This window comes from Apteryx mantelli, chromosome 1 (assembly GCF_036417845.1).
Source record: "Apteryx mantelli isolate bAptMan1 chromosome 1, bAptMan1.hap1, whole genome shotgun sequence".
Classification (NCBI taxonomy): domain Eukaryota; kingdom Metazoa; phylum Chordata; class Aves; order Apterygiformes; family Apterygidae; genus Apteryx; species Apteryx mantelli.
Genome location: NC_089978.1, coordinates 145,774,766 through 145,846,854, shown reverse-complemented (window position 1 = coordinate 145,846,854; position 72,089 = coordinate 145,774,766). Strand labels below are relative to the sequence as shown.

The 72,089-nt window shown below is 41.2% G+C and overlaps 1 protein-coding gene across 1 annotated transcript; it reads left to right on the top strand.

The window, feature by feature from the left end:
- The first annotated feature begins 19,130 nt into the window (after window positions 1-19,130).
- Window positions 19,131-71,539, top strand: STK38L (serine/threonine kinase 38 like). Its single transcript, XM_067305825.1, has 14 exons — window positions 19,131-19,235; window positions 49,140-49,284; window positions 51,144-51,195; window positions 52,306-52,428; window positions 53,049-53,132; window positions 56,043-56,166; window positions 56,758-56,912; window positions 57,769-57,871; window positions 58,651-58,712; window positions 60,537-60,654; window positions 61,080-61,203; window positions 64,008-64,103; window positions 65,753-65,844; window positions 67,392-71,539. Exons 2-14 carry the CDS (start codon window positions 49,151-49,153, stop codon window positions 67,517-67,519), a joined length of 1,395 nt encoding a protein of 464 aa, XP_067161926.1. The 5' UTR covers window positions 19,131-19,235; window positions 49,140-49,150; the 3' UTR covers window positions 67,520-71,539.
- The last annotated feature ends 550 nt before the right edge of the window (window positions 71,540-72,089 follow it).

Here is a 72,089-nt window from a genome sequence, read left to right as displayed (position 1 = left end):
GATGCAGTTTTCAGACATGTTCAGAGCATTAGAGATTGCTGCTAACCCCTTATCCAGGGATTAGTAAAGAAGAAAGCATCTTTTGCTTGCATTTACAGAAGAGGGTCTCGCTTATTCACAACTGTTACCAGCTGCAGAAGTAATTCACATTACTAACTATGAGATTTTAGCTGTTACTGGTAGATTAATAGCTTAGGAACATAAAATACAAATGCTTTCAACATAGGAAGAATGGATTTGAACCTAAGAAAAATACATGTCACTGGGCCTACCAGGCTAACTCCTTAGCCTACCATCCTATGGCTGATGTTCTTTGACTTTGCTGCGTATGCTACTCATGTGCAGTCAGCTACAAGATAAGCAAATACTGCTTGCATAGAGAGCCATTCCCTAGAGCTAATTACAGGAAGGACCACGGCATTTTTGGCATCCTGTAAAGTGGCTAATTACTGCCAGTAGCAAAACTGTTTAAAAAGATGAGTTAAAAAAATAGAAAAAAAACCAGCAGCCAGCTGTAGGTAACCTCAAAAATGACAACTCAAGAATGTGTCTTGGTAGCCATTCTTGCAGGTGTAAGGGGCAAGCTTTAGCAACTTTGCAGATGACACTAATTTGGGAGGGGTGACTGATATCCTGGACACTAGAACTTCAATCCAGAGAGGTCTTTAGAAATGTGAAGGCTGGACCAAAAGAAACCTCCTGTATTTCAATAAGACAAAGTGCAAATTTCTGCACTGAGGGTTGGAATAACACCATGCATTAGTGCAGGCTGGGAACTGACTGGCTGAGTAGCAGTCAGGTACGGGGCGGGGGGGGGTCACAGTGGAGGCCCAGATGGATGAACCAGCAGTGCACTCTCATCGTGGCTAAGGCCACACTGCGCTGCATTTGGAGTGTGGACAGCAGATAGAGGGAAGTTATTATTCCCTTCTACTCAGCACCAGTGAGGCCACACCTGGAATATTGTGTCCAGTTTTGCAACTCTAAGTTCAAGAGAGAAACTGAGAAACTCAAGACAGTCCAATGGAAGGTTACAAAGATGCTTATGGCCTTGAGCACATATAACCTATGAGGAGAAATGGAGGGAGTTAGGTTTCTTTAGTCTGGCAGAGAGCAGTCTAAGGGGCACTCTAATAGTAACCTACATCTACTTGGAGGGGAGTTACACAGAGGAGAGAGCCAAACTCTCCTCAGCAGTGGCAGATGGTATAAGAGGAGATGGAAGCCACAAAGTGTGCCTAGGAAGTCCAGACTGGATATTACGATATGTCTTTGGTAGGAGGGTGGTAAAACACTGGAACAAGGGCCCAGACAGATCGCAGAATCACCATCCCTTGAGGTTTTCAAGACCTTGAAAGGCAAGATGACCTGATCTAGTGTTGGTGATAGCCTCGCTTCAAGTGGGAGTTTGGACTTAATGACCTCAGAGGTCCCTTCCAGCCAGCATTGTTACAGGCAATTACTGGCATAGATGACTAAGTATCTACAAGTATCTATGCACCTGTACTGGCTGGAGACCAACTGGCTGGAAAGCAGCTTGGCAGAAAAGGACCTGAAGGTCCTGGTGGATGACAAGTTGAATGTGACCCAGCAATATGCCGTTGCAGCAAAGAAGGTCAACAGCCTCCTGGACTGCATTAGGAAGACTGTCACCAGCAGGTCAAGGGAGTAATCCTTCCCCTCTACTCAGCATTGCTGAGGCCACATCTGGAGTGCTGGGTACAAGAGAGACACGGACATACTTGAGCAAGACCAGCAAAGGGCCACCAAGATGATGAAGGGACTGGAGCATCTCTCATATGAGGCGAGGCTAAGAGAGCTGGGACTGCTTAGCCTGGAGAATGACAGGCTCAGATCTTATCAATGTATATCAACATTTGATGGGAGGGTGTAAAGAAGACAGAGCCAGACTCTTCTCATTAGCATTTGGTGAACTGATAAGAGGCAAGGAGCACAAACTGCAACACAAGAAATTCCATTTAAATGTAAAATTTGCCCAGAGAGGTTGTGGAATTCCCTTCTTTGCAGATACTCAAAATGCAACCAGACACAATCCTGTGCAACCTGTTCTAGCTGACTCTGCTTCAGCAGGGGTGTTGGACTAGAAGACTTCCAGAGGTCCCTTCCAATCTCAACCACTCTGTGATCCTGAGTATTGCAGCTTTTGTTGTGTCAGGAGTATGTCCCTTGGCATGACTGCAATGTGTGGTTAATTCTTAACTGTTCATACAGTGTATTATCCAGGTTAAGGCTTTACCACGACACACACTCAGAGACACATGGGCTGGCTCTGTAGAAAGCCAGAGTGGGACAACAAATATAATACCTAAGATGCATTTCTGTGTGGATGAGGCTATGCTTTTCCAGGATTAACTCAGTTTAACCACTTTCATGGATCACAGAGTTCAGGCTAGTAAACCCTGCTGTATTTGTCCATATTTTGCTTCTAGAACTGGAAGCATAGGCATCTTGATGCAGACACCTTGACAACTCCTCACGCAGCTTGGCCTCACTCATATTCATACTGAGTATGGGCTAGGCTCCACATGGAGATACTCGTGTTTCTCTAATTTCTGTTCCATATCTTTTCAGGATCCTTTTTTTTTTTCCATTAAAGTGAGTCCTCTGCTACACTGTGTAATGGGAAGCTAACAGCACATCCATTCCCAGCACCACAGCTTCTGAATGCATCTTTTTTTAAATCAATAGAAATAGGGGTATATAACACTTTAATGAGGCTAGCCTATGCTGACTTCCCTATAGAGGGAGAATAGACTTCTGCCTCTGCAAACTCTCTGTCTCTGGAATTCATGGGAAAATGAACACCCGTATATCCTTAGGGACACAGTAAGGTAAAAGGAAAAGAATGCAGTAATGGTTCACACTGTGCTGTACAACACTGTAAAGGCTGTTGCACCCTCTTTAGCCCCTATAATAAAGTCTATCCTGATCCTTTTTCAGGTGTGGTAGCTGCTGTACAAAGCCAGAGAGTATGGAAATAAGAACTGTTCTACACACTTCCAAATGAAGAATTACACCATCTTTCAGCTCTGCTATAATGCTGAAGAATGCCAGCAATTTGGGCACGGGGTCAAAAAGTGCCTTTAGGCAGTCCTGTCCTGACAAAGATCTTTTCCTCCTCTGTATCTGCTTGGCAGGAGAGAAAATAAAATTTTGCAAAATTCCAAGCATTTTTTTGTAAAAACATTCATCCCTTCTTTTCCTTAAACAAACCAGTCCATCTAGCACAATCAATGAACCAGCTAAACCAACCTCCTCCTTGGCTTTGTACAGCTAACAGATTGGAATGACTGCTTAGGGAAAGTGTTTAGACATTTGATCTGATTTCTCATGATCATGAAATCTCTGTCAGTCAACCTCATCTAGATCAAAAAAACATTTTCTCATTAGTATTCCAGATGTTTGACCACTGTGGTTGGTCTTGATCAGAGTACTAATGTACAAACTAAGAGAACTCAGTTATCTCCTTCTGGTTGTTGAAAAACAGTCTCATTACCTATGGAGGAACATGTAGCGGGGACAGGCAGCACCATTTATTTTCCAGGTATATTTGCTGTAGCACGCTCTGGGACAATTTTTTGCTATGTTTGCCATTAGAAAGTCCATAAACTCCATGACTTCCAAGTTTGCCAATTTGCACATTCAAATCCATGAATTGTGAAACTAGTGAAGACTAATGAGTGATTTGTCAGGTAGGTGAGGAGAATCTGTTCAGGGGAATGGCTATGTCAACTTCACTTGGAGTAGAGCAGCATCTCTCAAAACCTGTATGACAATATCCATGGATGTAGCAATCCTGTCACGCTTCTGCATTCCCTTCTTGCCTGGCACTAGGAGCCACTGGCAGAGAAAATGCCACAGGCATCCAAATTGCCTCTGTTGCTGTAACTGATCATCAGTAATGACTCCTAGCCAGCACAGAACAGCTGGGAAGAAGTGGTAACCATACATGGCTGTGCCAAAGCACATGCAGATAAGGTGAAGGCAGAGGAAGAGGAGGACACATGAATGGGCACAGAGGTGGGAGATAGAACAGAAAGCAGTGCAAAAAATGGGAATGCAAAAAGCAAAAAGTTAGCAAATTATCTTCTCTGTGAGCCAGCCCAGGTCTCTCCAGTTTCTCAGTCCCTGAAAAATTAATCTTCTGTTTTCTTTTGTCTCCTGGGTCCTTGTTCACCCAGTGAGAACTCTGATGGAGGATGAAGAGCTTGTCAGTGCTTTGACGGTACTAATAGGCTTTAACTGCCCTGACCAGCCTCACCTAAAGCCTCTACCCCACTCCCATCCCCTTCTGCCCAGGGGCTCCTTTTAAGCTCAGGCTTGGGAATTCAGTCCCTGCCTGAGCTGAGTTGTAGGTGTGTCTGTCTCTAGAGCTAGCTGTACCTGGCCATGGACCCTGTTGATCCAGACTCTGACCCACAGACTTGTCACCATGGACTTGCCTGGTGATCACTGGGCTGTGTGTGATGCTGGTTATTGTTCTTAGACCTGATCCTGATCCTGACCCTGACTTGCTACCTCTTGCTAACTCTGACTTGCTTACAAGCTTGCCCTTGGACCTTCCTCATCGCTGTGGACTTGCCTGAAGATTGGGATTCTTGGTTGACCTTGACTGCCAACCCCAGGGCTCCTGGCTCACCTGGCTCACCTCACTCAGGGGCCGTGGGATGTGGCCCTGGCTGGTGAGGCCCTGGTTGTGGAATTGGGCTCAGCTCCCTGTCCCTGAGGAAGCAGCTGGTCCTCGATGGGCTCTAACAAAACTGGAAGGAGAACTGGCTGCACATATATTGTTGCCTACTGGGGAAACCCTGCCTGGGCAGCCAGCCAGTCAGGTAAACATGGAGCTGCACAACTCTTGTTAGCTCTAAAAGTGAAAAAAGCAGCTTTGTCTGACATGGCTGCAAGATATATCTTGGAGGGAGCTGGACCAAACTATAGCAAGCCAAATAGGAACATGTGCCTGGGGGGAAATTCCCAGACCATTCAGAGTTGGCCCCAGCTGACTAGCTCCCTTCCTCCATTAGCAATTTATGGAGCTCTATTTTAATAGCAGTTGCTTTACCATCACTGCTCACATCAGCAAATTAGGATGTTATTTTCTTAATAAACTTGTAAATGTGTGTGGGGGGAAAAGGCTCCAAACTAGGGACCTGTCAGATCAAGAAAACAGAAGGCTTGAAGAGATACAGAGCATTTCCTTTGAAAGGTATGTCCTTCTGAAAGTCTCTCACAAATTCCTCTTTTTTTCTGGAAATGTCTTTCAAGATTTTGCCTTCATGCTGTGTGTGTGTGTGTGTGTGTGTGTGTGTGTGTGTGTGTGTGAGCCAGTAATGCTCCAGCCTGCAGAGGCTAAATCTTTCGGTTGTGACTTCCAGACAGCACTTGGTCCATAAACTGTAATAGCCTGATAGAGCATGGGTGTGTGCATGTTGACACTAGAGAAGGGCCTCTGACTGCAAGTTCACTGTGTGTATCTGACCTAGTTTTAAACTGGCTATGTTGGCACTGCCAACAGTGTACTGGCAGCAGTTGCCAAACCATCCCGATAAACACCTCTGTGCTTGTTCTCCTTATCTGCACTGATCTCTGTGCTGCTGTGCCTGGACTGCTTCCTATCATCAAAGTTTCCTCATGTTGTCCTGCTGCTGAAGTTAATCTTTGAGAGTCAGGCTGGGTACTTCAGCAGGGAGCATGTGGGGCCCAAGCTAGTGCAGGAGGGAGCAAGGTCCTTCCCTCTGGCAGCAAAGAAGCAGCAAGCCCAGGTCTCTCTTGCCCTATATCTGCCATCTTCCCCTGCCGACCCCACTCCTGGAAGATGTGGGCAGCACCCAGTCAACTCCAGCCCCTCTTCTTTGGAGCAGCAAAAAACCAATTTTACTCCTGCAGCTGGGGTGCCTTGAGACAACTCTACAGTTACCAGTTCCCAGGCTAGATGGTTTAAAGCTTGCTCCTGGTGATCTGCACTAAGCTCCAGTCACAGAACTGTGCACAGGACAGCAGTACAGATTTATTCTGAAAAGTGAGTGAAATAATTCATGATGGGTCAAACTGACAAATGAAATTTTCGTGTCCCCTAAATAGGAGGAAAAATAAACACACAAACAGGACATAGCTTAATGAAAAAGCAAGCAGCTGGTCAAAATATTTTCACTTAAGGATTCTGTATCTTTACAATTCAGACAACATGTGTTTTCATTAGCAAGTAAGCCAGGAAAGACCTCAATGAGTGAATAAAGTTGGAGTTTGGGGTCTCTTCAATTTTTAAGAATAAACAGAAGAATCACAGAGGGTTGAGACTGGAAGGGACCTCTGGAGATCAACTAGTCCAACCACCCTGCTCAAGCAGGGTCACCTAGAGCACGTTTCCAAGGACTGTGTCCAGATGGCTTTTGAATATCTCCAACAAAGGAGTCTCCACAACCTCTCTGGGTTACCTGTTCCAGTGCTCTGTCATCCTCACAATGAAGAAGTTTTTCCTCATGTTCAGATGGAACTTCCTGTGTTTCAGTTTGTGCCCGTTGCCTCGCATCCTGCCTCTGGGCACCACTGAAAAGAATCTGGCTCCATCCTCTCTACACCTGCCCTTCAGATACTTATACACATTGACAAGATCCCTGCTCAGTCTTCTCTTCTCCAGGCTCAACAGTCCCAGCTCTCTCAGCCTTTCCTCATAGGAGAGATGCTCCAGGCCCTTAATCGTCTTAGCAGCCCTCTGCTGAACTCTCTTCAGTAGCTCCATGTCTCTCTTGTATTGGGGAGCCCAGAACTGGACACAGCACTCCAGATGTGGCCACACCAGGGCTGAGTAGAGGGGGAGGATCACCTCCCTCGACCTACTGGCAATGCTGTTCCTAATGCCTAATGAACATCATATGTTCAACTCTAACCAACAGAAGGAGCTGGGACAGAGACAGGCCATGATAAGAAAACGTCTCCACCTCGTCTCTTACTGCCATCCAACACTGTTGTCTGTGGGCTCTGACTCAGAACTGGAATGACAGAAGATTGAGTAGGTCAGGTTCAGGGAAAGAAACTTAAAAAAAACAGATGTGACATGATCACCTTTGAGTATTAGCCTCTCTGGAATTTGCAGGCTACTTATTCTTTATGTGATACCAACTATTTTAAATTTTGGTCTGATTCCATTTCCTAAACTTCAGTTACTGGAGGGGGGTGGAGATGGGTAAAAAAAAGGTGAATTTGCAAAAGGGATGTGTTGTTTCTCTCTGGTACTTCCTGGACAAAGGACCAAAACAGACTGATTGCAGTAAAGCATGATATCGTGTTTACCTCTGAATATTACGAGATTTTATAGGATGGAAGTCTCACAGGTCTTAAATCAGTAAAATCATAGAGCCTACATGACTGGAAACAAGAGAGACAACGAGAAAAAATGCAGGAAGACAGACATGGTAAGAATATGAGCACAGTAAGGAAAACAACCTGTGATCTCATTCCCTGAAGACCTTTGGTTTAAGGGAAGGATGTTGCAGGTGGGGGGAAAAGAGGTACTCAGTACTGAGCAGTACTGCCCGAATATAGGTAATAAAGAGAAGAAATCCTTTCTGACTTCATTTAGCTCCTCTTCCCAGTTTTCCTGAGAAAAGTTTAAAAAACAAACCAATGGTTTGCATCTCACATACATCTTCTAAAGGTCCCAGAAAGAAACAAAGGGACTCCTTGTAATCATAGATCTTCATTTCATAACTTCTCTGTAACGCACAATAAAAATGACAAGTGGTAAAGGGAAAGAGGCCACGAACAAAAACTTCTTACATGTGTTTGTATGTCCTCAACTGGAAATAAAACTCCAATGAACTGTCTAATTCTCACAACTGAAGAAATCATGTCTTTGGCTATTAATGTTGCAAGTTAAACACTCCCACTTTATTTATTAGCTGATATAAACTGTTGAAATATGCAGAAGGGCATCCCTGAGCAAGGTAACAACATGAAAAACTACAAGAAATTACAGATAGCAAAGGGAAAGTGATGTATATTTAGCTGGCCATCCCTGACTTGTGGCTACACTAACAAGATAATAACATGAAAAGTTTCAGAAATGAGAAACATATGTGTATATATATATGTGTATGTATGTATACGTGTGTGTATATACATGTGTGTGTGTGTGTGTGTGTGTATATATAGGTTCTCACAAAATTGAATTGCTAACCAAGGTAGAAATTATCAAAGCAACCATAACATAAGCACCAAAAAAACTATCATGACAGCACCACCGGAGCCAATGGGACAACAGTTAACCAGCGTGAGTTGGTTGTTTGGGATGGGATGAGGGTGGGAAAGAGGAACAAACTGTGAGGGAGAAAAGGGGAATATAAGGGAAAGCAAATGACATAAGTGGGTCTGACTGGAGGTTCCTGTCAACAGCCCTGTGCTTGATCTCTGCAGTTTGGAGAAGGAAACTAAATCTGCTGTTTCCACCATACTGGTATCTGAGTTGCTTCCACAGTCAGGAGGGACCTGGTGTGTTTTCCCTTGACATCAGTGGAGGAATATGTAGAGTGCTCTTTCTGCCAGGGCCTTCAGTCCTTGCCTGGGCTATGTTGTATGTATACCTATGCCTCTGTCTCTGGCCATATTTCCCGGATGGACCTCAGACCTATCTTGTAGGTAGCTCATCTCCAACCCTGTCTCCAGCGTGGTCTTGTCTCCAGTTTTGTCTTCTGTTGCTCCTGACTGGCCTCCCTGGATGGACCCTGGCCCTTGCCATCATCTGACCTTGTCTGCAACTGCCAATGGGCCCTGTTATCAGCACCCTGCTTTGTCTGCTCACTTCACATATTGTAGGACTGCACCCTGGTCAGCAAGAGCACTGCCTGTGCTGTGGTCACCCTCAGCTCCCAGCTTGTCCTTCCTTGCTGAGCAGCCCTGCGCTTGTTGTCCCTGACTCTTTCTAATATTAACAAGACAGCATCTGGAAAGTATTACCTAATATCACCATCACTTCGCTTCTTTGTCTCCTAACATAAATGAAATGACTCTACACACAGTCTTTTATGTTTCTGGTTCTTATTGCAACAAACATGAAAAGTGAGTTTATGTATTCTTATCACCCTCCAACATAGCTAGATAGCTGTTCATGTGGGAAATATTTTCTCCTAGTAAGAATTTTTTTCAAACTTCTCTGAAGGAGCTGACTGGTGTTTGCTTTTTTCACACTCCTCCTTTCCATGTTCACTGCCATGATGTTTTCCAAGCATATAACATTCAGGGTGCAGAACCAAAGGTTTCAGTCCTGATTTTACAGTCGCTCCACAGCCTCTGTATGCAAAAAGGCAGGATTCTCCTTAAAGTGTGGGGATTCATAGTTATTTCAGCAGATGAAAAATTTCCAGCTAGCAAAACCAACCCTAATGTATGCAGGCCTCTTGGAAACAGCCTTATAACTATTGTTATTACTAATAAATGCTGCTGTCCCTGTGAGACAGGAGATACTATTTTAAATCATAAGAAATTAATCTAAGAGGACTTTCATCCATGCTTACTCTTTTTGCTTGTCTTCCCTACCACCAGCTGCTTGCTTTAACAGCCCCTCACAGATCTGGGCTGTCTGACTTTTTGTTGTCCTTCTAAACCTATTCTTTTATGTCAATAATCCTTTTGGGTGTACTGTTTTTTTCATGAGTTTTGAGTGAACTCAGGTGGCCAAGCTGTGGGCATGCCTGACTAATTATGGTGGAAGGAGAAAAGATGGACATTGATTAACATTCTGCTCCCTTTGGAGAAACTAGGAAATGACTTTAGAAGCTCCAGATTTACTGACACCCTGCTGGCAGCTTATTGCCAGTGTTGTCTGAATTGCAATCATTTTTGAGAAATAGGGCTGATGCTTGACTGTTGACTGGGAGGATGAGAAGAGAGTTCTGGGGATTCAATGTTTGATGCCACTTTAAAAAGCTTTTCTTCATCGGGCCCCCTGTGGCCCTTCTCCATAGTAGACTTGAGCACTGCAGGCTTAATTACTTGCTCTGCTTCCATTCATGCACAGCAGTCCCTGTACAGGACTCTGCACTCCTGTGGACGCCAGAAGAATTTGATTGGATGTAATGTCAGTCACAGAGATTTGGCATTACATAACTGGTCCTGCTAAATGTACCCAGGTTGACTGCTCTACCCTCCATGACACCGTAGTTATTCAGAGACAATGCAGAGAAGGCTCTGTAATAAGTGCATGGAAACCATGAGACCTTCTGTTAGCTTAAATTAAAACTTTAACCTTATATTTTTTTAAGGTTCTGGCTTGTTTTTATTAGACCCAACTATTTTCCTCATGCTGTGACAATTGGATTATTTTCACTTGAAGATCCAAGCCCACAAGATAACTGGAATGGAACTGAATTGTTTTCCTTTCTCTTCTCTCTCATTAGTAGTCTAAGCAAGTGTGAGACTGCACAAAGTTTGTAACTATTTTGTTAGCTTGTAATCACTCTTCCTTCTCTCCTGCAGATGGAGATTGTGGTTAGATCATTATATTCCAGCATGTGGTTGTGGTATATTAAAAGTGAAAAGGCTAGTTATGTAATTTATGTTTTCAGTTGCCTTGGTAGAGAAAAAAAAATGGACAAGAGAGGCAAATCTCAAAAAGATGATCAGCAAAAAAGGAAGGAAATGACAGTATGTTTACATACTTTGTACTACAAATGTAGCTTAAATGGCTGCATAATTAAATCTCTGCACTGAGGGGCTAAATTGGGAAGATAGTAGCATCTCTGCAAGCTCTGCCTGCAAGACAGGTGAGACACCAAAATGTCATACTACTTACTGCACATATCTTTACAGGGTTATTGTCTCAATTTTTTATGGGCTTGCCTACAAAGCCAATAGTTGACCAGCTCCTCTCCTTAGTAGACTTTGGAAACTATCACTGCAATAAAATAGTTTGCACTTTATTTGGAAACGTAAAGAGGGTCACTTTTGAGATGAATGGAAGAAGTACACACTTTTCTCTCTGGGTGAACATTCAGGCAGTTACTCCTACTGTGTAAAGCAGTAGCATGTTTATTTACTCTTTATTGACATGAAAACTTAGGAATGCAAGTGATCTTGCTGACATAGGCCAGTGGACTGAGCATCTCCATGTGCCGGATTTAATTACTCTGCCTGTGTGTGTATATGTGTGTGTGTAAGACAAGTGGCCAGATTCAGAGACCCCATAAAATTCATGTGAACCAAGAACTGACTCTTGATAGTTTAAGACTTCAAGACTTCACCAACAGCGTGGTTTATCTTTTGCTAGAAGAAACTGAGTAGGTTTTATGGATATTTATAAGGACTATATGAGAGACAGGGGGGAACTGATTCTTATATCCTCATTTTAAATTATAGTTACACTATGATTTTGAAATGCTTTGTTTAGAAACTCCTACTTTACTTTAGAGGATATCTGTAACTAAGCAAATTTGCTAAGAAGCCAGCTCATTTAAGAACTGAGTCTTGCCAAGTGGTGTTTTTTTATTTTTATGTCCCTGTAGATTTTTACTGCATTTAATGACTTACATGACAAATGCCCAGACTTCACGAGCTGACAGTTCTGCTCCACCAAGAGATATCTCAGACATTAATGTTGAAGAAGCTACAAGCAAGTTTAAGAGTTCATGCAAATAGGACACTTTTTCAGATTTAGGAAAAAAAGATACAAGGAATCTACAAGGGTCATCTCTTATGTCATATTTTCAGGCTCATTTTATGGGACCATTGCAAAAAAAACTCAGGCAGTTCAGGAATTCCCAGTTTACAGTTTCTCTCTTTGCATAGCAGGGACTGCTGAGTCATGCATTCAGTAGACAGCTGCCAAGAGCACTGAATACAGCACTGAGATGCCCCAGTGGGCTTTGAGAGAGACAGAAGCCTGGAGCATGTGTAGCAGAGCAGAAGTGTCCATTCTGCCACTTTGGCAGTAATAGCGCCTTCCTCACTAGCATCCTATAGCTTTGAGGTAGGAGCAGAGGTGTAGGAGGAGCACACTTATGGCAGAAACAGCAAGGAGTCAAGCACTTGTCTTCAGTGCTGGCTGGTGGGAAACACCTCTTGAGAGAGAACCAGATTGGAGTTACAAACTTGGAGAAGACTTCCCATGTTATTAAACAGCAAGCAATACAGGAAATACCTCCTATACTGTTCAGTAAGGAAGAGTCAGTAGTGAAAGACATCATCAGGACATCCTCCACATGCTGGAAACAAAGGAGAAGCTGTGCTGTTAGTGGGTTGGGGAAATACAGCAGAAAATGTGCAGGGATGGTCAGGTACTGCTCAGGGGACTGAGGGAGATGGGAGGGCTTTAGGGAATGGAGCTGGAAGGTGGTGTGGGCAGGGACTGGAAATGCAAAGCAAGAACACAGCAGAGCAGGGCTTGTGTCTTTGTGTACATTTAGAATGGAATTGTCCAGCTATAATTGTTCCACTGAGGTGGAGGATTCAGGGGGAAATGGGGGGCAGGAAAGCAAGGCAGAGGAAGTTAAAGAACCAAAGCACTTGCCTAATTCCAGAATTTCATCATCATCAGCAGGTCCTTCTTCTTTTTTTAACTCATGCTTTTGTGCATGTTTGGGAGGGGAGAGCTGACTTAAAATTTTTGAGCCAAGAGTTTGCAGTGCTGCATTAGTCTCGGATTAACTTAACTTTGGGGAGGAAACATCTTCAAGACTTCTCTCTGGTGATCTGCTTACACTGTTGTGTTATTTGTTCCATGATGGAAAGAAGCAGACAGTCTGTTCTTTAGAATCCTTGGTCCCTGGGATCATGGTTTCCTATGGCTATCTGTGACCCTTGATCTAGCTGTAGCCTCTTCCCTCACCAATCCCGCCTCCCTTCAGTGCAGCTCCATTGAGATGGCTACAGTTGTACCAGGCATCTTAGCAACAGGGTGCTTGAACATTAATGCAAACATATTCTGAGCTTATACTAGCCATTTTCGGACAAATTTTTCATGGTCTTAGAAATCTTTCTTTACAAGCCCAGTTATGTTTTATCCCTACTTGCTTGCAACCTGCCCTCTTTTATTCCATACCATCCCAAACTTTGAGCTACAGACTCTAAAACTACCTACAGGCTTTGACTCCCCTGCCATCCATCCATACACGAGGATGTCAAGAGGGAAAGAGGCCAGAAGGCATTCCCATAGCCTTGAGGCAGGAAGCTTGCCACCTTGAGCAGGCAAATTTCATCCACATTCTGCAACACCGGACACACAACCCTGTCCTGTGACCTGAGGTGTGGGGCTTCAAGTTACAGGAGAAGAAACATGACAGGTCCAACTTCAGCCAGGCTAGTCTCCATGCCTCCTGGGTCTGTTTTGTTTTGTTTTGTTGTCCTCCTTCTCCTAAGAGAGACACGGCTCCATGCTGTGGAGCCAAGCCTTCCCTGCCAAGCAAGAACATAGAAGCCCCTGTGTTCAATAGCTCCTGTGAGTATAGAGACGTTGGTATCAGGCACTAAAACAGACGCATTAGGGTTGAAAAGCAGGGAACAGAATGTAACAGCAAGTTGCATCACTTCGTTTACATCTTGTTCCAGTTTCTTTTTCTCTTAATTTATTTTAAGAGCTTTATGTCAGACACAAAAGCTGAACTAGATAGCTGTACAGCAAAGGCAAGCAGAAAGCAAACGTAAGTAAGAAGACAGAATGTGTGGCAAGCTTGCAATATACACATAATCTTCCATGCATCGTGCAAAAATAACCACGGAACTAGCAAAGAATCTAAAGAGAATCTTTGTGAAGAGGAAAAAGCAAATGTTCAGTCCTGAAACAGCGTAAGAACAGATCAAATATTTTAACTAAGAATAAAGTGTCTGAAAAACAGGAATATTTTTGTTAAATATATTCTTGTGTATTCAGGAGTCTGACTGGAAAGATTGTCAACTTCACTTTAGTATTTTAAAGAAAGGACATAACGACTATGCTAACTGAGGAAGAATAGCTTCCTTAATAATTAAAAATTGCTATTATTAGTGTTTTTGGTAACTTTTTTGTTCCAGACTTTCAGTGTTTCTTTGTTTATGGAAAAAGATCATGTACTAAATATGTCTCTAGCAAGTCCCTGAAGGATTTTCTCCAAAGAGAATCCAGGAATAATAATATTTTAAGAGATGACGTTGTTTAATTGGACTCAGCTATAAATATTTTAATTGCTTACAAAATGAATCAAATTTGTCACACCTTTAACTCCTGCATGAGGAATTTGCTGTCTCTGTGCCAGGAAGAACCATGCTGTGGGTTCCAAACCTCCTGCAAAAGTCAAAGCCAAGCCAGAAGTTCATGCTAAAAAAATAATTATACTTACATAGGAAAAAAGTCATTTAGATTGTATCAAAAATTGGCAAAACATTGGTTTTGCAAGTATAGTTGTGAATTGCTAAGACACTCAGGATATGAGCTGACAATCTGTAAGGTGACTATAGTAATTTCCTTTATTTTGCTTAGTTGAATGAGTTGCTTTGTTCCTTACAGTAGGCATATGGAAATGCAAATGGTTTCCCTGTGACATAGATGTTATTAATACAAAGCAAAGCATCTGGGCTTTCAGGAAAGTATAAACTAGAACTTTCTAAGAAGGGCTGTAGAGTTAGCAACAGTCTGCAGTACACTGTACTGAACAGAGCTGGATTATTGCAAATACCTCTGAAAGGCACCTAGTAAAAAAAATAACAACTTTGTTACTAATTTTAAGAGGCAGCAAATGATGTATTCAGTCTTCAAATTAAGAGGAGGGGCAGGAAGTATATGCTCCTGTATAAACACGTGGTTCACCCACACCTTGAATACTCTTAACTTCCAAAAATATATATTAGAATTGGAAAGGTTCAGAGAAGGACAGCAGGATGATGAACAGCATGGAACTGCTTCTGGGGCAGGACTCTTTAGCCTGGAATAAAGAAAACTGAGAAGGTGCAGGATATAAAAAAATGGTAGCACATACAGGATGGACATGCATCAATAGTTCACTGTCTATTCTGATACCAAAACTAGGAGCCCTAACAATATGCTCTCAGGAGCCAGGTTCAGGCTAAACAAAAGGAAGTGATTTTCCACACAACAGACTGTGGAACTCCTTGCTGAAGTGTGCTGTACATGGAAGAAGTTTACAAGGTTTTAAGAGGAGACTACACAAGCACTCCAAAGAGTGATCCATTGGAAGTTACTACTTAGACAGACCACATCAAGCTCAGGATAGTTGGAGCTGGGAGGGTTTTAAAGAAATTCATCATGCATTTGTTCTGTTCTTCATTTTCCCTAAGTGTCTGCCCATGATCACCGGGAAGACAGAACTGTGATTGAGACAGCGCCTGGGACTGAACCGGTGTGGACATTCCTATGTTGTTACATCTTTTAAAATATTGATGACAGTTTCCTAAATAAGGAGCTCAACCTAGCAAACAGCTATGTGAGTAATGTTACTTATGCGAATAGTCTCACAGAAGTACTCAGGACAATCCATTCCAATCAGATATCTAATTCTTCAAGAATTTGCAGGTCCAAGATCTTCTTAATTAATTCAACTGCAAAATATTGTATATGAAGTGCAACCATGTGTTGCCTTCTTCTAACTGTGCATTCCATCTATTAAGAAATAATATTTTCTTCTATGCCCAAGCATTTTCAAAGTATTTGATTCACTACTATGTCCCACAGGAATCAAGCAGCTAAAGATCCACAGTACATTCAGGAGATGCAAAATCTTGTCAGAATTATAGTATATTATGCTAAGTGCCATAAAATAGATTAAAGGATTTGCAGTTTTTCCTGGTCTTCTATGTATTAAATGACAAAAACATATACTTCTATTATTTAGGCAGATCAGGGAGTTACAAGTAAAATTTGTATTAAAAATAGTATCAGTAGTAGCTAAGAAAGTAAAACACAGGAAAATCTGGATGAATGTTTCTGCAGAGTTTGCATTATCCTTACCTAACTCTCCATATTTCTTAACCTATCTTACAAGTTTTAGAATTGTTTGGCTTATTTTGAAGAAATACAGGTGGTTTATATGGTATAGAAAAATAGTAAAAAAGCAAGTACAGAACATTAGAATTGATTCCTGATGATACATTAAGTAGATAGCTGCAAACTACTAGTAATGTCTCTGATAAACATTTATATGTTATTTCTGATGCTGAAAGGGATATTTAATAGTTAAAAAAGCAGAATGTTTCCAAGAGACATCTCCAGCATGGCTCTGACATGGCAATTTGTATCTGTTAACATAGATTGACTGCAGGAGAAGGAAATTTATGTCAAAACCTCACATGCGTGTCCTTTCACAGACAAACGAACCCTCTTTTGAATTACAATAATGAGGGCAATACTGTTTTGGTTTGCTACAGACTTTACCCTAAGCTTTTTGAAGGCTTCAGAGGTTCAGTGGAATTTGACAAGCGCTATTTAAGCTTTTTGTGTTTGCCTTTAATTGCTGTGCACCAGGGTGTATCCTGATCCTGCAGCCCAAACCGTCTGAGCAGACGGCACGGAACCTTTCACTGCAGGTTGCAACTTGCAGGAATAGAACATTATATAGTTGTGCAGAAGTATGTACATTTAGAAAAAAGATTTTGTTCTTCTGCATAGTGAATAGGTTCTTATACCTCTAAATTAAGGGCTAAGTCTGCAAATATACACAAATAAAAGTTATTAAGCAAACACTACTGTTTATAACTGTTAAGTCGCACCACTGTATCATCAGAGCCTTGGGTAAAATTTTATGTATTTCTGTTAAACCTCCCCACTTTATCTGCCTGTACAGAAATTATCTGCAAGTTTGGTTCTGCCATGGTTCACTTAAGAATGAGCATTTGGGTTTTCACTTCCTTTAAGAATGCAGACTTTCAAAAGCTATGGATGTGTTTAACTTTATTCATGCTAGGTAGCCCATTGCCTTCAACTGCAACAGGGGTGATTCCATTGCAAGATCAAGTAAGATGACCTTCTATGTGTATAGCTATGCAAATGTAAAATTAAGAAATTAAAGTAAACCACATCTGTTTTGCAATGGAAAATCCACTAACATAAATGCTTTTATAGCCAGGTAAAAATAGAAACATGAAATACTTAGTTTTTCCATCAGTCTCTTAAGGAACATAGACCTATAGTGTTACCATGTTGTTTCTTTTTTTTAGTCAAAACTACCATTCAGGAAAACACAGAATTTTATAACGTAAACAAACATGTATCATTTGTCTAAAGTGACAGACCAGTTCTCTAGACATCAGTAATTTTTATAGTCTTATGAACCATTTGCTTTCCTCCTGTGAAAATTATAAATAAATAAATAAAAGTTCGCCCCACTTCCCCCCTCAAACGCTCGCACATACGCAAGACCAACACAAAACTCAGTAATTTTCCACTGGCAAAGCAACCTTTCAGTGTCTGCCATCTGCTATGCTGGCAGGACCCACAAGAGGAGCAGCAGCAGCAAGTCAAGAACTGTAACATCATGTTGTGAATACTCATTCAATTTTCATTGTCACAGCTGGTCCTCTTCATGTCTGAGACTGACCCTGCCTCCCCCAATTTCCCTTTGATGGCTTTAGAGAGGGGCGACAAATAGAAGCAAGCTGCTGAAATCAAAATTCTCAAACAACCCTAACCAAAATCAGTACCCATACCTGCTGGGGGGTTTCCATTCACTCCTCTTTACCCCTGTTATTTGTAAAGATTTTTACAGACTTTTGCTCCAGGAAGAGCACTTTAGTGAAATACTGCTTTTCTAGATCCACGGCCAGTTTATTTTGAATTTACTTATGGTCTTTTCCACTCTTGCTAATTCTTTTTCTGAGCTATATGTCTACGCTTTCAACACGGCAATATGGTTAATGGGCATGCACAACTTCACTACCACAGGTGCCAAATGTGGAAATGCAGCTCTGCTATTACAAAGGGCAGTCCTTCCAGAAAGTACTCTTACATCTCATTCAAGTTAAAATAAGCTAATTTTAGGCTTCTGTTATTTCAAACCTACCAAATCTTATGCTTCTGAAACTGATCTCTGCAGGCAGACTACTTTGCTCAGGCAGGTTCACAGTGTATTTCCTGGCTCTGCCTGAAGGCCAAGGGGACATGTAGATCCTGTAAGGATCCCTACATGGGTAAGGTCCTGGGATTGTAAAATCTCTGGGCAGGAAGTTTGTTTTTTAGTGTATAAAGCTCCTAAGACTCTGCTGTTTCTATATAAAAACTAATGAGGTAAAATAAGAGTAAATGTTGCATCTAAACAAGTCGTCTTCATCAGCAAACCATCCTCAAGTCAAGAGATGACACTATGACAAACCTTCACTAGCTTCCATGTGCTGCGTATTTGTGAAAGACGCAGAAGCCAGTAGTATCTTGATCGCCACTCTGCCAGTTTGAGTTCGGAGATTTGCCTTCTACATAGTTGGCTTTGTCAAAGCCAAGACATCTGTGTCACTGTACACTTGAGATAAGTTTCCTTGTAAATGCAGCTGCTCTGCTGCTGCTTCTTTTTTATTACATAGTAGCAATAAAACCAAAGCAGGGTTTTAGCTATCTTCTACCTGAGGTAACATCCTTACGCTCATAGTTCACTGGTGGAACTAGAACGATACAAAAGCATCAAAGGGCCTGTGCACACATTGTTCTTTCAGGTCATTCTGCTTTCTGTTCGGGTATCTGGGCACCTGTGTGTGCCACTTCAAAAGCGCCTTCCTAATTCTGCCATCGCGTTTGCAAACCCTCTGGGGAACGCCTATCGCCAAAGTCACTTGAAAACAAAGTTTTACGCTGGCTGCTTAAACTGAAGAGAAACGCAGTCCCTTCAGGCTGCAAACCCGCGGGACTCCTTGGAGGCCTGGCTGCCCGGCCCGGGACACGGCTCAGGCCCGCACCGGCGACTCCTCGCTGCTTGAGCTCCAGGAAGACCGGTATTTCGGAGGAAGTCTCGCCCTTCCCGGCGGAGGAGGAGGAGGAGAAGGCGGCACCGTCGCAGCCCCCGCGGCCCGACTTGCCCGGCCGCTCGCCGGCGGCGGGCACTCAGCGGCGTCCCAACGGCCGCCCGTCGGCGGCGGCAGCCAATGGCGGCGCGCGGAGCTCTCGCGAGAGCTGCCCGGTAAACAGCGCTGCGCCGAGGGCCCTCCCGCTGCCCTCCCTCTCCTGCCATTAGCGGCGGAGGAGGGGGCCGTGCTCGCACAGGGGCCGGCAGCAGGCAGCGAGCGAGGAGCTGGCGGGAGGGCGGCGCGGAGAGGTGAGTGCTGCGGGCAACCGGCGCAGCCCTCCGCCCTGGGGGCGCCCCTCAGCCCAGCCCTGTCCTCTCCCCCGGCAGGGGCTGGAGGCGGGGAAGGAGCTTTCTCCCGGCGTGGCGCGGAGGGAGACCCTGTCATTGGAGACTGGAAATCTCCTCTCTGTCTTCCCTCTTCCCCCCCCGCTACCATGAGGCAGCAGGAGCAGCCATAGCCCTAGTCTGGGAGAGGACAGTGCTAGCCGTGACTGCTGCCCTGTTTGAACTCCTCCTGGGGAGGAGCGTGAGAGGCGACTCCCTACTTCGGAGCCGCAAGGGGGGTTTGCCCGCCTGACTTCGGCGCGCTCCCCTTCAGGCTGCTTCTCCCCCTGCCCCCGGCGGCCGAGCCGCCGGGCGGGCAGGGGCTCCGGCGCGGCAGCGCAGGGGGCTGCCGCCGCCTGCTGCGGGGCGCGAATCGCCCGAGTGCCGCGCCGCGGCGGCCGCCTGCCACCGCTCCGCGCCCCGGCTGCCGCTGGCGGGCGCGTGGTCCGCGCGCCCCCGGGCGGGCGGCTGCTGGCGGGCGGCCGTTGGCGGTTGGGCACGGCGGGCGAGGGGCCGCGGCGGCCGTTGGACTCGCGGGGGGCAGGCTCGGCGTGTCCCGGGGTGGGCGGCGAGGTCGGGGGGGCCGTGGGGGCACGGCGCGGCTTTGCCTGCGGCAGGAGGTGCTGCGGAGTGTACGAGCAGGGGTAACGCGGCTTTCCAGTGTAAGGGTGTCCTGCCCTCAAAAAAAAAAAAAAAAAAGCACAAATTAATCTCTGTACTATACTTAAAACAAACTAAAAACCCCCACGCTGTTTCCACTCTCTCAGAGGAACAAATCGAAAACTGCTCTTGTAACGTTTCCCCAGACTCCAAGGAGTTTTGGGTTTGGCCTGTAGTTTGACAGTTCGGCTTTTGTTCTGCTTGTATTGGCCAATTTACAGTGACTTAGATAGGCATGAAAGTTAAATGCTAAGAAGTATGAGGCGTCTCTGTTTGTTGGTTGTTTTTTTCTTTTTTAAACAAATTTCAAACGGCTTGGATCACAATAATAGATTTTTCACGTGCATGCTGAAAGACTGCTTCCACTGATGTTACGTACCTGTTCCTGTTGCAAAACCCAGAATAGGAATAAATGAGCCTTAGTCTCTAAATTAAAAGCAATATTGAAGTTTAAGACTTAAAAAAACAAAACAAACCTTCCCCCTCTCCCCCCCCACCCCAGCCTGATAGGAGTCTCTTCTCATTTTTTTTGCTGGGATTCCTTCATGTGGTTTTGCTTTTTACTCGCCCTTTACTAAAGAGCAGTGAGGTTGCAGATGTTGTTTTTTGTCACATACACTGATTTTGTTCTGATAACTGGGGAAAAAAGTCACTTCAAGTACAGGAATCTTGTTTGTAAGTGTATGTAACACTGATAATCTCACTAAGTTGTTGTGCATGTTCTATAAAACATGCCTAAAATGCACAGAAATCTTAAAAGCTGTTTTCCTTCCTTATCATTTAGAAACTTAGGGGTGAAACAGTATCAGTCTTAACTTTATAAATATTTCAGCTAGTGTCCTGAGTAAATACGCTAATATGCTACTAATCTGAGAGATGATAAGCAGTGGTCATGCTCACTATATATGAAGAATCTGTTACTGTATGCTGATGCATACAGTAATGCTGACCTGTTACTGATGCAGTTTTGTCTTCTGTGATTATATGCAGTCACGTTTTCCTACTTGTATAAAAAGGGTGTTTTGAATTAGGAAAAGTCAACTTTGTTCTGTGGAATTGAAACTTAGCTGTTTTTCACCGTATGCACAGTGAAATGTTCACTTTAAATATTGCTAAACAGGCTTAAAAATTCTAAAAGTAAATCTCCTATGTCACTTCCATTTCAGAGGAAAAACAACACCAAGAACCTCTAACTAAACAGAACTAAGAAGCAAATATTTATAGCTGACAGGTATTATGCTTTATTTCTTGAGCCTAATCTGCAGAAAGTTAATCTTTAAAAAACCTCAAGCCCTATTAACTTGCAGTGATTGGACCAGGCCCCCATGCTCCCGGTGCAGAATGGGAGAATATCCCCAGGAGAACATACATTTGGGACTTCTGTCAGGCAATCCACTGTGGGCCTAATTGTGCAAGCCTTCTATTGCTGATCTCTGAGGTCTGCTCCTGTGCTTAGTGGAGTCCCTGGTGGACCTCTCATCGATGAAATTAAATAGGGTATTGCACACTGACAATAGTAGTATGGAATTTATAACTTATGCACGTGAGTGAGGTTTGTCTAGCTTGTTGTTTCTCAGGACTTTTGTGTAGCCTCCTTTGCTTCATCTGTCTGTATGCTTTGGAAGCCTGAATGGTAGGTAGAATTTTTTTTTAACTATTTAAGCCACTTGTTGTAGTTTGGATTTTTTTTTTTTTTTTTTGAGTTCTTTGGTGACTGCAAGGAGCTTTGTAACAGTTTGAGGAGCACTGTTTTTGTCCACTGTACCTGATTAGCTTGTGAAGTTTTGTTTTTAAAAGCATATCTTCCCTCCCATAAATTCAGTTTGCACTCAGTCCACATTTATGCAAATAGAAATGTTCTTTACTCAGCAAGTATAAGCAGGGGGTTAAAATGTAAAACTAAACTTTGTAAAGATAAAGATGTAAAGATAAACTCTGATGTTTGTATTCTAAGAAGAAATGCAGGCTAGATGTGTATATTACAATAAAAAGAATTACCTCTCTGAATACAGTATTCATCAGCACAAAAGAGTAAGCTGATATTATACGGTAAATGGTTTGCTGTTAGTCCCCCAGAAAGAGGCTTTGTATGTCTTAGGGTAATGACAGTTGACATAAATCAAACATACTATTGTCCACAAAATCACTTAATCTTCTCTTGTTCCCAGCTCATTTCAACATATAACTGCACTTAGAGCAGACCTGCCATCAATAGTAGCTGCGTTACTATAGCATGAAAACATGCATTTGGTAAATAACTGACTGAAGTTTAATTCTTCGGAATGGATTGATGCAGGCTTTTTTTAAAAAGCCTGGTGACTAAACAACTGTTGAGAACATCTTTTGTTATGCAGGCAGAAATAACAGGGAGGGTAACCAAATCTCATGTTATGGGGTATGAACTAGGGGAAGAGCTGTTTTGTACATGGTGTGAATTTAGATGGTGAAATGGATGTAAGATGAGGGATCCTTTCCTTGAAGGATCAGAAGTTAAATCACTGCCAAATACGGAAGAGTGGACTTGATCGTTTGATTGGTACGAAAAGTCCTGCAGCTCTGTAGTCTAAAACTACAGAATGACTTTTGGCAGTCCCATTGCTCCTGCATCTGCATGAGGAAACAATAGAACATTTTTCTTTCACAACAGTAAAAACAAAACAGGGACCAGGGGGGATGAATGAATTAATCAGGAATAATTTACTTTCCTTGTCATAAATCATTTGATCAGCATGGGAAACATTAAAATGGGCAATTGTCATACTTAATATTGTCTTTTACTTGTGAAATTGGGTCAATTTTGTGAGGCTTGCCTTAATATCTCACCTAATATTCCATAGAGATTGAAAAAGCAAAACAAAACAGCATACTGGGAAAGAGTATTAATCTTTATGCTTCAAATATCTTCACTGATCATAGTACTTAATTTTCTTATTTCTCAGTAATTTTGACATCTGGTTTGAACTGTAAATTTAGAATGTATTTGATGTACAATTTAATATTTATATCTACAAACAATTAAACATGCAATTTTTTAGCTGAAATATGGTTTTGTATGAATTACAACTGAATATGATGAAAAAAACAGATACTTAGAAATTTAATGTAATAAACTTGCTTCAGAAGACTGCTTCATTGTCAGAGGGGCAGTTGACTTCTATATTTTTACTAGTAACAGGAAAGAATGGTTGATTAAAATAGTAGTTCTGGGTGTATGAGATTTCACAATAGCAAAAATGTCCTGAAGCAGTAAAACCAGAGAAGACTATTCACCGTTTAGTAACTAAGCACAGACAGTATTAAGTACTAGTTTGGTGCAAACAGGTTGCACAAACAGACTGAGTTCATGACAGCTGGGAGAGTGAATGGGAGGGAGGAAGCAAGGGGCTAACTCAGGTATGTATGGGGAGAGGAACTGTGTAAGAGGAAGAGTGTTTATTGTATTGCAACTTACATTAGCTATGTCTCTTGTGTTCCAGAGTTTGAGCCTGTGGTCGCTGACATGCTGTAGAGGAGCTGCAGACTTAGCAAAGATCTTGGCATATTGGAATTCATTAAATTTCCTTCCACAGAAGTGGAAACAAATAAGTTTTTGTTATCTTTTGAACAGATGAAAGGTTGTGAGACCCTTCTAAGAACAAAAACAGACCTTTCTCTACAGTGTGTAATAAAGATACTAGTTTACAATTCTCCAAGAGTGCTGTGTGTAATGTCACATTAAGTTGTAAGGCACTACTATCACATTGCTAGTGTGCCAAGAAATTCTAGATATTAAATCTCTTTGTAGTAAAACAAAAAACAAGTAAACAAACCATCTAGACAAACAATTAGAAAACTTTAGTTAAGTGCCTACCTTGCTAGAAAGAAGTACTTGTTTTAGGGCTCTTTGTATGAGCTTTTTATGTAGAAGAATAATGCTTATTCAAAATAAAGTTAAAGCTTAAGCTGGGTGCAGTTAAAAGGAAGATGCTAGGTTATGCCAAGCCATAGGAGTTACAAATACAATCAGCTTTTATATGCAGAAGGTTAGATTGGAAAAAAAAATTAAAGTCATACTTCTATAAGACACATGACTAGCCTGAAACTTTCTGCTAAGGAGGACTCAAGGGCCGAGCAAAAGAAAGCCACTTGACAGAAGCATCTTGCCAAAAGTGGGGAGTTGAAGTACGCTTAGGTGGGTTCTCCAGGGTTTACAAGATTATGATGCATCTCCCTGTTCCTGATGCAGCAGAGAGGCAGTGCATCCGGCATACTCATGCTCCACCTTGAACTTCTGGTAGCATTGCTGAGAACCCCTGCAGAGGATAGGTGTGTCATCTTCCTGCAGACCCCAGTCAGTTTGGGAACTCTGAGTCTGCCCTCTGTGGAAAAGGGTCCAGTCACTTGTAGGGGATTGCTTTTTAAAGCTGACCTTTCTCACAGATCGCCATTTTCTACTTCATTTTTTCCAGCATACTGTATGAATTAACACTTGCCTTTTAGAGAATGAGCAGAGCTGAATCTAATGCTGAGGAAGGTCTGAGTCAACTGCCATGTAACACCACAATAGCAATAGCCTCTCTCATTGTAAAGTCCTGGTGTTGTTATGAGTACACTAATGTACAAGAACCTGCTTATAGCTGAACTGATAGGAAGCTTCCAAAAGGTATTTCATAATCTGCAGGAAAGGCATTTTCTACAAGTTGGCCCGTATGTGGGTTACTCAGCCCCAGAAACCCTTTACCATATTTTCAAGTTAAACTTATGGTTAGCCATCTTAGATTTTCAAATATCACAACTGAGCATGTGGAGAAGATGACAGGACACAGGCCTGGCCTAGTATGCTCACTTTATTTCCCAGTGAATAGCTACGTCCTTGGCTAACTAGCTAGATCTGAACAAAAACAGGGAGAAGGTAGGAGAAGCTCTCAGGCTTAAGTGTTCCCCTTCTTCTTATAAGAACAGAAAAGTGTTGCCTTTTAGGGAAAAATCCATTTTTGCCAAAGTAGCCAGATAGAAATAGCAGACCTTAGTCCAGCAGCGTCAGGCTCCTTTTGTCTTGCCTGTGTGTACTGGGATAGAGTTTATCACAGACATTTCTTAAAATTTATTTTAATTATTTTTTACAAGGAATAGTTGCATAATGTGTTCCCAGCCCCTCCCTCTCACTGGAGCCTTATAAGGGAGGTAACCAGAACGCCAGCCAAATATCAGCCTGATGATGAAAGAATTGTTCCACTTAAAATGTCACTAAGTTTTAGCATGCTGTGCCCTATATAAAGGGGATAGCTTACATTGGTAGCTCCACAGATAAAAGCATTGTAGGGTATTGTTTTAAGGCACTTGTTTCTTGAAGTTAAAGATAAGTAGATTCTTCTGTATTGTGGTATTTGGAGCTTGGCAGAGCAGAAGAGGAGCACAAATTCATTCAAAAAGTAAGGACTGAATGGGAGTACCTGTTTTTACAAACTGTAGAAATTGAAGACTGAGCATGAAGTCTATCTTTGAGATTAATTAAATATATACTTTACTAAGCACAAACATCTTGAACTGTAAGGGAACTCCATTCTCAGAATATGAGCTTCTCTGTGGGATTGTAGGCAAAAATTTACAGGAATGAGAGACAATGAAAGATGTGGCTGTTACAAACAGGTAACAGCCGACTGTTGACACATTCCTATTTAGTGGAGTAATGGCTTTTGATTAACAGATATTTGTGTAGTAAATACACTTGGTGAGACTTATTTACCAAGTAAGGTGTTTTTATGGTGAGGTTCAAAGTAGTGGCATGTATTGGAAAGTAGTGTGTTTATCACAGGGAGTTCTGACTTTCAAGATAAGGAGAATGAAAGGAATTACCGCTGCTGGTATCACTAATGTGCAGCATTGTGCAAGTGTATCTTTTTCACTGGGTTTTGTTGTTTTGGTTTGTGTTTGGTTAGCCTGCTAAAGTGTAAAATACTCTGATTGTGAGCAGCTGGATTGATATTCTTCGTGACTGACCTGCCATATTTCATTTGCGTAAAATGAAAGTTTTCTTGTGCCTAAAGAAAACTTATCTCAAATTAAACCTTCTCCTTATGGGTTAAAATAATTAATTTCCTTCACTTCTTGAAGTTAGTTACAGCGTAGATCTTGGTTTCTGCTAAAACTGTAGGAAATGTGTGATGAAGCCTGCTTTCAAAATATGGGGGGGAAATATTTACATTCATATATATTGTAAATACTGTCTATAGTAAAGTCTTATTGTTTTGTTCTGCCACAATCCTAACAGGCATAGTTAGCATCTTATTAATTATGAAGTAGTGGTTAAGGGCAGAGAAGCAAGGTTTATTAAAGTAGGAATTTGCTATGAATTCGCCTCTCAAATCTTGTATAGCAATGTATATAGGTGACCACTGTATATGCAAATGTATTAGATGGGTTCTCTTTTGTGGTTAATCTTTGTATGGAGGTTCTTTCCCTGCTTTGCTGTGTACATCTTCCCAGGGAATTTTATTTAACAGCTAAGGAGAGTTCATATAAAATACTTATTATGTGAGCATCTGGGCCCACTTGTGCTCTGTACAGCAAAGTTGGATGTGGTGAGCTCACTGCTCAGATGGATCAGTAACAATTAAACACTTTTCAGTGTTTTTTTTTCTCTACAGAAAAGCATTATGTTCACTGTCAGCTTTTGAATCATAGTAACTGAGTGAACTTAAAGTCAGACAAAATTACCCTAAGATGAATAAAAATCTATAGAGCCGAAACTGTTTCTTGGAAGTATTTGAAAAACACGAAGTGCAGAATATGGACAATATATCAAACAGATGCAATAATCAAAGTTTAGCAGATCTCCGCAGTGAAAATAAAAACATGAGTATATAGTATAACATGTGAATATGACTGACCTAAGAGTAGTATCTACTTAGAAGGGATATACACAAGAAGTCAAATACAACTCATATTCTTCAGCTGAATCCGAGTGTTACAGCTGTCAATGAAGTTGAGTTATACAAATCATGGAGTGGTTAATCAGCAGCAAAAGTTAAGCCATGGTTCTCAAGTTCACTGAATCATAAACTTTTCTCAGCCCACAACATCCTCCCCAGACCATCATGCATCTTTGATTAAAACAAACAAACAAAACGCTGAAAAGGCTGTTCCATTGACCAAGCCCCATGCTGCTGACAGTGTCTTGTGGACCACGTTTTGGAAACCACTAAGCTATGGTAAACTATGGCATTAGGTAGAGTTATCATTAGAAGTCATTTCAGGTAAGAAAATGAGTTGCAGATTATTTATTCTTCCCTCTCTAGAAAGTCATTGTAAGCAATCTTGTCTTTCTTGGCAAATTGACAGAGCTTGAGGGATATACCTATTCTGCATTCTTCGTATCCTTATATTCCTGTCAGCACAGACAGAACATGTACGTTAAGTATATAAGAAGTATTTGATGCTAACTGGCAGTATTATAGTTGGAAATAGTTGAATTCAGAATACTTTTTTATAATAAATGATTTCATTTGAGAATGACAACTTTTTCATTTCAAAGAGACAGAAAGACCTGGAAAAACATATTTATTTTGGGTTGGAAGATGAAGGGAGTGGAGAAGGCATGATTCCTTCCTCTCCCCATTACATCTTTTCTTTCCTCCCTTTCCTTCCTTTTCTCATGAGCCAGCGATAAAGTTGGTGGGAGAGGAACCAAGTGGAATGCTTTAGATTTTCAGATGTTCCTGGCAAACCTTCAAAGAATTTGGAAAAATTTTCAACTTCTTTCATACGTTGTAGCATGCACCACTTTTAGACCAGCTCTAATTCTCCATGATTAGTAGTGTTTACTGGCTACGTTCCTTCCACAGGAAGGAACACACTGAAGTCACTGTGTGCTCCAGGTGCACAAGAAAATGTAAAGTTGTCTCCAAAGTCTTGAGACCATGTAGCTAAGATAGTGTTACAGGGGAACAAGCGTGTAGGACTAAAATCTGGATTTCTGCTGTTATGGCATGGTAGTAATATGTGGAAGGATGGAGATGTCCAGATAAGGATTATAATATGTTTACCAGCTAATCAATGTGAGTGTATAAATCCTTGCATTTCCCGAGGATTGTTATACCTGGGTTGTAATTTAGACCCAGGTGAACATCATCAAAGTTTCCTGTGACAGGAAGAGTGAAGCATCCTCTTGTCTTCCAAAACTTACTCCTCTGCTGCTTTGTCACGATGAGGAGTACAATGTGATTACTATACTGGTATCATCAATCCTACTGCTAGTGCTGTGAGTCTCAGACTGTGGGCATATTAGTGGGCTTACCAGCACGTGGGGATTTGAGTTCAATCATGTATACACAGCTCTAACCACAATTCCTTCAAGCAACATCAGTGGTGCTTTGCTGTAGGGTGACTTAAAGGAACTTTCTACTTGATTTTTCAGGACAAATCTGACTACAGCTTGCATAGTCCCTGCTATCACAGTACCGCATGCTCTATGTTCCCACTGCAAGCGTTGTCTCTGACAGCTATGGTTCATTCATCTCTCAAGTCTTAGGCTCTCACTGGAATGGCATTAAGCCCCATTTAATCTTGAGGGGCATCAATAGTCATGTTAATTCTTTGCTTTTTTTCACAGACATCTAAGCCAATTGTGTGGTGGCAAATGGGGGGAGGAAAGGTAGGGGGAGGCAAAACCATTTTTATGCTAGGAAAAAAAGGCGAATGTTACAGTACCCAAATCAGAGATGAAGGAACTTCACTTGTATGAATTTACCATGACCTACACCACTGATTTCAGCAGCTGCTCACAGCTTGTGCTGCAGCCTTGCTGCACAAAGGAATGCCTTTGCTGGAACTGGCAAAGTGGTTCCTTGGAGCCTGCCGAAAATGCTGCTGCCTTCGTTTTCACCCTTCAGTAAGATGCAAGACTCTGGCCACAGTCAGGATATAAAGAAGAAATATGCTTACAATTTGTCTGTTTAAATAAGCTAAATACCAACCTGCTTTGTAAAATAATCTTTAAAATCAAAAGCATTTTTTAGAAAAAACCATGCATAGATACACATCCGTTTTTTTCATGCATACTTTAGATCACTGCATTTGAAAGGATTGAAAGAATAGTGGAAAGTCAAAAATGAAAAAGGAAGTGAGTAATTATGAGGTAACTGGAGAAAAAAATAGTTAGACTCTAATAAAAATCAAGCAAGTTTAGCTTCTTCCTGCCCTTTTTATCAAGCCAGCAGTAAAATTCAAACAGCCAGTTTCAGTTTTGTTTACAGTTCAATCTTAGTCAATTTCAGACTGTGATGCTGGATGAGCCTGTGTTGTTTAGGGAGTGAAAACTTAAGAATGATTGTTGAATACAACAGTTTCCATTAGACTATTTGTCTCTTAAAAAATAATAATAATAATAATGAAATCTGTTAGTGTTCTTTGTATTTTTTTCTTGTAGAAGCTCACTTCTGAGACTAGTCATACTTGACAGTATCCTCCTTATTTCTACTTGACTGTAATTCCCTCGGTCTGAGAAACACAACGTAAATGCATTTTCTTGGTTCTTTTGTGCAAGTGCTTTTAGAGCAGTCTTGTCATCTTTAAAAGAACCTGCCACGCAGAGTAAGAGGGTAAATTTCTGTGTTCTTACTGAGCAATATGAAAGCTGTAGTGAGCCTTCATCTGCCTGGTGTGCAGCTGAAGAATGTAGTTGCGTGATGAGATTTTTCTCTGTCTTTGTGAAGTCTTTGTGCTTTCCCTCCCTCTCTTGGCTGCTGAGACAGGGCTGGATTTTACTGCAAAGATGCTGGTGGTTAAGTAAGGTTCCCCCCACTCCCTTTGAATTGTAAAGCAAATCCTCTCCAGATATTGCAAACTAATAAAGCAGAGTAAGTGCGTTGCAGATTAAATGCCATATTTGTCTTGGATGGAAGGCCAGACTTCTGTCTGGAATGTTTGAATCTGTGCTTAGGGTGCAGCTTCCTTGTATTCAAGGGTGGTGACCATCTTGTCAACAAAGCATCTGGTTTACAAGATGAAGTCACTCACAGAAGTAGGCTCCCATCATGTATGGGTATCCAGAGAGGGGAGGCAAGGGCTTTTTTGCATGTGATATAGTAAGTGCTGCACCTGCTTGTGCTTTTTCCTTTTCTCTTCTCTTCTGTTGTGATGATAGATCAGGAGTGTAGTTTGTGCTTGACCAAGAGTGTAGGGCTTTTAAGGGAAATAAAATTTAGCACACCCGTGCTTTTATAAGAAAGCTGCAGTGAATGCATTCTAATGGTTTTCTAAATTAATAGTATCTAAACTAATATTTACCAGTGAAGAATGTATTCATAAAATAAAAAACACTTAGAAATGTCTTTGTAATTTTTTACTTCCTTTGGTACCATACTCAATGCTACTTCTGCGCAAGAACCCTCTTTTGTTCTCATCAACTTCAAGGGAGAAGGGACTGAAAAGGAAGCTCCAGTCTCTGCTCTAAATACCCAGAAGATTTTTTGAGGTGATAGGCAGAGAGAGAATACACAGTGTCCCAAGATCTCTTTATAGGTGTTTTTGGTGCTTTTTGGGATACTGACCACATTTGACACAGCAGAATTCACAGGCATAATTCACTCAGGTTAGAAGCTGTTTATGAAGCACCAAAACTCAGAATGCCTTTGTTTTCAAATGAAACGTTCTTTTCTCTCAATGCAGTATCTCTAAATTTGCTGAGCAGCACCAAACGCCTAATAATGTATTGTTGTGTTAATATTCAATTACCTTGTGTCGTCTGAGCACAACAAGAGTTCAGATTAATACTATTGATTGATTTTTTTCAAAAATACTCTTCTGAATTGTATTTTTGGTGTTTACAGTTTAGCTTTCTAGCAAACTTAATTAACTGGGATTTATGTAATTCTTTCCAGTGGGTATGGGGATTTATTATGACAAATGAAGGTTGATGTTCATGATCAAAGGTTTTGATCCTGTATTATCTATGTCCTTTTAAAATTACCTTGTGCTCTTAAAAAAGAGTTTAAAATAATGGTAACTTCTTTTTTAGTGCTTTAAGTTTGTATTACTTGCTTCATGTCCCTTTACTGGCAAGAGACTATGCCAAGATTGCTAATGACATAAGTCTTTGAAACTGAATAGTTTATTCAAGAAGATTCTATATTTGTATGCTAAACTTTCTTCAAGAAAAATACATGGAAGTTAAACTGTTGGCTCCAGAAACCAGAAATCCTTTGGTTTTGGCTGCAGAGTTGAATTGCATAGGGAGCCTCAGCGAGCTTCCCCTCACCAGCTGTCAGCACGCCCAAAGCAGGTATGCTGGGAGGAAGGCTGTTGGCAGCTTGCATGTGGGGCTGGACTGTTCCTCTGGGCTGCCCTCCTTTCACATGGCTGCGATGTGCTGAGAGTTAGCAGGTCTTGGTTTTTCCTGCTGTGAAAGTGTGGGGTTGCATATATTTCTTGAAGAAATACTTAGCTTAGTTCACAGTTCATAAAATGCACTGGGATACTTTCACAAAAGATGCAAGGGAAAAGCAATTCATGTTTTGAAGGAATGTACTATTTTGAGGGAGGGCAATTCATTCTCCCCACCTCATTCAGTCCTTGGCCTTTCGCATGGTATCAACACAGGAAGTAACTCTTACAGATGCTTTTGTAATGTGGTTCCTAATTTATTGAGAGCTGGACTGAGATCCATTGACTCATTTCACATAAGCTACAAAAGAGCTACTTCCAGTTATTGCCTGGACCAGGTCTTCGAGCTGAAAGTCTCCATATCCAACTGCCAGCCATGCTTTACAAGAAACACGAGAGAGACAAGCTTATGTTACAAATATTTCAACATTATAATTCAGCCTTTGAAGTTTTGGCACTTATTTGGCAAAAGATATCTGCAAAGAGGTATTTTTAGCAAACACTATATATAGAGCTTCAGATCTTCATCTTTTTGTGGAGAATATTTTTACTGCCTGTGAGGTGCCCAAAGTTAAAGGATGTAAAAATGACAAGATGCTCAAGCCACAGTTGGATTCAAATTCTTTTAACTCTGGTGGAAGCTGAGTGTATCCACATTAGAGAGACAGTTGCCCAGTCCTCCTTTGCTGGAGAGCCCAGTGCTCTGTTGTGGAGATGGGGATAGAGGAGAGATGCCACCTAATCTCGTTGCTTTATTTGGCACTTAGAACATATTTTAACTGGAAGTCCCATCCATTTGTTGTAGAACTACTTTTTGATGAGGCTGGGTTTCTGAAAGTGCTTAAGGAATCTGTTACAGACACAGCCAACAGTTGCAGACTTTTGAGATGATCAGGAGAAGCAAATTGCTAAATCCTGAGGTTAGTGCCTAGTACATTCATTGCAGTGAGAGCTGGCATTTTATCAGCTGCCAGGTAGGATTCATCTACTTTCACTTAGGTGCTTGAAAGTTGCATGTACAAGTCTAAGCTAGGCATCCTAACTTGCCATGTACTCAATGGAGATGAAAAAGCACTTTCAGAAGGGGATTCCTCAAAACTGCCTTAGGAGGAGGCATCTGCTTCTTCTTTCTATGAAGGTGACTATTTTACTTAACTATTTTAGCACTCTGCTGCAATAGCTGGTAAAACAAAGATTAACATATTTTTCAGAAAAAAAACCACAATGGGTTCAAGCAAGGCCCCAGCAGACTGCCAGTTGTGCTGCCTTGCATGCATGTATGTGCTTTTACTGTCGCATGCATGTGACTTCTGAGCACTGTTTCTTATGGCAGTGGATAGTTCAACAAAGATAAAATCAGCTGGCCTCACCTTGGTAAAATATCTCTGCAGGTGTACGCAAAAACTTGGGAATTCACAGACTCCTTTTGTTTGGCAAACAGTGTAGTCAGAATAGGTTTAATTTCCTCCAAAAGAGCATGAGAATGTGCTTCCTCAACAGCAGCTGTGAAAGGCCCAGGGCCCAGTGTGGATATTAGTGTAAGTAGGTATGGCTCCTCTGCACTTACACTTCTGAAAAGCCCAGTCTTCCTATAGTTCATTGTGCCATTTAGTGTTAAAAATAGGGTTTCATAAAACATTTTTTTTCTTAAGTGCACAAGTTTTATTTTTCAAACATGCATATCTGTATGAAGTCTTGCCAGAGAGATAGCTTGCCTTTCCCCAATGCTCAGCTGCTGACCTGATCTGACTCTGTAATACTAAACTAAAGGTAAGAGTCAGGACTGCTGCAATGATTTCATTTCTCAGCTGTTCTTTCAGGTTTCTGGCAGCTTATACAAATTACACTGTGTTTCACATGGTGGTGTGGTGTTGCATAGTGGAATATTTTTTTTTTTAAATGATACTCAAATAGAGATATTTTCCTCTCCCCTCACAGCAATTAAAGCTTGGTGGTATTTTTATGAAGTGATGATGCTGTATAGGAAAAAAGACACGAGAATTTTGGGCAATGTTACTGTATCTCCATGTATTCTTGACAAGGAGAGTGAATGCGATGGGGGTTCAGGAATGCTGGAATTGCTGTGGCATTTTTTGTCTAGTCTGATTAATTGTATTGTGCCTCAGTTTCCTCATTTCTAAAATCAGGTTAAAGCTGTCCTCATGTTTTGAGAACAACATGTGGAGAATGCTGTGTCAGCACATACGTTGTCTCGGCTACGCTAATATTACTACCGCTAAATGAGGGGAGTGGGGATGGGTCTGTTCCCCAGCTCCCTGCAGACCTGCTGTTATAAGGCAGGGTTCGCTGCTCAAGTTCTGCCCTCCTGCTCCCTTAAGTCCTCTGACCCTTGAGCCCGGGTTCATTTACTTCCCTTCTTAGTAAACGGTGATACTACTTTTGACTGGCTTTACAAAGATGTTGTGTTTTACGTTACAGTTTTGGATGGAAAATACTTTAAAAGTGAGACAAAACCTTATTTGCTTGATTTGCCTGATTTGCCCTCTTGCTGGGAGGCAGAGACATTGCACAGGGAGGCGGAATAACGCCTGCAGCCCTCGTTCATTGGAAGAGACCTTCTAGCATTATTATGAGGAATATCCCAAAGGAGAGAAAAGCAGCTTCAGGCTTGGTAATAACCCCAAGAGCCCTTTGCAACTTTGGGCAAGCTGGAAGGGCGAAGGCGCACCCTGCCCTCCCAGAGGCTGCCAGTGCACAGCTGCCCTGGGCTTGCAGGGCCCCACGCAAGAGTTTATTCCCAGGATGCGAAAAAGACAGACACTAGCCTCCAGATCTTGCTCCCATCCCTGTGCTATCGTCTTAGACCTGGGGAGGGTAATGAAACTTTAATTGCACAGCTAGGCTAAGGAGGGGGGGTTCACTATCGATTGGGGCATGATCTGTGAAATAAAAAGAGCTAGTTTTTGCACAGACTTTCTCTGACTGCCAGGGGTGATTTTACGTGGTTTTCCTTCTGTAGATAAATGCAAATGAAATGTGTTTTAAGACTCAATTGAAGCTATAGTTAATCATCTGAGGAATGACGAATGTAAATGTTTTTGATTCTGTACTAATGCTACATTATTAGACTCACTTCTCATTATTTGTTAATGTTCTTTATATCTTCAGAAGAAGTAAAAAGAAGATAGCACCTGCTTTCTAGTGATTTGTGAAATTAAGTACTCTTTCTTACCCTATGTTATTTCGGTGGGACAGACTACATTCCTGTTGTTACATATGGCTGTACTGGGAAACTCATAAAATTTTTGAAATGTCATCTGTTTATCAGTGCTTCTAAAGACACCTGATTAATGTTATTTGCGTGTGAGCAGCAGAATGTGTAAACATTGATTAGGGAGTCATTCAAATGAGTATCCACAATAGCAACATTTAGCCAAGGGTGAATGTAGCTCAACCTGGAAATGTTATCACCAAACTTGGCCACTTGCAATATATGAATATTTAGTTGCTCTTCCCATATTTTTCCCATATTTTATTTTTTGTGTCTTTTTCCCATAATTTTTCCTCCAATTTCTGAAATTACAATGAAACTTCAACCCCATCTGTGGAAGCAAAAAATGCTTATCTTGCCACACACCCTTCCAAATGCACAATATACAGATTCATGTCTCTTCTGGAGTTGCCAGAGTACTTAACTGTTTCTCCAGTCTGATGAAATGGAGTGGCTCATAGAAGTCCAGTTACAAGAAAGGAGCCACATGCCTCATAATTTTGGGGTCAGTTTGAATACTGTATTTTGAGGGTGTGTGTTACTAAATTTTTGTTAATACTTCTTTATCATCTTTCTTCTTAAGACCCCAGGTACCTTGTATGTATGAACTCGTTAAGCCTCCTAACATTACCTGCTAGGTACAGGAATGATATGTCTGTCTTCATGTAGTGTAACTGAGGCACACGCTAAGTAGCCTTCTTTTTTTTGGTGTCGAGTTTTGGTTCTGCACTAAGTCACATGGGAAATGGAGTAGAATCCAGATTATCTGTTACTTAATGCAGTTTCCTGTGCTGTAACCGCAAGAGCATCCTTCCTCTGTACATACATCATCCACAACTTTTTTAAAAAAGAAAAGAAAAAAGGCTTAAATTGTTCATGATTTAAATGTTTGGCTGATTAGCAAATACCAGGAATTTAGTGTGTGTGTGTTATTTTGCAGAAAGGATTGTCCACCTCAGGTCACTGTTAGGGATGCTACTAGGGGATGCATTAGGGATGCCTTTGCTGGTAACTCTTCTGATAGAGTCAGTAGGATAAAATGAGAGGAGGCACACTGCAAAACGAGAGAGAAACTAGAGCAGGCCTTAAGGTGGACTTTCCTGGTGTTTTACTGTAGTTCAGGTACCTGACTTTGCTCTCGGTCATTCCTTGGGTGATCATAAAACTGTTTAAATTCAGACATGAAGTGTGTCAGCGTTGCTGGTTGAGCTTTCATACACGTTGGGCTTTGTTCAACAAACAAGAACTAAGCAGCGCTCTAGGAGGAGCATTTGGTTTGGTTTCCAGAGCAAGCATAAGCATAGCACAAACCCTTTCCAGTCTTTGTAAATGTAGCCGGGGGTTATTTGTCAGTGATGTATGTCAGCTCCTCTGTAGCATTGCTGGTGTGTGCACCACCTATGTTAGGGGTGTCCAGATGTGCATTATGATCAGTCTCGCCATAAGCATTTTCATCAAAATCAAATGACTTGTCTTCCGTATTGATGCAGCTTGAAGTAAAGGAAGAAGTAGTGAGGAAGTAGTCATGGCCTAGCTTTTGAAAGCTTTGCAAAGCCCACCTCCAAGCGGAGCCAGCACAAGTCAGTGTAAGAAGAATGTCGCTCCTTGGTAAGAGTTAACGTTCGTCAAACAGTTCTCACAGGCTGTGGTTTTATGTTATGCCTAATGTGATCTAACTGGCCCCTGTGGAAAAAGGAGCAGTCATAACTCTCCTGCCCTCCTGTCACCACAAGCATATCCAAACCCTGCCCTTAGGTTGCGTGTAGTCTAAATTGAGGTGCCTGCAAAAGGGATGGTCCTGTCCCCTCGGCCCTGAGCCTATCCATATGTTTCAGCACTCCCCTTGCCTGGATTTAGCAGTTGTGTGGCTACGGGGTGGGACAAGCTAGCTCACTGATCTTATGGAAAACGATCGTCTTTTTACAAGGGTATGGGGGGGTTGTAGCTTAGTTTTGTCAGATTGGTGAGCTGATCTAGCTCACCTTGTGGCTGTGCTGCTGCAAACTGCATTATCAGGAAAACAGGAGGAGTGCATGGCCAAGATCCGAGGGATCAATGCAGAGAGAGCGAGACCTCACCCTCCAGAAAGCAATTCAGGGACCTGCATTGACACTCCTTGAAACAGGACTTGGCAGCAACTTCCATCCTTACTGTGCAAGGGCTTTGTGCCCAGGGCCCATCTCCATAAGAAATGTTAATGTTAAATAGTGTTTCAGAAGTGGAAATGATCTCATTCTTTCTACATCTTATTTGGGTTTTTCTCTAGTTACTATTTATGGGAAATAGCTGGTTGTATCCAACTTGTCAAGCAATCCAGATCACTGCCTGAAAAACCTCTTTATTTGCCACTCCATCCATCTCAATCTATAACCTTTCTTGGCACTGAACTGGTGTTTCCTTTCAGATTTCCTGCAGGTAACTCCACTTGTCTTAATCTCTGCTTGACGGATAAAGTGGAGGCATAATGACATTTCGTCACGTTATAGGGCTATAGGGACTTATACACTGAAAAGGAGCAGTGAGAGCTATTCCGTGGGAGCAGATGTATCGGTTTTGCCTCTACTTTCCTATGAAGCCTAAACCTTTGTATGAAGTGACCCGTGTTCCATGAAGAGTGCTTCTTACTGATGAGTCTTGCTTTTCTCAGCCATTCAGAGCATACTTAGCCCTCAGGACAAGTTGCAGGACTGGTTGTTCTGAAGGCTTTCTTGGTAGGAGGGTTTTGCTCTTAGAGAGGTTATCTTGTCATTCTCTTATTTTTTGCCATAATCAATTTTATCTTGAAAGCATATGAAACTGGGTCCTTTAGGATTTCTTTATTTGGAAATTTGATACTTCTTGCATGTTTAACCATAGTATAGCAGCTACACTGTGACAGAGCACTGGAACAGGTTGCCCGGAGAGGTTGTGGAGTCTCCTTCTCTGGAGATATTCAAAACCCGCCTGGACGCAATCCTGTGCAATATGTACTAGGTGACCCTGCCTGAGCAGGGTGGTTGGACTAGATGATCTCCAGAGGTCCCTTCCAGCCTCAACCATTCTGTGATTCTGTGATACACTGCAGCCTTAGTACTTTTTAGAAACATAAGTAGATGAGCAGATGTCCTCTGTTCCTTCTCCCTCTCATCTTCTTGTGTAGCTGGCCCTGGCGAGAGCTTTTGCTCACACCCTGCTTTTGCTTCTCTTGTCCTTTAACTAGGAAACCAGATAATTTAATCAAATGTCTGATATTAATTTAAAGGAAAACACCACCCATTTTGAGTGAGCTTTCTCAGGCCAACACTAGAGAATGAACTTTCACAGGAACTAATGACCACGACAAACCTCATCAAGTTTCACTTAGGTGCAGATCTTTCTTTTCTTTTGCGTCTTTCTCTGACCTCTAGAAGCGTGGATATGTGATTGTGTAGGAGGGCTTATGTATATATACACATATGCATAACAAAACACTCCAGTGGTCACACTTCCACCCTGGAGGAGGTGAGCAAGCAGAATTGTGACAGATTAAGCAATCAGCTGCTGGACAACTCAGATTTCATGAAGGCAAGGCTCTGTGAGTCTGAGTGCATCTGAAAGAGTTGCTTTTCTCCACAGCTAGGCATTTAAATCTCAGAAGGATAAAAGCCCCAACTACCTGCATGCCGTGCCAAGCAGATATGTGGAATACATGAGAAAATACGGTTTGGGTTTATTCACCTTTCTCAGCTGCTGACAGAAGTTTGTTGAGCAGTATTTTTGTTTTCAGGGTGATGTATGGCTGCTGTTGGAATGCAAAAATATGACGGTGTGGACCCCCCGACTCTTCTACCCTAAAATTGGCTGATAATAAGGCAGAGTGGTAGTAGTCACTCTTTTCAGTTATCTTTGTTGTTATTGTAGGGACTGTGATCTTGCCATCATGGTGGCAAGCCTTCATGAAATAATGTTTCTTCCTCCACCCTTGGTACTGGTGCCCAGAGCTCCTGATGGTTTTGGTGGTAAGAGCAGGGCACAGCTCCATCCCCCCGCCTCTTCCACATCTGCTTCCCAGCTTCAGGCACGAAAGGGCATTACCATGTATTCCCCTTTTAGGTCAAGCATCTGTTTAGCTCTGTATCCTGGGCCTCATCACAGTAGTCTGCTTTATGTGCCAACAGCTGTCTCCATCTCAAAAAAAATCATAGTTAAATAAACAAACTGTTGCAGTGGGATTTGAATGGGCAAATGTCTGCTCTCCAATGGTGCATGCACTAACAAGACTCGCTACCTGCATTTGTAGCTTTTTAAGACCAGAGGGATGCATTGTGCTCATTAACCCTGACTACAGGCATTGCACAGGCCATAGCGGTCATTGATGTTCTGTGTCTCATTTAGCAGTCAGTTCCTTTGCTGGCACAGATTTATCATGTGTAATTACTATATTTAATTTGATTGGTGTGATCTAAAAAGAGCTTAGCAAGAATCAGGTATTTGAACATACATCAATAAAAAGAAAAACAAGCCTAATGCCCTCTTCTCCTTCAGCGCTATCCAATACAGATATCCCTCCTGGTTTCCAAGGGCCAACCCTCCCCGTGTTCCTGCCTACCTAGCTGCTTAGAAATAGAAAGGCTTTGCAGTATCCCTAAAATTCAGCTGAGCTCAGTTTCTTGGACCAAAGCTGAAAATGTGTTACAATTTCAAGCAACCTTAATGCAGTTGTCGCATCAGAAGCTCCTCTTATTCTTTACCACTGTCTTAAGTTGTCTCTTGGCCATGATGGAGTCAGACCCAGAGAAATACACTTGACTGAATTTTACTTTCAGACAGTTGTCCATGTTTTGAAGTGGGACATGTCATCCATTGTATATGGTATAGTTTTATCAAAAAAAACAATAACTAACTAAGAAGGAAGCAGATTTTTGGTCAGTGACCTTTGAAATATTGACCTTGTTCTGTTCTTAATTATTCCAAGGGGTCCAAGACATTACAGCAAAATGTTAAGCATGGGCTTTTATGTGCCAGTTACTTTAGCAGATCTTAAAACAATGTTTTGGTAAATACAGCTGGATGCAAGTACCTGCTAAAAGCCGATAAAATGCTTAAGTGAGCATGAATGCATTTATTTTAGTAGAAGAGCAGCTTCCTGTTGTAGACACTTCTAAGAGGACAGAAAGTTGCAATACTATGAATTTTGGGGAGAGCCAAGGGAAAAGGAAGAAGCGAGTAAGCTAAAGCAAGGTATGAAACGTCATTCTGCTGCACAGCACTGTTTGTCCTTTAGCGAGCGCTACTGAATTCCCTTATCGCCAGTAAACTAAAACCTCAGTTCAGGCACCATGGTAAACCCCGAAACAGAGAGAGGGCTGCATGGGACTGGAGGTTCCCCATCACGCGCTGTGCTTGGTTTAGCCCCCCGGTGTGTTGTACTGAGCTCACCTTTCAGCTGGAGCCCTCCTGGGAGGGCAGAACAGCGTAGGGGGACACAGACTCCTCCGATCCTTTCCTGTCTTGGCTCTAGCCCTCTTAATGACGGAGCGGAAGTACAAACTCTCTACTTTCCTCTCTCTCTACATGAGGTTAATGGTGTGTGCCTATCTTGCAACCACAGTTGTGCACAGTAAAGTAATTTGAGAGGGCACTGCTAAGACCCAAATGATTGGATTGTTTTCTCAAAGAGCACTTTTGTAAAGAAAATAAAATGAGTTATTTGAAAGGACTGAGCTCAGGAAGACTTTGGTATGTCATTGCAAGTCATTCAACGTTGAGTGAATGCTCTAAGTACAGGATGTCTCAGAATTGTGCTGTTAACTTTGGAACAGAGCTATTGATAGTGGAATATAAAGAATGTAATTGTATCGTCAGAGGTTGAATCAAGTATAGCTGAGATGAAAAGTGGCCTTATCAGTGGTTTTGCAATTCTAAACTTTAGGTAATTGCTGTCTCCCTCTGTTAGTCAAAACAAATGTTAAAATGTTTGGGTCAAAAGTTTCCTTGCTATTTGAAGTGGATGAAAAATTAACTTTTTAAAAAATGATGTGTGTGTGTTTGTGTGTGTGTGTGTATATGTGTGTGTATATATATATATGTGTGTGTGTGTGTGTGTGTGTTTGTGCACACATAGTTTTACCCACCCAGTATCTTTTCCTGTCAGGGAGATGAATTTGCATTTGTCAGTTGTGCTTGCTGCCTATTGAAAGCAGGATAGAACTGAATCACAGGCTGCTGTTCATGGGTGACTTTTGCTGCTCTACTTAGTTGAATAGCAGGAAATCCTTAAGTGCAGCAGAATTCTAATATTCAGTTTTTATTCCATATTTGGAAATATTTCCTTATCATTACTGTGGGTGCATTGTAATGATTTGTGAGATTAATTTCTGTGAGCCAAACTAAAAGGATGCATAAGGCCCTGTTTGCTTAGTGCTCCTTTCCTTCAGACAAACTCTGTTGGGATGAATTGGTCTCGGCCTGGGGGTAGCCTGTGGAAAAACATGGTTCATTTCAATTAACGCAAGTAAAACCAGCAAAAACACTTTAAAAGGAATAGTTTCAAACCAGTTCGGTTCCCCAATATAGGTTACACAGTCCCCTGTGCTGGCACAGAGGAGTGAATGGCAGTGGGAAAGAAACAAGCAGATGGTTTCACGGAAAGTGGGATGGCTTCTTTCAGAAACAGTGCTGCCTAGTGCCAGCTTACCATGCACGTACAACTAAGGTCTTTGCTGCCTTCCCCCCGCCCCCCTCTTCTCCTTCTGCCTCAGTCTACTCAGAGCCCTTCTCTTATGCTTTGGGGTAGACAGGATTTATAGATTTAGGAGTCAACCCAAAGGTAAGGAAGGAATGTCATTTAAAAAACATCTCTCTCTTAGGTCCATTGGATTAAAATCTTTTTTGGCGTTTAGGGATGTTGAATATGACGGGCATTTTGGAGACAACCACTGACACCACAAGTTGCTCTACTGGCCTTGCAGCGCTCTGGGTATACCTGGTGTCTTTGCTACCAGAGGCGCAGCAGTTGTGGAGGCTGCGTGAGCTGTGAAGCGTTTCCATCCCTGAATTCTCCCTGTCTGCGAGTATCTCCTCAAGATTTTCTCACAGTTGTGGGGGTCAGACATTGGGAATGTCTCCTCTGTTTGGTTTATTAGCTGGGGCTAGGCAAGACATGGAGCTCTATCTGCTTTTAGCTGCAACTATAACGGGCAACTCACTATGGACATTCCACAGGGAAAGGAGGAATGACTTAAAATGGCTAAAACATGTGAACATCTTTTGCTTTTAAATAGCAAAGCCTGTTCTGACAGGACTAATTTTACTCTGTTTCTTAGTGCTACTTTAAATAGAAAAAACGTAATTTGTTCTGTAACTTTAAAGTAGCAAAACTTATTAGGACATAATGCATATTGGTAAACTAGTAACAAACTAAAAGAAATGAAGTATATAAATGAGGTAAATGAAATGCTAAAGGAAGTGTTAGTGGCTGCTTGTTGCAATTTTGTGTTTCATTTTTCCTCCTCAAATAAGGACTGTAATAAAAAGATGTCAGATCTGTTTTGGCAATAACGTTGAAGAAAAATCTGTGCGCGAAGTATCTGATTTGCTGCATTTGGCAGAGAACAGGTAGCATATTAAATATAATAGAGGCTTGTGAATGGTGACACTACTGAAAACATGAATTATGTAGGAATATAATATTTATTTTTATTTCTGATTCATGTCCCAGAGCGGTGCATGAAGACATGCTGATCTCATAACTATGAATTTCAGTAGCACAACTAACATCATCCAGATGCCAAAACAAGAATATTAAATAAAAATCTATTGAAATGACGTTTTTTTCATTGGCATTAGTGAACTTTGGGCAAGGCTCCATTTTGAACATAGAAATCTGTATTTAGTAATAACGGAAAGTATTGAAAAATATTGGCCCCACATTTGACATAGGTTGGAATTGTGTGGAGGTTTTCTTGTCTGCTTCCTGTTCTGAGACTTCAAGATTTTGTAGGTTTGTGTTTTGCTTGTTTCTGGAGACTTCTCAAAAGTTTTGGAAGTGGGTTTTAAATGGCTTATAGAAAAAGAAGACAGGGAACGTCTCCCGGAGGAGGTTCAGTATAAACAATTGGATGGTGAAAACATGCACGACATGATTGCCAAATTTGTGCTAGCAGGCACCGTAGTACAAAAAGACATTTTCCTTCAGGGATGCTAACACAGTATGGCCACTTTCTGCTTCTATTTCACCATTGGAGGTATCAGATGTTTTAGCACATCTTTATCTTTGCTTTATGCTGGCATGTCGGCTCATAATACCTAGACAGGCACATTTCCGAAGTTGCCCACAGGGCCTGGGCAGCTGCTGCTCCAGCTGCTGCTCTTCCCCTTTCTGCTGCTGGTGTGTCACACCACCTCGTCCCACCGAGCCTTTGGTTGCTTAGTTCATTTATCTGTCCCTGCCCACTGCCTTTTGGTGTGAATCATGCAGTTATTTGTGTACAGTGGATTTTTTTTTTGTTTTTATATATATACACATACACACACACACATATATATATATATATATACACACACACATACACACACACATATATATCCTGTCTCTCCTTAAGAGAATCCAAATAATTTGGAGACAGCAGGGCTGGTGATCATACTTCCAGCCTTGCTGTATCTGTACTGCTTTCCTAGATAGCACTTCATTTTTTTTAAATATAGTCCTAGCCACCATTATTTTTGAGTGCCCAGTTTTGCTGGTTGCTTTCCTGTGTTGTCTGTAAACAGCCAAGCAGCCTTGCCACATATGCTGTAGCTTCTCACACAGAAGAACTCCAGTTCTATGCAAAGTGGTGATAACTGGCTTTTTCTAAAGGTAATCACTTTATTGAGCTATGTGTTTTTATTTTGGAACAGTTCTGACACCAAAACTGTATCTCTCCTTTGTCTTTTAACTTCTAATTCTTGAAAATGCCATTTGTATGCTTGACTTCAAGAGAAACTTCAGTGACAAAATGTGTTGTGCTGAGAGAGGATCTTGAGAACTTTGAAAGGCAGAAATATGTTTTCATATCTTCCTTACCCAGAGGTTTTCACTGAAGGTCCCAATTCCCTCAGGGTGTAAATAGGAACTTTATAAACTTTGCAGTTTTACTCTTTTTACTGCAGGAGGGAACTGGCTTCATAATTGCTGGGGTTTAGGAGCATGCTTGGGTGTAAAAATGAGAATCATTATATCAGCCTTTCTGTGAAATGGCATAGCTGCTTTGAGAGGAAGGACTGGTATTCCCTGCCCTCATGAACAGGTATGTAACACTGTGTTTCAAATCTGAGTCAGAGACCTGGTAGCATGAGGAATGTACTATAGTTCTGTAGCTTGCTGAAAAACGTGTTTTTATCTCTGAAAGAATGATGTGTGGTGTTTGCTCCCTAACTTAAATATGCGTTTAGTAATGAGTACAGAGTAAATTTACTCAAGGGCTGCTGTATAATTATATGACACGCGTGGTTTCCAAAATAAGAGTATTTCTGCTGTTAGTTAGATCCAGATTCATTTGATAGTAAGAACAAGCTATATGATACAACACAGTTGTGCAGGAGACTTATCTGTAAAGAGAGGGGCATCTTTAGGCCAATTCGTACAGAAATGAAGTCCAACCATGGTATCTGCTGTTGTCTGACTTGCACAGACTTGCTCTTTCACTGGCAATCTGTGCAAGAGAACGCAAGAATTGGTTATATTGGTTACTGTGGTATCCTGAAATCCTCCAAAAAGGAAGGCGGCATTCTTTATGGCAAGATTGGCTTCAGTTCTCACTGCTAGTAGCACACTCTACGTATTTATCTCTTCATTAAAATATTGAAATGAGAAATCGTTAAACAGGTGAACATGAAGGGCCAGGAGAGTATGTTAGAAAGATCTGAAATGGCAGACTTTATTTTTTTTTTTTTCTATCAGAGCATTTGATAGAATACAGTTCACCATCACTACAGTTCAAATGTTTGGCGATATTTTACCAGTTTTACCGTTAAGGCAGTCTGCTGCACATCCCTGTCTCATTATCCCACTTTACAGGCTGGAAACCATAGCATAGAGTCATAAAGCAAATTTCTTGAGGACTTGTAGCACCTTTATGCCAGTGTCCCATTTCCTTCTTCATTAACCTTTTCTCTTTAAAGTCAAGAGCTACCTGGATGAGTAGAAATAGGCTCCAAAATGACCAAGGGGGCTGGACCTCCATGCTCTCTGCCGAGTGGGAGTCGTGGCTGGGGACTGAGGGCCGGGCACTCCCTCACCTCCGTGTGCTCTGGACCTCCATGCAGAGCTGGAGCGCTGAAGGCTAGACCTGGGGCGTGAGGGGCTCGAGCCTTGTCTTCTCCTCCCCTCCTGAGTAGAAAATGATCCCGGCTAAGGGGCAAATGTTTCTTTTAGGGGAGACTAGTTCTCTGGGTGCCTTGACCTCTTCCATCTTTCCTCTTTTGATTTGTTATAGCGAGCAGGATTTGGTGCTTCAGTTATTTGGCTTTGATTAACCAGAGCCTTAATCTAATATGAAGACATTAATGATGGACTGTGGGAGTTGCCAAAAAGAGCTTTGGAGACCATGTGAGTTTGCAATTACAATTTGTGCAGCAGCAGCTGGGTTAGGGGTTATCAATAATGGAAACACTTTCAGGAAAAATCAGTTAAGCCTTTGACTCGGAGCTTTCAGGGTAGACTTGAGCAAAGACTGAAACTGTGGTGAACACTGCTTGGTCTTCCTTTTACTCTCAGGTCTTTGCTAACTGGAAAGTAAAAAGAAGAAATGTGCTTGGATCAGTGTTTCCTACCAGAAAGGAGATGTGGGTTAGGAGAGAGACTCGCTCAGGCGAGGCTCTTGAAAAATTCAGCTTGTTAGTTTGGGACCTGCTATGCCCTTTCTACTGCTGTACCCATCTCCTCCTGTTCCTGTGGTAGCATCCTTCAGCTCCTGCCCTCTGCGCCGGTGTCCCATCAACCTCTTGCTGTGAACTGTCCCACATCAAACAAGGTGTATCTGCAGCTTTTCTTCTCTGCGCCCGCTCCATAGCTGCTGGCCCGTTAGATGCCAGGGCAGCAGGCGAAATGCTCGCTCTGTGAGTTCAGCCATCCATCCAGGAGGCACCAGCTCCTTTTCGGGGCCAAGCAGCACATACGGCTGCTCCGCTTCTGGCAGCTCCCACACGCAGTCCTGCAGGCGACAGACTGCTTCGCGTCTCGGGTTGATTAGATCGTTCTGATGTCTCTTTCATTCAGAGCCTGCGGTGTATCATTTTTTCCAAAGTACCAGGCGCTTTGGAAAGAAAGGTCTTCCTCAGCCAGAGGAGTTTCTGCCAAATAGGGCTGCTTGGTTAATGTGACCTTCTTCGCAGGCCAGCAAGTCAAATGCAGTGCTGGGGGTGCAACAGAAATAGAATGGTTCCATTATGCAGATGGCATGAATTTGGGTGAATTAGTAGGTTTTTGAGGGCATTTCCAAGAACTCTGGGTGGCACCTTTTCAAAACATTCCCGTTAACATGGTGAGCTCAGTAAACGTAGTGCGCTCTCAATAAAAGGCCCCATTTTGAAGCTTCTTCCTTCCGCCTCCATCCCCTCTGGCATCATTTGTTTATAAAGGTCATACTTAAGCATTTTACATAATTACTCCCAACTGAATATTTTGTTTGGGATATGGACTTGTGCTTTGTTTGGCTGGGTTGGTTAGTGGAAGCAGAGAGGTAGCAGGAAGAGGGGTGAAGAGGTTTTCTCTGCCGCGAGTCGGTGCCTGATTTTGCAGGATACCTGGTGTCTCCTGCCAGGTCCACACTCTTGTGCATTTACTGTGGGGGATCTGGAGAGCTCCAGGCACACAGCGGTTTTCCAAAGCTTTGTTCACAGTGCCAGCACTAACTGGTGGCTGGCTGGGGACCCCACTGCAAAGCGAGCAAATGTAAACTAAATTCTTCCTTGAGGAGGTTTTACGCTTTGGTACAGAGGCCTGGCTGGTGGGAAGCGGGGAGGGTACATGGGATGCGGAAAGCAAATGCTTACGGTGATGCATGCCTCCTTCCTTAGTATGGCAGTGATGTCCATGCAAGTTTCTTATCTGTTAAATAGCTCTTCCTGAGCCTGCTAATTTGCCACTTGGGTTCTCTTCTATATTTTCCTACCACAGACCTACGGTTAGGCTCAGCCCTGCTATTTATAGCTTGGTGTGTCAGTGCCAAAATTGTTATCTCCTTTCTACAGGCTTAATAAAATCAAGTGACTTAGATGTGCTATTTGGTAACGTCTGCGTTTGTGAGTATAGGAGCGTGGGGAAAACAAATTAACAGGAAACAAAATTGCCACGTTGTTTTATCCTACCAGGAATACAAGCTGTGCAAATGATAAATACCTGGTTGCTTGCTGGTGCTAGAGTGCGCTCATTAGACCTTAAGTAAAGGTTAATCCATTTCAAGCCTGGGTTAATACTACACTATCCTGACATTCCCAAATGATCAGAAGTTTTGGGGTTTTTTTTGCCTTACTAGATCTTTTCTTGAAATAATCTAATCACGGATGCTGGTGTGTGTCCAGCAGTTGTTTTGTTCGATTTGGGTGTGTCGCCAGGCTGTCGTTTCTGCGGATACCTCTTCTGTACTTACCTCTTCCCACCTAGCAAGGGAGCGAGAGCGTAATGCTGTATAACCCACTGAACAGGGCGAGTAGAGCCGAGTTCTCTAACTTTGGGGAAACGTCTGCTATGGAGTATGGGTTTGTGTGAAGAATATAGCGCCTTAATTTTTAGTAGAGATTATTAACAGATGACAGCTCTCGTGTTTCTTTCATAGAAAATTGAAGGGGGTAAAAATATTGATTAAAAAATAGAAGTAGCTGCAGCATCATAAAGCAGCTGTAGTGCTATTCCAGCCTCTCTCTATACATATAGATGAATACATTTTTATTCTCAGAACTCGGGCATCTTTCACACTCCAAAATACACAGCGAAAATAATAATATCCACATAATGTTATAAAACGCCTTTATTTGTGACACAGCAGCTGCATTTCTAGCAACAAATACTTTATTGTCACACCAAATTCATTTAAAAGTCTGCAAGATAAAATGCTGCCCTCACAGAGGGAGAGGAGCAGGCACATCCAAGGCAAAAAAAACCAAACAATTAAACAACCTTCTCGTGGGAGGTGTAAAATGACAATTTACTTCAGTATGAAACTTTTAATCAAGTCACCTACGAAGGCATTAGAACCAGCTTGGAGATCGTAAAACTAATTCAGGATTTGTCTTCCTCAAAAATCCCCTGGTGAAATGGAAGGATTACAGAAACGAGCAAAAGGAAGTGGATTTATTTCTGTGCCGCTTCTCAGAAAACTAACAAACAAACAGGATGAGACGCTGCTGTCCCTGGCTGCCCTCCTGGGTGCTGCAGCGCTTCCCTAATGTGCCTGAACCCCTTCCAAGGGAGGGCACAAGCTCTAGGACAAACTGTACTTTTTTTTTTTTCTTTAATGCCCTCTGCTTCCTTGGATCAGCTGTTGCGGGGAAGGGGATGTTCAGCCAGGGCAGCCTTAAGGCCTCTTTGCCCAGCGTTAAAAGGATTGTTCAAGCACATCCAAGTTCTTTGCATTCCAGGTTTAAATCTAATTGAGAGCGCAGTCTTTCTGTCTCTTTTCTTTTCCTCTTTTTTCCAGTTTTTAAGTGCTCCATGACTGCGTGCCCTGACCCATAAGTACATCATCTACATAAACAGTGTATCTACAGCTGGATTTGGAGGGTGCTGTTGTAAGATTTCTCCAGAAAGCTAAGAATCCCAATACAGGGAGCTCTCTAAAGAATGGGCCACTCCAGAAATGCTCATCTGATTATCAGCATGGCATAGAGATGGTCCTAAAGGAAATAGCTGGTTGCCTAATGCACTTAGAGCGTGGAAGAGTTTTCTAGTCTTGCTGGCTTGTTGTTGTTTAAAAAAAAGAAAAAGAAAAAGGCAGCAACAGAATTTTTCCATTTAAAATATGGCCATTACATTATTTGATGGGATGGCTTTTAGAAATCCCCCAGCTGTCCATGTGCAGTTCTGTTGAATGGCTTTAGAAATTGAGATATTTGATGGCTATTTTTTAATATAACTTCTCTTTCGGATGGTATTAGGATTTCAGTTCATTTACTTTTTCATTTTATCCTGTCCTTTCGGTAGCACCCTAGCATTTCTTCAATCTAAAAATGTCGTGACACCACTCTGCACACCCAATCACAGGAGCAGCCTGCTTGTCCTCTTGCTTCCTCCTCCTGCGCTCTCTGCTCCACTGCCTCTTCTCTCCCCAGGCTGGGCTTGAGTCAGCCAGAGGGACATTTTTCTAATTTGTGGACCAGTGCTGCTGGGTGAGTTGCCCAGAGTCTGCATAATTCTTGCAATGATTCACCCCTTGTTTTGCCAACATGTTGTTGTGTTTTTTAAGAGAGTGGGCAGTAAGTTCTTCTTCTATCACAGGATAAATTTATAATACAATTTTTTAGTTTCTTAATGCCTTTCATGCGAATTTCGTAGTGCCTAAGAAATTAGGGATGGAAAGTGGGGAAGAGAAATATATATATTTTTCAAGTGAGTAGTGACTTGCCATGCTCTGTTTCAGTACATGTTACCATGGCGATGACTGCAGGGACTACAACATCCTTTCCCATGAGTAACCACACCCGGGAGAGAGTGACGGTGGCCAAACTCACGCTGGAGAACTTCTACAGCAACCTCATTATCCAGCACGAAGAGCGAGAAACCAGGTACTGGCTTGGCTTGCTCTTGCCTCTCTGCAGCTGTTTAGGGTTGACTTTTGGTGGCATTTACATAAGGGCACTTTAATCCCTGGGCGCAGAGCGTTTCTTAGGCGTTCTTCTTTACTCAGAAGCAAAGAGCTAATCGTCTAAGGGCACAGCCTGCCTTTAAGCTGTCGTCTGTGCCAATAAACCTGTGAGCATCCCCCGGCGCTGTGCAAAGCGGTCACTGAGCAGCTGAGCCTGTGCTTTTGAAGTTCCCATACAATTTACCTCCTCATCAAGTTATCACCACTTTGAGGAAACCACTCTGTGCAGTGTCTTATTTTGCAGCACGTGGGAGGTTTCTACTTCTGTGGAGGGGTTAGTGACCGACCCCCACATGTGTCCCACAGGGAATAAACCTCATAAGAGGGGTCGATACTACAGAGCTGTAGGTGCAGTAACCTGCTTCCACACAAGGTGATGGCTTGTGGTGTCTCCTCATGCTCTGCAGCACTGAGCTCCTGCCGAGACCCCTTGCCTCTGCAGATGGGAGCATATAAGAAATAGGGAAGAGGATCAACATTGTGGGGCTTGATAGGATGATGGGGTAAGGAGAGAGAGTGTAGTCTGGGGTGGAAACGGGGGGCAGGAGAGAGAGCGGGGTTGGTGGTGGGTGGGTTTGGAAGGCTCTCAGGTAGGCTGGAAGAATTTTGGGCAATGTAGTACCCACCTCTACATTTGTCTGGCACCGTGTTGGCTAGTGCTCCTTCTGTTGGGGCACAGATTGGTTGTCATCATTTTAATTTCCATCATCAGTGCCCCGTTCTGTCTCCACTGTGGTGAAGTGCTACTGAATTAAGTGTCAAAGTGCCGAGCATCTGATTATAATGAATGTTGTGTTTCAAAGTGTCATCAGCATGCAAAATTATCATTCCCCTGGTGATACGTTTTTAATTGAGGGGTTTTCAGCTGAGCAGCAGGGTTTCCATCTCTTCATCATATTCAGTCATTATCCCATGTAATTGAGCTGCTTATAGCTATGAGAATAGGCTGTTTAATGGGGGCCTTAATTTAGGGTCTCCTGCTGTACTTCCTGAAGTGAGGAAAGACACGAACTGCCTGGTACATGGTGCTCAAACTCTTAGCCACTGTTCGCAGGCAAGTGGCTTTCTGAAAGCTGCCGCCTGAGGGTCAGAAGGACGTATCTTAAGGGTGGAAAAAGAGACGTTTGGTAGAAGCAGGCTCCTGCTGCTGCGCACTAGCCCTTCAGCTGGCCGCAGGGTGCTCCCAGGCTGCCTGCTCCTCTCGGGCGTCTCAGCTGGGGGAGCCTGGGTCCAAGCAGGCCAGTGGGAGAGGGTGGTGCCGAATCCTGGAGGGGAGAATTAGCTGGCATGAGGGGAAGGTGAGCAGGACCAGGTGTGAGTGTCTGGGAAAGGTCAGCAAGGCTGCGACTGCGGGTGGAAGCTGATGCTGGGTTGAGATATGATACGTGTTTGGAGGCAAAGCTGAGAATTTTTTTTTCCCCCCACCATTTCTATTATTTTATTAGTTAGGATTACAAATCAGAATAAATAACCTTAGTTCAACAAAGATTATTTAAAGAAATACAAATTCCTAGAGTGATGATAACTGTATGATTGGGCTTTTAATGCCTAAATCTGAAAACACATGTGCTTAAACAGGTCCAGAAAGCATGTGCTTAAATTTGCTTATACGTTTTCGACAGATTTGGTCACAAATGAGTAAAGGCACAAAGTGAATAATGGGTTTTCAGATGTGCCATCTGAGGCATGCTCTTTGGTATCTGGTATCTGTGGTGTTTTGCTATAATCCTATATTTGTTTTTGATTAAAAAAAAAAACTACTGTCTCTCTCCTTTGCAGGCAGAAGAAACTAGAAGTGGCTATGGAAGAGGAAGGCCTAGCAGATGAGGAGGTAATGCTAATGTAATATTTGAACAGATCGCTTTGCTAACAGTTGTTCAAATTGGCATTTGAGGAGTTTACCTTTAACATTACCTAGCATGACATTAAGTTTTATCTTGTAAATGAAGTTTAAAATTGCTTAACATCTGTTTTGGCATAGAGACAAGAAAAGAATGAGATGCACATCGGAGAAGAGGGTAGAAACCAAAATGCTGAACCAGTTTTCTCATATAAACAATGAAGCTGGTGCACCCTTGCTCCATTCGGATATGGACTTGAAGGGAGCTCTATCCGGTTGGCATGTCTCAGAATTTTGGTCAATAAATTACTTTTCTGAGGTCCATCACATCACTGCTGCCTGTACTACCTTCAGCATAGGCACTGAAATAAATAGTAACAGTGCCTCAGTCAGGTCTCAAGTTTGACATAACTTCTGGGAAGAGTGAAAGGCGAAAGTGGGTGTATAATGCCACCTTGTGGTTTTAAATGACATTATCATCCTAGTACAAAATCCAGCAAGCCAGAGAGATAGATGGGCCTCGTTAGCAGTCTCTGCAATCTCCTTGGCATCTTTGGCAGCATAGGTGGGTGCTTATCTTCTCTCAGAGTGAATCCCGTTGACATTTTTATAGGGCAAAATATATGATAGGCTTTGGAAAGAACTTTCTTTCAAATACAAGTATATTTTTCTTCCCTAAACCAAATGGATTTTGCTGTAGATAACAAAATATGGCTCTCTGCTGTCTGTTAGGCTCCTCGTTGCCTGCCATCACTCGTTTTGGCCATGTGCAAGTCTTAGCTTTTATTGATGTTTCTCCTTCACACTGTTCAAAAGTAGAGCCCTTGCCTTGGCCAGTGACTGATGCAGTTTGTTTGAACCAGTAAGCTTTTTCACTGATTTTGTTACTTAGATATAAAGAGACAGTAATGTTAAAAAAAGAAATAAAGAAATAAAGAAACTAGAACTGGCTCATACTTGGAGAATTTCAGAAAGATTTCTCTATCACATTTTATCTATAAACCTAATGGGTGGGAGAATACTTCACAGGAAGGGAGATTATATATCTTGACTTTCTACTGTCAAATGACTTATAAGTTCCCATGTAATGTGTTTCTTTAGAAAAAACTGCGCAGGTCACAACATGCCCGCAAAGAAACAGAGTTTCTGCGACTGAAGAGGACTAGGCTTGGCTTGGATGACTTTGAATCTTTGAAAGTTATAGGAAGAGGAGCATTTGGGGAGGTTTGTGGCTTTCTTGCTTGAACAGGATATTAAAATTGGATCGAACATTAAAATTAACCATTTTAATTATAGAAGAAGAGGTTCCAATTTGGCAGTTTTATTGCAGAAGAGTAGCTATCTTAGTAAGTCTGCAAGTGTGGATAAGACCGTTAATGGATTATGTGCATGGATTTATCAAGAGCCATGAAAGGGCCTTAGTTTCCTGCAGCTTTCTATTAGCCCCAGCTGATGTTGTCCATGCTTCCCCCTGAAGTGATGGATTCGCAGTTGCACAATTCCTCTCCACAAACATCCTCCTCCCTGCCCTGTGTCACATCATGGTTTTATCGGCTCTTACATTTTAGCATATGCAGTCTCACAGCCATCTGGAGTTTAGTGACTAGTAATTTTTTGAAAAAATAACCACCTCAAACTATCTACTGTCTAACTAGTATTAGAATGGCAGCATTGTATAAGGTGTAGAAATATGCGGTATGACATACTTCTTTATACATATGTTTTTGAATGTGTAATAAAAGAACCTTTCTATGCCTTGCAATTTTGAGCCTTCCAGTAGATAGCTCACTGGGGTCCAGTTTATGAGGTATATAGGATTGATTGGGTTGTATTTCTCATTATAGGTACGCCTTGTTCAGAAGAAGGATACAGGCCATATTTATGCAATGAAGATACTAAGAAAAGCAGATATGCTGGAGAAAGAGCAGGTCTGTGTTATATAAGGCTCTTAGATTTCAAAGTTACTTTGTCTAGAAAATTGCCAGATGCTAAAGTTCTTTGTGCCAGATATTATTTGTTTGTATTTTCCGCTCCTACTCTGTGTAGCCCTAATAATGGTATTGCAGTCTCTAAGGCCTCTGTGGAAGTGCTACCACAGTACAAAAGAAAAAGTAGAAGTTGGGAAATAAGGTCATGTAACAGCATTTGTGAAAATGTTTTATTTTCAACAAATCTGGAACAATAACAAAGGATTTTTTTTTCCTCTCCTCTATCATTGCAGACCTTTTAGTGCTTAATCCCTAATTCTGCATTTCGAGGAAAATGCTTCTTGAAAAATAACACCATGCCAAAGTAAAAGTTGAGAGTACTTGATGTTTTCTTTTGATGGCCAGATACCAAGAGATGTCATGCTGCTCATTGTTTGGCTTTGCTTTGCTTTGTTTTGCTTTTTAGTCAGGGTTTATATCTCTTTTGTTCTGCTTTTCAGTCAACAATTCACTGCAAACTCCCCATAGGATGAGGCAAATACTTTAGCACCACAAAGCAAAGAAATTAAGTGCAGATGCCCCAAGGAAAGGATAGCTAGAGGACTTCCATCTTCCCTACTTGTTCAAACCCCATCATTAGCTCTTTTATGGCATCCTCCTGCAGTGGTACCAGCACCTCTTTCTTTTTTTTTTTTTCTTTTTTTTTTCTGGTGCAGACTTCTTGGCTCCTCAACCCCATGTACTGGTTGTAGAGAACCAGAGAGAAACAGCATAGTCTGCACAGCAGCCAGGATGTGCAGAGACACAAATACAAGAAAATTAAGACTTTCAAGTGGGGTGGCAGTGGGAGATATCCTGGTTGTTTTTTAAGCAAAGTTTTAATTTTATATGGTGTAGCTACATGTAGAAAGAGAGGAGTGGAAAGAAATATTTTCTAATGAGAATAGATAGAATAGATAGAGCTAGATAAATCAAATGAGTTGGGAATGCCTACTACAGGGAGGGACACACACTTACGATAGAGCTACTCCTGGCCAGTAGGACTGGGGAAAAAGTGAAGGAGACTCTTCATTTGCTGCTTGTTGGAAATAGCCCTGAAAGCTGGAAGAGTGGTACATATTTTCTTTCTAGAAGTTGCTTTCTGGCATCTGAAACACGAGAATCTTAGAGCTGTCAAGAAATATTTTTCCATGCAGAATTCTAGTAAAACACCCAGGAGATGCGCATTATTCCAATGTGCTTTATTCTTAGTTTCCAGTGAATACATGGGGTAGTAGCTCTTAAGCATAAACTTCTCTGCTAGGGCTCTGACTACAAAGCAAAATGACACCGTCTTTGTAGCCCAGGGCGGGCTTGCCCACGAGAATTTGAATCTGGCTAGCTCAAGTAACAGTACTATTGAAAATAAAGTACATTAACTTCAGCATGTGCAAGCAAAGTTGCCAGAGGACTTCAAAGCCACATTTTCTCTACCAGCAAGACTGAAATGAGCATTGGCAGGCTTGTACCTTTTTGTTTCTCTGTATTGATCCAACCTTAAATGCATCTTAGCCTCTTCTCCTTTAAAATACTCCTGTGTGGGAATGTTGTTGATTGGAAATGCTGTTAAAATTTTTAAACTACGACTCCAAAAGCACCAAAAAGATTACATGTGACTTACGTATGTCCTATAATGATCTGCAGTGGTTTTTTTGTTTTTGCTTTGGGTTTTTTTTTTTTTTACACAATCATTTCAAGAGCATCACATAGATATATGTGACAGAGGATCTCCTTCTCTAAATGAGAACCTGGAGACTTCCCACTTAGTGCATGTGTTCCAGCCTCTTCTGTTGTGTGCTTTCTGCTCCTTGTGAGAGTGGCAAAACCAACACTTGCAGTAGAAGGTAACAAAAGAAGCATTAGCATAGGACAAAGTTCTTCCTTTCCTCCTCCCCCAAAATAAAAAAACCCTGATTTTTAAAAACATGTGGTTGATCTGCTTACCTGTGGCAGAATGCAGTAGCATGCCAGCATCACTTGTGACCAGTCCTATTTTGATACTGCTTTCAAGTCAGAGTTTCAAATCCCAGAACATTCCGTAATGCATTTTTGGTGCAAGTTTGTTAATAGTTTTCAAAGACACAGCTGGGACTTGAATATCCTGAGCAAGGTCAGAGGTTCCCAGACTCACTTGCCTAGGACCAACATGAGCAGCAGAGGCGGCCGTGTCAGCTCTTGGCCGGCTTCCTGCTCATCACTTGGAGGAATGGCTCCATCTGCTTTTCTCCCTCCTTCCCCCTGTCTTCAGCCGAAGACTCGTCTCATTTTTTGCCCTTCTCCAGTTCGTTTCTTTGTATACTTATATGAGAAATTTGATAACTTCTGACAATAATCATGATGTATCTGTCATTTCACCTCTTAAGTCTTGCATTATTTAAGACAAGCTCTGTCTTTTTCCAATAATTACCTCAGGATTTGCACACTGAGTTGCACATTGCATTTTTGCTATTTGTGTGATTGTGAATTTGCGGGAGGAATGCTGCATTACTGAGCTGACCCCTACAGAGCTTTATAATTTTTTTTAATCACCTTATTTCATTTTAGGATATGGCAAAAAGGGGAACTGCACTTTCCCACCAACTTTTTCAGTTCTTACAAACCAGCAGAAACAGTTTAAATAGTTATGCTTTGTGTTTCTAGAGATTGCTTCTGAAAAGTTACATAAAAGTTATTCTCAACATTCAGTTGAATTCTATGGGTTTCTGTTGGGGATTTTTGACGACTTTGTAGGATCTAGTCTCTGTATGAAAACAGTTTCTTTGTCAAAGATCATGAAAATATGTCGTAGGACTAGGACTATAACATGATGTTCAGTATTTAAGTACTTAAATTGCCCTTTAATAACAGTATTTTTAAAAAAACATATTTTAGGTGGCCCATATCCGAGCAGAAAGAGATATTTTGGTTGAAGCAGATGGAGCCTGGGTAGTGAAAATGTTTTACAGTTTTCAGGATAAAAGAAATCTCTACCTGATCATGGAGTTCTTACCTGGGGGTAAGCTATATATTGTGTTGCTATAAAAGTACTTCTTCCTCAGCTTTTGTTGTCAGCTTTATAAAAATGTTAGAAACAAGCATTCTATGAAATTTATGATAATACAAAGTTTTAATGCTGTTTTAAGTGTAGTGTCAGTAATATAACTGTTCCTGATTTTAGGGGAGGAGGGAAGGTTAAGGAGGGTGTTAATATAATTGCAGACTTGGATTAAATAATTCTTCTAGTCCAATATTCCACTTTTTTTTCTGCTGAAGCTAGTAACAGTAAAAGATTGCTCTTGCTGAATCAGCTTATTTATGTGACAGATGTAGCATGTGTTAAAATTTTGTAAAAAGAAATAAAAAATAAAAAAAGTATCTTGCTGGGCTATTCAATTAAAATTCATATGTAGAATTTTCAACAGGGTTATATGCAGTTTACTAAAAAAAGTATGTTGGGTTTGTAGGTCCTTGCAGTAGTAGTTTTATAATTAGTAGCTAGAAGATCAGTTACAAGGTTAGATTTGGAATCTATTGAGGTTTCTCATAGAATTAGCCTTGTGATTAAAATAGTCTGATTTCTCTGCTGTATTTTCTTCTCTTTGCTTAGGTGACATGATGACCTTACTAATGAAGAAAGACACCTTATCAGAAGAGGAGACACAGTTTTACATTTCCGAAACTGTGTTGGCCATAGACGCTATTCACCAGCTGGGATTCATCCACAGAGATATTAAACCAGACAACCTTTTGCTGGATGCTAAGGCACGTAACATGCATGTAAACTGCCTATGTTTTAAACATTTCTGTCTGCAGATAATGTCATTTATAGTCGTGTGAATCAGGAGTAATTCCATGAAACAGTAGTGTCACACCAGTGATTCAAACTATCTGTAGTAAAGGCAGAAAATGGTCAACTACCTCTTTCTTGTAGAATATCTATATGCTTAACAAAGCAAAACTACCCTTTTTGTTTCTTTGTTGGAAAGCCTTTTGAGCATGAAAAGACCCACTTAAGAGTGTCCAGATGCTTGTATTCATACACATTAAAAATTGGTATACTCAAGTTAATTCAAGAAGTGCGAAAGCATGAAACATTCAGATTGTGCTACTTTCTAAATGATCTTTTCAATTCCTGCAGTTATCTCATTTGTTTAATTATCTGCTCACCAGTGGGAACAGTCTGGCTGTTAGACTGACTGTTGTGAGCCCTGAAATGGGCCAAGTAAACATCATCCACAAGTCTGTAGACTATCTGGTGTTGACATTTGGAAATGTGGTTAAAACCAGATTACCATCAAAACAAAATAAAAGCAATTTCTGCTGGAGGCTTCTGAGTCTCAGTGGCATCCAGTTCAAAACAAACCCAGGCAAACTAGCTGCCCTCAGCTGTTGTGAAATTGTTGACTGTAAACATTCCCAGCAGGCAATGATAACCCTTTTGAAAGAAAACACGCTCTCCTGGTGCGTCAAGATTCAATCATTATTTGCCTGCTTGCCTTGGACTAGACAGGCCGGTGCAAGTCCATTGTTCATGTGTGGCCTGAGAAGGCAAGTGCAGTTATTAAAACAGCTTTCTTTTTTGAGCACTACTATATTTTTATCTTCTCTGATTTTTTAGGGTCATGTAAAGCTCTCCGATTTTGGGCTATGCACAGGTTTAAAAAAAGCTCACAGAACTGAGTTTTACAGGAACCTTACACACAACCCACCAAGTGACTTCTGTAAGTATAAGGTGTCCTAATTAAATGTTTAAATAGTTTTGAGCTGCAGCTATGCCACATCGTAATTCATTTCTGCTGGGTTAAGCAACATTGGTCAGGCTGATTGCATTTAGTTGAAAAACCTGTTCCCAGAACATGGAAGTATTTCACAGGAAAGAAATTATGATTTCAATAGGTTTTTTTCTTTTCCCCTTTACATGTGTGTTTTAATGCATATACATGTTTAATGCATATTTCATACCAATGCTACTGAAGTTGCCAAAATACGCTTTCAGACAGAAAATAGGTTTCACGTGCTGACTGACTGAAGTCAATGAAGATCTCATGAATCTTTTCATAAGAGTTGTTCATCTATATGGCTTGGTCACACTTCCACATTAGTATTTTATTCTACAAACGCAAACTTCCTCTGCAGTTCTGCTTAGATTCTATACTTGCTGTTTAAAAGACATTGCAATGTTCTGTATCATACCTGAATGTACACTACCAGCCTCAACCGTAAGGGCTGCTGATCTTAGATTAATCTGTAAAACTTTCAGAAAGTTCTAATTTGGAATTGCTGATGAAGTATACTACTTGTGTGATTCTCAGCTTCAAATTGGACAGTAGTTATTCATTGTCCTTTTCCACTCTCCAGTTATAAGCAGGTATTTGTTTCTAGAAGAAAGCATTTTAAGGAGACAAAATAGTCATTCATTGAAAACAGCATGCTATCAATCTTTTCTGTCTTTTACTTCTTGCAAATGCATTTAACATCAAATAATTATTTTGTAAATTAGCATTTCAGAATATGAACTCAAAGAGAAAAGCAGAAACATGGAAGAAGAACAGGCGACAGTTGGTGAGTTAAAAAAATTAAATATAATCTTTTTTTTTTCTGACACTGTATACAGAAAAAAATAAGATAAAGACTGAACATTAATGCTACTGGTTTTTAAAATCTGAGAGGCCTTCATCACTTACAGATGCAGCTCTCTTTAGGCTTCTGAAATTCCAATTCACTGAAAACAAGGTGGTCTAGTGATTTCAGCTGTGGAATAGCTCATGAGTTTTGGGGAAGAGGGTAGGGTGACTATCAGCTGTGTTATTTTGTTTTCGGAGCTGTGACTAGTGAATCCCTGCACTTCTTTATGCCTTTGTTTCCCTTACAAGCATTTGAACAAACTAATCTGAAGTGTCAGCAGCCACTCAGGAAACCTGTATCTTGAGTCCGTCTGCTTGACTGAATTCATATTGACGCTGTGTGTGTTTGCAAACTCCTGCGTTTAACTCCTGCAGTTCGCAGTGCTGCAGTGAGATGAGTAGCTGTCTGATATTTTTTCAGAGAATCATGGGAAAATTTGTTCTTCTGCTGAATGGGAATATTATGAAAAGGCAGCGGAGGATATTGGCACTGGAGTGGCACAGCCTGGGTCCAGAGTGCCAAGTGGACAAGTTATAAAGGGCACTCTGGCATTAAGTGAATGGAAGTAAAATTAAGACAGTCTGTCACCCTGGAGATTTCAGAATTTCAGCCATGCTGATAATTTTCTCTGAGCAGCAGTTCCAAAACACTACATCTGAAAATTTTGGAACTTTTTATTTTGATCTCTCTGTTTAGGAAGTGATATGCTGCAGTATTTCTGAATTGCTTTTGAGTTGTTCTTGGCTTCATTATGAGATAGACTGAGATTACACTGCAGTCATGTTGCCTCATAGTTCAGGCCCTTTCTCCCTCTTGGAGTTGCATCCCTGGAAAGAGTAAATCTTAAAATTTAGTAAAGACTGACCTGGCAGAACCATGTGGTGAAGCTAGATGGATCATCGTTCAGTCCAACAAAGAGAAGAAAAGGTTAAAGTAACGGCTTGTTTCAAAAGTATTCATAAAGGAAACATACTCTTGGTTTTTAACTGGTTCAAAACTAAATGTCTCAGCTGTATTCAGCCAAATTAAATATTTTGTTCTTGGTCAAACAAATGACAGCAGAATATTCCATTTCCAAAGTAAAAGTCAGATTTTTTTGGCAAAACTGTCTTTTTGGAGGGGGTTGTTTTGGTTTGTTTATTTGGGGAGGGAGGGGGGGAAGGGATTTTCCATCAGTAAACAGAAATTCCCAATTACCTCAAGATTTAGTCTTTAGCCCATAACCATGTGGCCTGCATATTTAAGGGTTTTTTTTGGTTTGTAAGGGATGGAGCCTGGGTCCAGTAAGACCCCGAATTAATCTTGCAGTGAAGATAAAGTAATATGTGGAAACAGTTAGCATATCAAGAGTTTCACACATGGGAATCTAGCACTTGATATACTTAAACAAACCAAAAAAAACAAAACAAAAAGAAAAACCTTCTTGGGTATTTTGGTAATACAGCTACCTGTATTATTACATCCCTGAAACATTAGCTAAGTTGACCTTCTGATATTACAATCAGGATATTCTATGATTTCTTGACATTTAGGAGAATGGTTTCCATGCACTTCCAAGGTTCTCTTGGTGTCCGTGCTCATCCATGTAAAAGAATAATGTTCTTGAGATTTTAGATACTGTGAATAATCAAATTAAGCATTCTCGTCCATCCAAATAACAAGATACTGTATATGAATCCCCAGAAAAAAGCTTTCCAAACTGTAAAAATCTAATAATTGTTTTAAAGAGTTTACTCTTTTTTTTTTTTTTTTTTTCCCCAGGCATATTCTACTGTTGGCACTCCGGATTATATTGCACCAGAAGTATTTATGCAGACTGGATATAACAAGCTATGTGACTGGTGGTCTTTGGGAGTGATTATGTATGAAATGCTAATAGGTATGTTAAAAACCGCAACCCGAGAATCGTTCAGAGGGTAGCAGGGTGCGCTAGATTGTCTAATCTGATCTCCTCCGTAGTGCAGGCAATAGAATTTCATTCACTTCTTCCTGAAGTGAGCCCCAAACTCAGTTTCCAGAAAACTTTAAAGTCCTCTCATCTTTCCGAGAAGACAGCAAGAGATGAGGAATCTACCATATGCCTCAGTCAATTGTTCCAGTGAATAACTGTTCACTATTAAATGTTTTGAGGTTCAGTCTCATTAGCTGGAAATAGCAAAATATCCTTTAATGTTGCATTATAAAAGAGAAAAGTTTTGTCTGGTACTACTTTTTAGATTTGGGAGCCATGGTGGCAAAAGCAGAGGCCAAGGTCACTTTCCTACCGTGGGAAAGACTTGTTAATTTTTCTTTCTGTTTGTGCAGGGTATCCACCTTTCTGCTCAGAAACACCACAGGAAACTTACAGGAAAGTTATGAACTGGAAAGAAACTTTGGTATTTCCTCCAGAGGTGCCCATTTCAGAGAAATCAAAGGATTTAATTCTAAGGTCAGTCGCAAAAGCCCACACAGAGGCATAGTCATCTTCCATTAGGCTAACTTTCCAGCCTGCAGAGAGGAAGCTTTAGACTAGGAGGAGGAGTTGGCTTCTTATTGCGTTTCACCATCCTTGATGAATTTTTCAGTCCTTTTCCCTTTGCCATTTGTTTAGCATGAGGGAATAAGTTCTAAAGATCTTCATTTGTACCACTGTATCAGGAAAAACAGAGCAGACTGGAAAGAAAACAGTGATTAAAACAGTTTTTCAGTTCTCAGAGAGGGAACTAAAAAACAACCACTCACTATTTAATGTACCAAACAGAAATTTTTGGATGTGTTGGATACAGTTACATTTTCAAAACCACCGTTCTTTTGTCTGCATTAAAGTTTCCTGAGGGTTTTTGGTGTCAGGCAGAAATGCTCTCTTGCCATGGGAGGTTTTCGGGGGGATGGATTTTGACTTTGGTATTTTTCAAAGATAGTATTATAAGCTTGTATGAATTTGTTATGGGCAAAAAGGGAATGCACTTGATACACAGAGCTAAGAACTAGGATATATTGTTAGTCCAAGCAGTGCTCCAGTGGCATACAACAAATGCAACAAACAGTTATTCTTGTAACAAACAGTTACAGTGATACTAGCACTTACAGTCCAAGTTACTTAATTATTGCTAATTCTGATTAATAATGTAATAAAATTGTAACACACAAATGTTTTAGTATCTATTTCTCTAGCATTTTGCTCACCTTTCCTATATGTTGTCAGAACCCTGAGCTCTTTACTGGGAAGAGTACAGTGTTGCTTTTGAGGATTTCTTCTTCCTCAGTCTTGGGTCTGCTTGAGACATTTTTATGTATTTCAGAGAGTTTATTAACATGTCTTGCTGATTGGCTTGCGAATTTACTTATACAGTGACTGCTTAAATTATTTCATTTAGGGTACAACCATACAATTGCACAAAGCTAAGCAAAGAACTTAAGTTAAAAACATCCTTAGTCAGACAATTTACTAAAACAAGGCCAAAACTGCAGGTTAGACAACGAACACCTGACCATTGGGTACTTTCACTTTATAGCTAGGACAAGTTGAACAATGGTTATCTGAGCCTAAAGCAAGTTGCAGACAAAGCAAAAGTGTCTTGGTTTCTGTGGATATGGATAAAACCAACCAAGTTCAAGTTCAAACAAGGCCTGAAAAATCCTGAGACCTGTTCTGGCTAACTGTTATTACAAAGTTTGAGGTCTATTATTAGAAGCAGGCAGCAGCCAGTTGGCTAGGCTACAGTAGAAATACGAGCAGTTATTTCCCAAGTGCCACCCAACTACAAGTGAGAGAACATTACAGTTTATAATTGGAGACAGTTTATAACCTCACTTGTTCTATTACCGAAATACCTACCAGAAATTCTGCTAGCTGGCACAATGATGACCTTTTTTGTGTTGGGATGTATTTGATGGGAAAAGAAGAGTGACTTGTGAATATGGATGATGTGATCATATGGGGAGGTTATATAGGTTCAGGATGACTAAATAAACGGTCAGAGGCTTTTGATCATTTAGGCAAAAAAAGTATTTAATCTGATAAAGACCAGATGACTTTTAGAGCAATAGGAGGCCCATGTCCAGACATTACCAAGCTCTCTGCTCCCAGTAGGCTGACGGGTATCTCCACATTTGGCAAGACCAAGCTGTTTGACGTGGGCCTTGCATTTTTCCTCCATTATTGTAAACTTCCCTCTTTGTGTCACTTTAGGCACCTTTTGCCATGCTCAAAGAGACTCTGCAGGCACAGTGTTACAAATTGCCAAGCAATTATTTCTTTGCTAACACATACAAAAGTTAGCTAAGATTTAATGAGCTCCTAGGCTAAGCATTAATACGCTCACTATCTCCTTGATGAGATATTCGAGAACCTTTTCTGGGCAGGTAGGCATCAGTCTGGAGGAGAAGGGTCAGCCCCTGTGACGCCCTCAAACAAATCTTCCATGTCGCTGAGTTACTGTTGGGGAGCTTCCATCTCCCTGGGATTCTTTTGTTAGGATTTCATACCTTTCCTTGTTGGTATTTTTCCTCCTGATGACTCCTTGAGCTAGTAACAACCCCTATCTGAACAGTCCTAGCTCTGTCTCCAATTTTACCTTTCTTATCTTGCTTGGCTCTACTCTGCAGACTTTCTCACAGCTCCTTCTCACAGCCTGGCGATTTCTTCAGGAGTCTGAGCCAAGGTTACGCAGCTGGGCTGTATCAGAGTTAGGCCTTGGATCCTTGTAATGCCAGCAGCTGGACCTCTGAGGGAGGGAAGAAGGGGGTGACAGAGAGAATAGGGTATGTTACGGACACAGCGTGTTTTGAAGTTGCCTGTTGGCTCACTGTAGTTCCAAAATGTCAAAGCAGACAGTAGGCCTATTTCACTTAGTGTGTATGTTCCTGTTAGTTTGACTTTAAAACGTGCTTTTTAAATGGCTGAGAATGTGCAGAAGAGTTTTCAGTGGCAGGGACTGAAAAGTCACCGTTCCAAACTCATCTTACAAGACTAGCAGAGCAGCAGCTTTTCACCAAACTTGAAGATGGGAATGAAACAGTTTAGATAAAGTGTAAGTTACTGTCATCATGGCCTTCTGTTTTGGGACTCTGTTAATATTCTCCTTCCAATATTTCCCTCTTCTCCTAGAGGCAGTATGCTGCTTTTATGTTGCACAAGTGATGGAACAATTTTAAAAAATTCCTCAAATTCCTGATATAGGATACCATGGCAGTATGCTACTGCTTCTGTCTACCTTTATTGTAATATTTTCTTTTTTTCTTCTTTTTCAGGTTTTGTACTGACTCAGAAAATAGGATCGGTAGTAATGGAGTAGAGGAAATAAAAAGTCATCCATTCTTTGAAGGAGTGGACTGGGGACATATCAGGTATATATCCATTTATATAAAGAATAAAAGCCACGAAAGCAAGGATTTCCTGCACTGTGATGGCAAGAATAATTCTTCACAGTTTATCTTTTATTTTGAAAGGCAGTTGCTACCAATTAGTGGGTGGGAGCCAAGGTTTTCAGGCCTTGCTGATGTCCATAGGTCTGATCAGAGTTTCACCATCTTGAAATGCCTCAGACTGGCCCAGAGTGCCCAGGATGGAAAGAAATTGTGGTAGGGCGGCTATGCTATTCCTGACTTACACTCTGATATCATCAGACAGCTCCTCTTCCAGTGGGAATAGACTTTGCAGTACTGCTGTATTTGACTTTATAATAACAGGGGCAAGAGAAAGGCAAACTATATTCTCAAAATACAAGGGAAATGGAGGAATGAAAAGGAAAGGCTGCAAGTAGGAGTAAAGCAGAGGGCATGTCTGCACAGCATGCTGCAGATACTGCACCTGAGTGAACTGGTATTTCTGCAGGGCAGAAGCACTGAGTCACCTCAGAGTGGCAACCTCAGTGGCCTGATCCTGCTGGGCTCAGCCTGGCCAGAGGGCCCTGCCGAGGCAGCTTCACCAGTTCTAGTGTGAACTTGTGCGTGCAAGATGCTTGAGCCATGTCTGTGCATTCCCAAAGTGGTAACACCTTTGAAGCAGGCTTTGGGGGGCCCACAGACATTTTCAATTGAAATAATAGCTACTATTCAGCCCTTTTTAAGGTTGTGAGGTAATCCACAGTAATGCGGCACTTTTGTATATGAAAATCCATACTGTGGACTTGTGATTACCTTGTCCAGCTTGGGTACTTCTCACTTCCTCTGGTGCAGAAAGCCTCATGCAACTTTCCTGCCAGTGTGGGAGACGCTAATAAGCAGAAAGAGTGGTAACGTATCTGCTCATACCATATTTGACCACCTGGCAAAGAAGCTTCCCCACCTCCACCCAGAAGTGGATTTAATTGTAACTGTAATAATTACAGCTGTAATAAACTTCCAGATGTAAATTAATAACTTTCCCACAGTGCCATGTTCCAGCTGAAAATGCTTTTGCGGGGCAGATCACTTAAGCAACTATTAAACCGCCCCACCCCGCTTCAAGCTTTTTAAAGGACTGCCTGCTTGTTAAACTAACACAGCAGTAACATGTCAGAGTTGACTCATTTTGGATGAGTTACTGGCAACCTCGAGTCAGAAACAGGAGCTACAGTGGAGAAGTACTTGGAGGAGTTCCAGGCTGATGAGTGCTGAACTTGTAAAGCAAAATGTCTAGTGACTCCAAATGGGAGCAAAATCCTGCTCAGCTGGGTAGGCTGGATCTGCAAAATGAGGGTAACCCCAGTGGTTCTTGGTAACAACAAAGATCATAGCGATAGCTATATGGTAAATTAATGTGGAATGCAGTTTTAGTTAGTAGAAAAGCATGTTTTCCCCAAGGTTGCCAACAAAATACTAATGCTAGGAGACCAATAAATCTCTCCATGATGTTGGAAAACAGGCAAGTCAGATATACTTCTAAAGGACTCAGTGGACCCTTGTGTTTTAAATAAAAGGGGTGTTGTAATTATAAAAAGCTAAGTTAAACAAAACTGGAACTTAATGTATCTTTTCCTAATATTCACTATTCTTGGATTTATATCTATGTGTAGGGAAAGACCAGCTGCAATCCCTATAGAAATCAAAAGCATTGATGATACTTCCAACTTTGATGAATTTCCTGAATCTGATATTTTACAGCCAGGTGAGACTGATGTCTTAAATTCCACATTTTTATCTATGATGTGCCAGAATACTCTGTGAACTCTTTTTTTGCTTGTATTCATTTTTCTGATATCCAAATCCAGGCAATATACAGGCTTGATCTAGAAATTTTCTTTCAAATATAAATGTAAACCTATAAACTCTTGTAGCTTCTGCTTCTGTAGAACTTGGGGGGAAAAAGATGACCAAATATATTTTAACTGTTAAGTTAATTAGTGAAAATGGTTTGCATTTATTTTCACACAGTGAACACAGAAAACAGTATAGTTTTCTAACATAATCTGTCTAACCAAATTCTGTTAAAACATTATGCACTGATTTGCTTTAGATCTTTAATAACTTTTGAGTTTTGAGCCAAACATGAATTTTAACATATTTGTGGGCAGAAATTTTAAAGACAGATGAATAAGAGCCAACTGTAAGTTATTTAACATAGTGATTTATGAACTTCAGTGGCTCTACAAATCATTTAGTTTTTTTTAATGTTATTTCCTATTGGCAAGTAGCAGAAAATTCTTATATATAAAAGGCCTGATTCTCTGAGGTACCAAATTCTCCCAGATTCCACTGTTTTCAATGAATTATTTATGGCTTAAAGATGGTCAGATACATTACGGTGATTATTAATTACAGATAAATGACATGCTAACAAACATCAGAATTATCAAAAAGCTTTTTTCCCCCTGAAATGGCTTTTACTTAATGGTGAAGAAGTTTGTCCTTTTAAGGCAAAAGCATTCAATCTCCAGTGCCTAAGATTAGGTATATAAGTCCATATTTATGTAATGCAAAGTATATTGTATTGGTTTGGGCATTTCAGACGCACTGCATCACTGAAAATGTTACTGTACATCTAGATACCTAAATATGAACTTGTACACCTGTATTTTTGGCACCTTGAGTTGAAAATATTGTTGTAGAACTCTTAAAAACAAGCACCTGAATGCTAAATTTAGAAGCTCACTGTAACAAATATCAGTGTTGAGCGTGCCAGCTGTGTTGGTCATTCATAAATAAAAGGTGACTAGGTCTCCCACTTGCTGTAGAAGCCTTGCAGATGCTGTAAGCAGGGATGAAGTCCTAGAAGAGTAAAATATGTGTGATATATGTAGTTCTCTTGGGATGGATATGATTTTTTCTCCTGTTTTGGTGAAGATAACACTGTATATATATATATGCATTTGTTGTGCATGAAGCATCCTAAATGTTGTTTTTAGTAATTATGTATCTCATGGAAGTAGTAGAGGTTCCTGTCAGGGGATGGGAGCTTGTTTTGGTGTGCACACATACTAAAAAAATAACGTTTTATGCTTCAGAGAGATGCTGAAATTATAACTCCACTCAGACCAATGGCAAAACGCCACTGACCTTAATAGAAAGAGGATTTCTTCAGGGGATTCTTGATGACTAGGGAAATGAAGTTCACACTTATTTACTTCAGTGTCATGTGAAAAGCCCTCTCATAAGTAGTACTGCTCTTAATTGTTTGTTTTGTTTGTTTGTTTTACTTCTATTTCTGAATGCCAGTGCCAAACACAACGGAACCCGACTACAAATCCAAAGACTGGGTTTTCCTCAATTATACCTACAAGAGGTTTGAAGGGCTCACACAGCGTGGCTCGATCCCTTCCTACATGAAAGCTGGGAAGTTGTGAAATGAAACACAAACCCACAAAAGAAATAAAAATACAAACCTCAGGTAGCTGCATCACCAGACCCGCTTGGCGTTAGTTATCAATACATTGACTCTGGTGCGCATCAACTTCACACGGAAATTCTACAGGATTAGGATTTCTAAGACTACTACAGGAATTAGTTGGCAGTGCCAGCTGGCTTTTTTTTTAATATTTGAATATTTTTGTTAACTTTATTATACAAAGGTACTGGAATAAAAGGAACGTACATCCCTTTGTAACTGCACTGCCTATGTGTGTATAACGGTTAATTATGCCTCTCTGTACTGTGGCTTTGTTTGTACTGTAAACCATCTAATCCACCCAGGAGTAAAAACATATCATTTTATGCAGCATTGTTATTATACTGCTTACCTGGTGGTTTTTAGATATGCAGTATAGAAAACCATTGCCCATATTTGCAAAATTCTCTGAGCAGTTGTTCAAGGGTGTTCCAGTTGTGGTCTACAGATAACCCATGAGCATGGCAACACTTGATTATTTAAAATAGCAGTGTCCTGTGGGGCCTACTTGTACCCTGCCCCGTTCCTCCCCACCAGAGGCCTCTAGTAGCAGATCATCCCTTATCTTCTCTTTTTTCCTTTATCCCCTATGTGTGGCAGTGAGACAGTCCCTGTGATCTGTTTAGTAGCATTTCTGCTTCAAAGTGTAGTTACAGGTATTTCTGTTTAAGGTGATGGAGCTTTATGCCTGTTAGCAAATTCAGAAGAAAAAATGGAATCAGAATTAAAATGATAAAGCGTGTTTTTTTGTTTTTGTTTGTTTGTTTGTTTGTTTGTTTTAGAAAGGAAATTTTTTCCTGATACCAAGTTTTGAGGAGGTGGCAGTCTCCAAGATTGCATTCCTGCCTCTGTTGTAGGCAGATAATCTTATCACTATTGAGAATTCAAATAGCCTTTTCCATCTCTGCAAAATATGTATTCTAGAAAAGTGATCAAACTGCTGCTTTTATTATTTTTTTCCTCTCCCTAAGATGTTCCAAACAGAAGGGATCCTGTCCCAGCCTTTTGTTTCCAGCGTATCCCATAGCAGCCTCCTCTAAGCCAGAGCAAACAGAGCGCCCCACTAGCCTCGCTCTCCTGCAGGCTCCACCTTCTTCCAGCACCTCTCTTGAATTTGGACCGTGCGGTTGGAAGGGATCAGCTGAGTCTGGAGACCAGTCACCAGAAACCACAAGCAACGTGACTGAAGCCAGCAGAGCCTCTAAACGCTGTGCTGCCCGGTGTGCAGGGTGGCGACAAACTGGCAGTAGCTACAGGGCTCCTTCTGCTGGGTCCGCTGGCAGCCTGCCATTATACAGTTGCTGGCAAATTTATCTGTAGCTCTGCCTGTACTAGCACATTACTTGCAGTACGTAGAACTTATCACAGTACAGTGGAGATCTCTGATGTCATTTTCTGGTTAGAAAGGAGATTTGCAGTACTTGAACAATACTCCAGTAACCGAACAAGCAAAGTCACTATTGCTGTCTTCTGCCAGCCTGCAGTTAGCCTTGAACGCTAGTGAAAGGCACTCCAGGGCCCCCGGGACACCCACTGGAGTGAAGCACAGGATGTTTTGACATGTAGTAGGAAAGACTCCATTAGACTCTTTTTTTTTTTTTTTCCCCTCAGCAAAATGGAACCAATTATTTCTAAAGCCATTACAGGAATATTTATTGCTGTTAGGCACCATGACATCAGCTCTTCTTAATTGTTTGTATGCTTTAAAACACACTGAGGTGTTCTTCTGTTGCATAGAAGTCCATTTAGCAGAAAGATTTCTGCGCATTGGTGGCTTACGGATGTGTGCGTAGTCTTCCCTGATCCAACAGTTGCTAAGTTCAAGGGCCTCGGTCATGTCTTTCCTCAATATTTTGTCTCCCTTCAAACATCTAACATCTGTTGTTTATACTGCTTCTCTATGAAAAATTTCAGTCTTCAGTTCATCAAAGAGGAGTATCCAGTGCCTCCAGGCCCACCCCATTTATACAATATTATATCAGAATATCGCTAAGCTAAATTTTTGCCTGAAGGCTTGACTTAAATGGGTACAATTTATTATCTCCCAGTTTTTCTTCCTGAAGCTTGCACCAGTTTACACCCTTGGCTGCTACGGGGACAGAATTCTTCTGAAATTCTCCCCAGGTTGTTTTTAGCCTTGTCAACAAAGTGAAGGTCACCTATAACCATCCAAAGACTGTCCAAAAACTGTAACTCACTTAAATCCCCATTTATATTTTACTACTTCTTTCTACCAGAGGCCTAGAACTAGTAGGAAGCTATTTTCTTGTCTCCCTGCCCTAGAGATGATCCAAGATGTAAGCCTGACCCCAAAGGATACTGCTATTCAAAAAAGATTTTTTTAATTTACTTTTAATTCCCAATCTTGTTTGTGGGGCTTATGTGCACTAGAAGTGGAATACCTGTGAACAACACATTTCAAAAGACCACAGTTACCCTATTTGTGTAATATAAAAATAAGTCTTTGCTTGAACTTGCCAAGACATGGGAAACTGCAAATGCTCAGTAATACTGGTGATTTTTTTTTTCCAGTGGGGCTTGGGGGAGGGGAGATAAATATACACTTAACTTAAAGCTATCTATTAAACAACTATGTCTGTACATACTCACTGGTTTACAACCTTGGAAAAAAGCTCAACCCTTATATTTGTAACACTAAAGATAATATGCATATAAAATTGCAGATGATTAATCATATCAGTGCTCACATAGGAATTGTATCCTTATGGAAACAGCCTGCAGCCTATTTAGCAAACACTTCTGTATTGCGATAGTTGAATTTCTTTTTTCTTTTTTTTTGAAAACATGGCATTATTTTAACTAGTAAGTCAAGTTAAAGACAATATTAACTACTGCTTTTAGGATGATAGAATTTTTTTAAAGGTAAAGCTGTGACACTGTGTAATGGATTAATGAGAACAGGTTAATCTACACTGGCTTTCAAACAAATGGAAGTGTAACATATCTTTTGCTTCATTATTTTTGTCTTATTCTTTTGAATGGCTGTGTTTTTTTTCTTTGGTGATGTTTGTCACCTTGCCATTTTTTTTTCATTCTTGGAGTACCAAAGATCCTGAAATGGCTTGATGATTGCAACCATGTGAAAATTTATTTTCTGGGAGTATATTTTGTTAACTTCTGTTAAAATGTGGAATTGTATATGCAAATTGTTCTTGGAAGTTAAGCTATTCCAGCAGGAAAATCTTGAGTGCATCAATGGAAGTGGTGAGCCTGAACCCAAATTCTGGATCTGAACACCCTGAAACTGGGGAGGAAGCTTGGACTGCAAAACACAATGAGCTTTTGTGCTTGGTTCCCTCTCTAATCGGCGTGAGTGAGTGGCCTGAGGTCCAGGACATCAGCAGAGGTTATTTCATGTGCAAAAGGAGTTAAAAAAAAAAAAAAAATTTTTTTTGCCAGCATTCAGAAATCACATATTGTTGATACCGCATTTGCACTGTTAATTTGCCTTGCTGGAGAGTTATATAAGTGTTATTTTTATAGGTCAATTGTTAAACATCTGAGTCGTTGGATACAGTATGGGATAACAGCATCCCAGCGATATAGGTGAATTCACCTAAGGGCAAAGGGGCTTGCTGAAGCTCTCCACACTACTAAGGTAGAGGGGCATAAGCAGTACAAAGGGTGTTGTGTGGGCTCCTTAGAGTGGGCTGACTTTCCTCCTCTGCAACAGCAAGCAGGGAATACTGCAGTTTAGCCTGGTTATACTCTTACTGCTTAGGAAGTGCTCTCACTTTTTCAATAATACGAGCAATTACAAGCATTGTAACATACTGTACCTTGTCATTTTAATGTTGATATATTACAGCAGCTCATTCTTGGAGTCTAAATGGCAACTGCTATATTTTTTCCTAGACTGTTTCATTAGTTGTGGTTGGGAAAGTTACACAAGCATTATAAAAATTTATATGAGGCTTTTTACAGCATTTGAAAATAAACGTAGCATTCTTTTTGTAAAGTTGCAGTTTTTATTTTATTTTTTTATGCCAGTGTACTTTATTATTTGAAGGGACTGGATTTGTCTCCCTTCCAGAATGGTAGACGTTTAAAGAACTGAAACACTTTGTTTTGTGTATTTTCACCTTGAACTCCACTGACTGTCGACTACTCTCCAGCAGAATGTTTAGAGGGTAAGAATTGCCTTAACTATACCAGCTGCAGTTGTGTGAAGCTAGGTCTGAAGTGGTTATTGCTCTTCACAAGAGATTCCCTTTCTTCTTCCCCACAGACCATAATTTAGTCAAGTAAGGCTTCCATGGGCAGCATGTTCTTCAGTTCACTATAGAAATAATTTTGTCCTACTGTTCCTGATTCCTTACCGAGTCTAATGCAGTGGCAGCAGATGCAGCAGTAAAACAGACATATAAAACACTACTACAGGGTTGTGCAGCTGAAAGCAAAGAGGAGCTAGTAGCTGGTGACTGGCATTCTCTGTAGCCTTCCAGCAAATAATAGCCCTCTGTTTGAGAATCACTGCTCTCAGTAATTTGATACAATTGGAACAGAAT

Coding starts and splice junctions, on each gene's coding strand:
- STK38L (XM_067305825.1), top strand. CDS start 49,151: ATGGCGATGACTGCAGGGACTACAACATCCTTTCCCATGAGTAACCAC. Junction 57,872..58,650: donor CAACCCACCAAGTGACTTCT/GTAAGTATAAGG, acceptor TTTGTAAATTAG/CATTTCAGAATATGAACTCA. Junction 60,655..61,079: donor TATGTATGAAATGCTAATAG/GTATGTTAAAAA, acceptor CTGTTTGTGCAG/GGTATCCACCTTTCTGCTCA.